Source organism: Protopterus annectens, chromosome 1.part2 (genome assembly GCF_019279795.1).
Source record: "Protopterus annectens isolate FY-2018-M chromosome 1.part2, PAN1.0, whole genome shotgun sequence".
Lineage (NCBI taxonomy): Eukaryota > Metazoa > Chordata > Ceratodontiformes > Protopteridae > Protopterus > Protopterus annectens.
The window spans coordinates 789659443-789731531 of NC_056727.1; positions in this window are offsets into that span (position 1 = coordinate 789659443).

The window sequence follows — 72089 nt, forward strand, 5'->3', positions numbered from 1 at the left end:
ATGAAGCTATGAACTACATCAGACAGATGCTCAGGGTCATGAGTGCAACACTTCCTGCCATGCATGACAACCTCCACGACATTGATGATGCCGTATGTAATTTTGCTGATGTCGTGGATACATGGTGGGGTGAGACATGTTCAGTGCTCAACTGTGCAATGTCAGTGATTGAGCATGTGGTGGGAGTAGGGCATCAGACACATAGACATAGGTCAGCAACAAGATCAGCTGAGAGCCCACATGGGCATGCACATTCACACTCCCATAGTGGCAGTACCACCAGCACTACCAAAGGGAGGGTGCTGTCCACACTACAACATAGCAGGCCATGGGCATGTGGCCTTGACCAGTCCCATCAGGGACATGGATCCAGCAGACAGCAATCACCATCAGGGAGTAATACCATATCTGGCCTTGTGCCTGGTGATGACAATGACACTCCTGGCAAAACCAGTTCCCATGTCCGTGGCCAGAGATGGTGAACTGTACATCCTGCCATCTATGGTCCACAGATGTCCAACATACCCCTGTGTAGGGCAACCACATTACTTGACTGTGTACATACACACACACACACACACACACACACACACACACACACACACACACACACACACACACACACACACACACACATCACTATCACAGGCAGGTCACCACCATACACACACAGCTTTTCCCTATGGCCCAGTTGAACACCACCCCTCCAGACACACACACACACACACACACACACACACACACACACACACACACGCACGCACACACACACACACACACACACACACACACACACACACACACACACACACACACACACACACACACACACACACACACACACACACACAATGTCAACTGTATGGCACAGCCTTTTCTTCTGGCAACCCCACACCACACCCTGTGCATGTGATGACATCTGTGCCACATCCCTGTTATCCATACCATCAATGCAGGGACATGCTAATATGGGTCTGATGCACAGGGTGAATATAATACAATGCAGTAATGTTAGGCTGTGTAAAGTGCTATCTACTGGCAATTGTCATGGGTACACATCGAAGTGTATATACGTTTCTGCCATGGTGCATTATTGCTGTTAGTACTGCTGACTGACTGTTGTCTCACATACCGTATATTGGTTGTGTTCCAGGTGTCTATGTGTGTACAGCCTGTGGGGCTGCTGACATTACCGTAGCTGAGTATGGTTGAGTGGAAACACAGTTATCTTTTCATCACCAAGGTACAGCTGTATATGTACATGTTTATTGGGTGTGTATGCATGCAACAGTGTGTGAAGAACAATGGGGGCAGACAGTGTGACCTAGTATACATACCCCTTGACACAGCCAGCTAGCCTTCATACATGTCACCTGGGTTTTCTGTAGGACCACAGGTTCATAGATACAGAGAAGTTTACCAGAGTACTGACCCTGGGTCCTTCACAAGCCTAGCCATTACTTTTTCCCCAACAAAATCTCCCATCAGCACCTGTTGCCTCTGCTATTGCAGGACACTGGTTGAACCCCAGGGACAGATATTTTTCTTTCCCAATCACTCAACCTTGACGCAGTTGATGAGGGTATGCATGGTACTGTGTGTGACATGTTTGAGGAGTGTATTTCTGACATAGGGCAGCCTCTGGTAGCCAAACCTGACTCTCCAGCATGTGTGTCTGCTATATCATATGTGAGTCAGGCCTCTCATGCTGGTGATGCACATGGACTCATACTCCTGTACATGGGGCCACTGTTGAAGGGCTGAGCACAACATTGCCATCTTGGTATGCCACATTCTCCTGTGGACAACCTGATCAGTGACCAGTGGGCCAGTACTGATTACATGGAACAGGTGTTGAGGGCCATGGCTGACCTTTGTGAGTGCTAACATAGCCTTTACAGATTCTGCAGATGTCTGCATAGGTGCATAGCAGACTGGCCATGCTGTTAATGTATTGTTGTACTGACTGCGGACTATTCAAGGTAATGCCCACCTTCTGGCTGGATGGGGTCCCTTTACCGATGTGGTGAACCACATACAAGCAATTCCTGATGACTGCCAATACTTGTTACCTGAATGCAACTATGTTGCCATCCTAGGTACCCAGGTCTGTCATCATAGTCTGTGTGTTTATGGAGTTGGTGCTGATGTGGGAAATACTGGGAACATGTCCTTGCCATATGGCATGCTGACACTGTTGTCTGCAATCTTCATCTTGAGGTTAGGACCTTGACAGCATTTCATACCCACTGTATGGGCCATTGCACTGTGTTAACAGCAGTTTGTGGCTGAATGACAGACTGCAAAATACTTACAGTTCATACAGCCTTAGGCTGTACCTATGTATGTGGGTGGAGCCAATTAACATTCATGCCTATATACATGTGGGTTACTGGGAGCACGAGGTAGTCACAGGGCCTTCATATGTCTACATATTATGCACACATAGGTGACACAGAATGTGTTTGTGACATTATCAAATGTGTAGTGTGGGATAGTACTTGTAGTACTAACGTGACAGTTGTCAGGACATACCATGCCCATTGCAAGAGCAACACACAGGACTTCCTCTGGTTTGCTACTATGACATCTTTGTGTGACATTACCTTAGCGTCCACTATTTGTCATAACATTAAGGTGTTTCTGATGTGCAATAGTGGCTCTATGCAATCAGTACAGAACTGTATGACGTTTTTGTTGTCCTACACTCTTTGGACCTCTTTACGGTTTCAGTTGTTGTCACAGGTCACACCTTGCCAAACATGGACTGCAATCTGCAGGGTGGTACAGATGGTGGGCATACCTGTGACCTCTGCATATGTCTGCAGATTGTCCTGATGATTGACACATACTTTTTTCCATCTGTCATAAAATTGTGGTTTTCTGACAAATTGTAGGAAAATCGTGACAGACTAACATTGCAGATTGATGATGGATATTGCCATGTAACAACACATACCCTTTGAAAAGTGCATTCAAATGCACAGCCTGTTCTGGTAGATACTTTCCATGCATGCCACAGCAATATGTAAAGGTTGTGCTCAGTGTTTGGTGTTTGCCCCAGTTTTCCATATGACATTAGCCAGATGTCTTTCTATGAGGGGTTGAGAGATATGCTTGTGGCTGTACCACAGGTAGACTGCTGCAAGGGGATGTACATACATACACACACACACACACACACACACACACACACACACACACACACACACACACACACACACACACACACACACACACACACACACACACACACACACACACTCATGACCTGCTCTTGCTGATAGCAGAACCTCTACCTGCCTAGTTTTATAAACAATAGTGCTATATACACAACACAAACACCACAGAGCTACTATATTGTTGCTGTGCCTGCCACTATTATTCAAGTGTGTGACAATTGCAGGGACTGTTAGGATTGACAGTGGTGGGTTCACAGGCTCTTAACATGGTAGAGCCATCTGAACACAGACACACTGCTGCATGGGGACATGCATTGAAACACACATGCACACAGAATTGACACTTTTCCTGTTAGATGACCTACCTGTTTAGTTATATACAATATAGAGTGATATTACTATTGCATGTGCTATAGTGCCTTTGTGTTAGAAAATGAGTGACTGTGTTTATAAGATGGATGGCATCAATATGCTCTTTAAAGTAATGCCATGGGGAGGGGATCAACAGGTTGTCAAATGGTATAACTGATGCACAAAGAGAGAACATGGTTTCCACCCACTTGCACACAGTTGTCAGTATTGAGATTAGAACCCCTACCTATCTAGTTATGTATATTATAGTACTATGCAGTTATTGCATGTGCCATGGAGCTTATAGAGCTGAAAAGTATCCAAAGGTACTTCTAAGGTGAATGACATCAGCAGACCTTGTAAAGTTGGGCAATGGGAACTGTAGTGGGTGGAGCAGGCCTCAAAATGTTATAACCAACACACACAGAGGAGATGGTTTTCACTCACTTACTCACAGTATCATAGTTGCCAGTATGGAGATTAGAACCCCTACCTAGCTAGTTATTTGTATTATAACACTACATAGTTATCACACATTCCATGGTGCTTTTAAGACTGAAGAGTGTCCAAAGGTACTTCTAAGGTGAATGACATCAGCAGATCTTGTAAAGTAGGGAAATGGGAAGTGTACTGGTTGAGAAAGGCCTCAAAATACACACACACACACACACACACACACACACACACACACACACACACACACACACACACACACACACACACACACACTTGTCACGACTGAGATTTGAACCCCTACCCACCTAGTTATTTGCATTATAATGTTACGCAGTTATCACACACACCACAGAGCTTATAAAGACAAAAGAGTGTCCAAAGGTACTTCTAAAGTAAATGACATCAGCAGATCTTGTAAAGTAGGGCAATGGGAAGTGTACTGGCTGGGAAAGGCCTCAAAATACACACTTGCCAGGACTGAGAGTAGACCCCCCTACCCATCTAATTATTTGTACTATCGTGTTACACAGTTTTCAACATGTGCCACAGAGCGTATGGGGCTGAAGAGTGTCCAAAGGTACTTCTTAGGTGAATGACATTAGCATATCTTGTAAAGTAGGGCAATTAGAAGTGTACTGTGTGGGAAAGGCCTCAAATACTTTAACCTACAATCACAAACACACACATTTGCCAGGATTGAGATTAGAACCCCATGCCTATTTAGTTATATGTACTATATTGTTATGCAATTATCACATGCACCACAGACCTTATAGGGCTAAAGAGTGTCCAAAGGTGCTTCTAAGGTGAATGACATCAGCAGGGCTTGTAAAGAATGGCAATGGGAAGTGCACTGGGTGGGAAAGGCCTCAAAATACTTTAACCTACAAACACAAACTTGCCAGTATTGAGATTAGAACCCCTATCTGCCAGATCATTTGTACTATAGTGTTATGCAGTTATCACACTCACTATGGAGCTTGAAGAGATGAAGAGTGTCCAAATGTACATCTAAGGGAAATGACATCAGCAGATCTTGTAGAGTAGGGCAATGGAAAGTGTACTGGGTAAAAAAAGCCTCAAAATACTTTAACCTACACACACACACAGACACACACACACACACACACACACACACACACACACACACACACACACATACACACACACAAAGGCAGGTGATGTGAGATTACAACCCCTACCTCACTACTATTACACAATGAAGCTCACCTTCATGCTGGTACATGCCACTGGTTACAACTGGTATGCAATTGTCTGCAGCAGGATATCACTCTATGCCTTTCAGGGTGTCTCTGTCTATGACTCATTCTCTTTCTGTGTTTCCCTCTCTCGCTGTCACTGTCTGTCTCTTCCCCATGTCTATGTGTGTGTATGCTTGAAATATTTTTATATGTTGCCCATATATATGTCTGTGTATCACACTCAACAGATGCAGATATAACACATATGGGCCACCTACAGATAGCTGAGGGTAATCCTGTATTATGAGTGTGGGTAGAGACAGTTAAGGTGTACATAGCTGTCTGTATGCAGAGACATATATGCACAATGCAGTTGTATAGTCCAATGTGGCTTTAGGCATGAGCTGTTGTAATTCTCTAAGTGTAGGAGCATGATCAGTATGGCCTACTATAGCAAGAGTTGGAGTCCATTCCAGACATAGCTGTACTCCAGTCCAGGGTTTTGTACACTACATCCATACCTCTCAACCTGTTAGTGCAAGAAATCTGGGGCTAGCCTGCCAAAAATGGGGGGACAATGGGCCAGACATAGGGAGATATTTTAAATATTGCTGTTATAAACTTAGAAAGTTGCTATAGTAACAGGGTTTGTTTTAGCAGGCATTTTCTGACATATATGGCATCTGACACTGAAATGTATGTCATTACTTACTGACATAAATCCTCAAATCTTCATAGTGATTTACCAGAGAAATACAAGATTTATGATCTTGTATTTCTCTTTAAAATAAATCTTGACGATTGGATGGGAAATAGGAAATTCACCCCGGGGATCACTTCTGTGGCTCTCCTCGACAGAGACACAGGGAAATACATTTTTGGGTGAGGAAAGATAGGAAATCTTTATGGCTAGGCTTATAATAGGCCCTAGGGCCGATAGCCTAGTACCTACCTATGAACCTATGATGAACAGACCAAAATTATGAGCCAAAATATAGTCATTCTTGCCACATCTGGCCAGTTGAGAGGTGTGACTGCAGCTAATTGGCTGATGAAGTTGTGTAAACAGTCCAGCACCTCAGTGATATACTGGCTGGGGATCTCCTGGTTGTGTGGTATCCTTATTAACTGAAAAGTCATATCCTGGTGTGGGTACAGAGTGCATTGTACTGAGCAGAGATTTCCATAATATGTGTGGTATATTCTACATAACACTGTGAGTTCATGGTATGTCAGTGGCAGAGCAGTATAGAGTAATGTGTTGAACCACTGACAGACATTTGTTCATAGGTTCATATGAGATTACTAGGCTATTCGCTCTGAAGCCCTTATAACCCTAGCAGATGAGAGTGTAGTCCATTTTAAGACATTTCAGCACCCAGAGCCCATGTCCAGCATGGACACAGGTGGAATCACAGGACTGTATTTTCTGTTTCCCATGCAGTTATCCAGGGTGCACTTCACAAGGGGTACTGAGGTACTCGGCTTGATGTGGACAGGGAGTGTACTCCACAGATGGGGGAGTCTTTTGGACACATATATGTCACACCAACAAGTTCTATTGATATCATGGATCAGGTTGATGCTGTGCCTACAGGTTGCTCGAGTGGGGCTTGACTTCCAGATGTGCAGCAGTCCCATCAAGACAGGGTCTGGATTGCTTTGTGCTTTTAGCCTATCTGTGTAGGGTAGGTGTGTGAGGGCCTGGATTCTCCCAGTGAGGAACCTCTGTGGTCTCTCCAGTTGCTGCATGTACTTTGTGAGGTACATGCCGAAGGGGACTTTGTACACCTTATAAGGGTAGGATACATGAATCTTATGACCTCTTTGTCTCTGGATGAGATACCCTTCCTATTCAGTTGGCCCATCTACAAAGCTTTCCATACAATGGAAGAAACATGGTGCTCAGAAGTCAGGTTGCTATCAACCTGGGTGGCCAAATGCCTCACTACTGATTGTGTATGTAGGGTGTTGTTGTTAATGTGATAATATGTGGGGATGTCAGTCTCCCTGAAGGGGATGATGATGCATTTTCTGGCATTCAGCTTGAGGCCATGTTTCTGGCAGCAGTCATTTGTTTTGGTGAGACCCTCTTGGAGAACATCCACATCACTTTGGGAATTGATGACCGTTCCCAGCTTGCAGTCATCTGCAAACTTGGCCAGCCATAGGCCAGTGATTTTGGCCTGCACCTCATGGACGTATATCCCATATAACAGAGGCCCCAACACCAATTGCTGGGGTATGCTGCTCATTATGGTTGTACTGCTTGAGTTGGCTGCCTCTATTATGACTTGGTGGATTCTATCAGTGAGCCAGGTTGCTACCCATCTGGTAACATATGTATTGATCCTAGTTGACAGAGTTTATCTACTATGGCTAAGTGGGAATAGTGTGTAAGGCTTTGGCCAAGTCAAGGTGGGTGGTGTGCACCATGTTTCCCTCATCCATGCCTTTGGTGGCTGTCTCAGTAAAGTCAGACAGATTTAACAGACATACCTCCCCTTGACAAAGGTAGACTGTGTGGGGTCGAGTATTTCGAGTTTGCCAATGTCCCTGTTAATGAAGTCCATGATAATCCATCACATGGCCTTACAAATCAGGATAGTTAGGCAGATGGGTCTTTAATTTCCTTCATTGGTGAACACTCCACCTTTGCATAAAGGGATGACAGTGGCTGTCCTTCACTTGGCTGGGACAAAGCTGGTACTCAGGCTTTGGTTGACTAGAGTGCCTAATGGTGCTGCCATTTCATGCCTGAGTTTGTGTAGGATGCAGCCTGGGATGTATTCAGGTCCCAACAGAGGCTGTCTTTTTGGGTTTGAGAGGGCAGTGATGCCCTGTTCCCTAGTGATAAGGGGTGGGTGGCCAGGTACTGGGGATGTCCTGCTTTACTGATGAGGGGGACAGATGAGAGACATTTACACTGAATCTGTCAGCCAATAGATTGGCTATATCTACAGCATTTGTGTATGTGGTATCCTTGACCACCAGTACTCAACAGATCTGGGAGCATCCTTTGAGACTGCAGACATATGTGAAGAAGGCCTTATGATTGTCTGTCTTAGATGTGGACAGTTTGGACTCAGAGTTGCCTTTAGATGATTTCACTGGTGCTCTTATTTGTTTGTTCAGGCTAAGGATAGATTGCTTCCAATTGTGCACTTGCTCTTTCTTGGTCCTGGACAGCAATGTTATCCTTTTGTTTTATAGTCCCTTTATTGCAGATGTTTCCAGACAGGTTTACTCTCCCTTGCAGAGGATGATTTTGTCTTGTCAGTATTCTTGATTCCATACATCTATCTATATATATATATATATATATATATATATATATATATATATATATATATATATATATGTATATATATGTATATGCTGGTATAGCATTTTGGTGTACATTTGGACATTGGTGCCTATTCCTCCAGTGGAGGAGGGGGCTGTGCAGTTGTTTATACCATCCCACAGGTGGATGTGATCAGCTTGGGAGACATTTTCATTTTACCATTGCTAGAGGGGCGTCAGGAGAGATGGTGATATCGAACGTGACCGCTTTTTTGTTGGATCTTGCCAAGGAGGATGATACCGGTAGGGGTGCTGCAGTGGTTAATTATGTTGGCTACTACCAAGTCTGACATATGTATCACAACTTGTGGGGGTATCAAGTGGCTGTCCTAAGGATTTAGCATTGATAATATGGGGGGATCTCTGTGCATTTCTGTTCTGGCATGGTTGGTTTTTCCAGTCTATGGTTGGGTAATTAAAGTCAGCCAGGATCAGGGTAAAGGGTCGAATCTTTATAGATTTGTAGAGGGCCAGATAGGTGGAGTGGGCATCCTGAATCAAATATGTTGGCCTGTACCTACCTATAATTTGAATAGGGGTGTTGTCAACGGTTAACTGCATGGTGCTGCCAGTTCATGCCTGAGTTTGTGTAGGATGCAGCCTGGGATGTATTCAGGTCCCAACAGAGGCTGTCTTTTTGGGTTTGAGAGGGCAGTGATGCCCTGTTCCCTAGTGATAAGGGGTGGGTGGCCAGGTACTGGGGATGTCCTGCTTTACTGATGAGGGGGACAGATGAGAGACATTTACACTGAATCTGTCAGCCAATAGATTGGCTATATCTACAGCATTTGTGTATGTGGTATCCTTGACCACCAGTACTCAACAGATCTGGGAGCATCCTTTGAGACTGCAGACATATGTGAAGAAGGCCTTATGATTGTCTGTCTTAGATGTGGACAGTTTGGACTCAGAGTTGCCTTTAGATGATTTCACTGGTGCTCTTATTTGTTTGTTCAGGCTAAGGATAGATTGCTTCCAATTGTGCACCTGCTCTTTCTTGGTCCTGGACAGCAATGTTATCCTTTTGTTTTATAGTCCCTTTATTGCAGATGTTTCCAGACAGGTTTACTCTCCCTTGCAGAGGATGATTTTGTCCTGCCAGTATTCTTGATTCCATACATCTATCTATCTATATATATATATATATATATATATATATATATATATGTATATATGTATATGCTGGTATAGCATTTTGGTGTACATTTGGACATTGGTGCCTATTCCTTCAGTGGAGGAGGGGGCTGTGCAGTTGTTTATACCATCCCACAGGTGGATGTGATCAGCTTGGGAGACATTTTCATTTTACCATGGCTAGAGGGGCATCAGGAGAGATGGTGATATCGAACGTGACCGCTTTTTTGTTGGATCTTGCCAAGGAGGATGATACCGGTAGGGGTGCTGCAGTGGTTAATTATGTTGGCTACTACCAAGTCTGACATATGTATCACAACTTGTGGGGGTATCAAGTGGCTGTCCTAAGGATTTAGCATTGATAATATGGGGGGATCTCTGTGCATTTCTGTTCTGGCATGGTTGGTTTTTCCAGTCTATGGTTGGGTAATTAAAGTCAGCCAGGATCAGGGTAAAGGGTCGAATCTTTATAGATTTGTAGAGGGCCAGATAGGTGGAGTGGGCATCCTGAATCAAATATGTTGGCCTGTACCTACCTATAATTTGAATAGGGGTGTTGTCAACGGTTAACTGCACCTGGAGTGTCTCATGTGTGTCAGACTGTTTGACCAGCCTGGAGGTGTGTGTCTGTTTAATATATATTTATACTCCACCTCCTTTGGCTTTGCTGCCCACATTTTGGGGTCTGGCTGTGTGATAGGATGACTGATCAGTTAAGGATGGGTTGCTCTTCGCAGTTGTGGCCCTGGTTTCCATGAGTGCACAAATGTCAGCATCTTCCAGAGTTAAGAATTCTTCCAATGAGTGCATTTTCATGTTTAGACTCCTAGTGTTTAGCAGCATGACCTTTAATTTGCATTTTGTTGAGATTTTCATGTTGGTAGTATCGACCTTATGACTTTCCCTAAAACAGCCACAATGAAGAGGCAAGGGCCTTTGTCAGAAGCCTGAAGCCCAATTGAGACAGATGCAGACCATCTCTAGCAAAGCAGCATGGTCTGTAGATCATATCTTTCCAGCTGTCAGGTACTGGCTCCCCCTGGGACAACACTAGAAAGTCAGCCACTTGTTAATGTCAGTTATTTTCTATTTGCATTGAGGCATCATTCTGGGTGACAGTAGAATGCTGCTTAAGCCTAGGGACATGCCTGCATGGTACACATATTCAGCATGCTCAATCATGTTTGTTTTCCTATAGTCCAGGGAGGTATATCTGAAGTCGTTCACACCAGCATGGACTGGGACAGACTCATAACAGTACCTGTTGTGGAGAGACTTCAATGCATGTGTGATATGATGGATGATGGCACTTGAAAAACAATTAACTGTTACTGTCTCCTTATGCAGCCTGGTGAGAGGCACATCTGTGTGTCTCACATTGGAGTATCCTATGAGTAATATGTTGGGTTTATGGTTGGGCCTTAGTGGTTGCCTGACAGTGGTGTGTGGACTGTTCATGGTATGTGGTGTGGAGGATTGTGGAGTTTCATGTATTTTTGGTTCTGAGGTGTCCTTTGTTTGGGTTTGTATTTGTTGAGGACCCTCACATATGTGGGTGTGTGTTGTGTAGTTGTGGGTGATGTTTACTGACTGCATACACTGCAGGGAACCTATGTTACTGCACAAATTGTTCTGGTGTGCACATTCTCCATTTGTCTGGCCAGTGGTTTCCCTTCCCCTTATATGTGTCTCTGTCCTTTTGTAGTGCAGTCACAGGCGTTGTTCACAGTTGCTGCTGTTATGTATTTGTATTTCTGATTTGAGTGGGATAGAAGTCATAATATCACACACAGTGTTATGGACTTCACACCTCTGAGTGTACCTGTTCATGGGATCATAGGAAATTACTAGGCTAATGGCTCTGAAGGCCTTACAAGCCTAGCACAGAGTATATCCTTAAAAAAGAAGACACTATCAGCAGCTGTCAGGCCTGTCAATGAGGGACACAGGTGGCACCCCTGGGACAGATTTTTGGTTCCCCATCCACTCATCAAGATTGCACTTGAAGAGGTCAGTGACAATCTTTGTTTGACATGTATGGGGGATGTATTCCAGAGATGGGTCAGCATCTGGGAGACAAACCTGTCTCTCCAGGAGGGTTTGTTAATGTCACATATTAGATTGAAGACTTTTGATGGGGTACTATGAGAGGAGTTAGACATACAGATATGGAGCATCTGTATAAGAGCAGCATCTGAGATTGCCTTGTAGGCGAGACACAGGTCACCTTTGAACAATCTGGATGATACAGAGTAGAATGATATTGATTTGAGCCTGTCCACATAGGCCAGATGTTGGAGGCCATGGATTTTCTTATTGAGATATTTCTGTGGCCTTTCCAGTTGATACAGGTGTTTGGAGAGGTACATACCAAATGGGGCTTTGTACTCAATTATTGGCCTAATGAGGGCAAAGTGCAGAGAGGTAATAACCTCCTTTTTTCTGGATGTAATCCCTTTACTTATGAGATGAACCAAGTAAAAGCCTTTTCTGACCACTGCCGCTACATGATGGTTAGATGTGAAATTGTTGTCAACTTGTGCTCCCAGGTCTCTGAACACAGGTTGTGTGCTTAGGGGTTTGCCGCTAATGTGGTCGTCAGTAGGGGCTGTGTTTTTCATGAATGGTATGCTAATACATTTTTTGCATTTTGCTTAAGGCTATGACTTTGGCACCAGTCATTTGTTGCTGTGAGCCCCTATTGAACTATGTTAACATAATTTGGGGAGTCAATGACAGCACCCAAGTTACAATCATCCACAAACTTGGTCAGCCACAGCCCTTTTGTCTTTTACTGGACATTGGAGAAGTAGATAGCAAACAATAGGGGTCCCAAGATAAATTCCTGGGGGACACAATTAGTAACAAGTCTGCTATAGGAGGTAGTGGCACCTATTTTGGTCTTGTGGGTCCTATCAGTGAGCCAACTGGGTACCCACATGATGTCATAGGGATTTACACTACTTTCTGTTAGCTTTTCAATGATGCCCAAGTGGGGGATTGTGTCAAAGGCTTTGGCCAAGTCAAGGTAAGCTGTGTGTACTGACATTCCCTCATCCAGTGCCTTGGTGACAGTCTCAAAGAAGTCAAACAGGTTCAACAGGTAAGATCTGCCCTTGACGAACCAGATTTGGGTGTTGTCAAGTTCTTGGAGATTGCCTATGTCCTTGTTTATGATGTGCATAATAATACTCTCCATGACCATACGGATCAGACTTGTTAAGCTAATGAGATGATAATTTCCAGAGTTAGTAGTGGCACCACCTTTGTGCAAAGGGATGACAATGGAAGTTCTCCACTCTGCTGGAATGAGACCTGTACTTAAGCTATGGTTAAGTAGGGTGCTCAATGATGAGGCTACTTCTTGCCGGAGATGTTGCAGAATACAGCCTGGGATACTATCAGGTCCCATGGCAGCTGTGTTGTTTGGATTGGACAGGGAGTTTAACACTTGATCTACAGAGATGTGAGGTGCAGGGCAAGTATCTGAGAGGGGGAATGTGCCTTTGGGTAGGAACGGGGGTGATGTTTGCGATGAACCTATCTGCTAGCATGATGGCTAAGTTGACAGGATCAGTGTAAATGGCACTGTTAAGAAGTCATTCAGAACAAACCTGGTGTTAGGCATGGAGGTTTCTGATGTAACTGATAAAGGCTTTGTGGTTAGCCTTTGTTTCAGAGGCTAATTTTGATTTATAATTGGCTTTGGAGGATTTCATAGTGACCTACTTTGCTTGTTGAGGCTAAGGATGAAGTATTTCCATTTGGGAATTTGTGCCTTTTTAACATTGGACAACAGCTGCTTCCTTTTGTTATAAATCCTGTTGATAGAGGATGTCCACCACATTGGTTTGTGTTTCCTTTAGAAACAGGTTTTAGTTTGGTTGGATATGATTGAGTCCATGCAGTTGTACAGGTACTTGTATACTGCACTGACATACTGTTCAGAATATTTGTCTGCATCCTCTGAGGGAGGCAGTGGTGTGTAGCTATTGATAACCTCACTTAGAAAGTTGTGGTCAGTTTATCAGATGTAGAAGTCAGAAGAACGGAATCTGTTTAGCAGGTTGTCCATCATTCCACCCCTACATCTGCTGTGGTCCTCAGACTGTTTGTGTTGCAATGTTATTATAAGGCTACATGTCAGCCATAGCTGTCATACCATCACAGACTGACATCTGGACAAGCCCATATATAACAGTCAGACACAGGCCCACACATGGGGACAGGGTGTTAATATTGCTCTGCCAAACGTAGACAGTTTGGAGAAGGGTTTGGTATTAGCCTGCCTTTTCTTATGGGTATGATGTCTGCTTCTCCACTGTCTGCCATTGATGTTTTCACATCAACCTTTATTGTTTTATAAGTAGTTTGGCAGGTAAATGCAATGTTATGACAAGCAGAACAGATAAACAAGGCATACGTGTGGTCCTTCTGTGACACCCTACCATTCCAGAGATATGGCTGGTGCCCAGTGACTTGTTGTCAGTACTGACACAGTAAGGAGGCAGCCATTTATAAACTGGCAGTACACTGACTTTCAAATATCTTCTGTCTTACTAGGCACTGTGTAGGTTACCCTAAGTTGTGTACTGTCCGGATTTGTGGCCCCCTGTCCCTGAATTGTCCACCTTTCCTGCAGTAACAGATATTGACATCCGGACAGTGTGTACTACTCCTGCCATAGGTGTAGCTGACATGCAACATAGTTTGCACGGACAGTATTGAAACATGGACCCTGTCAACCACAGTACTGTTCTTAGACCACTAAGTCACAAAAGCCAACAGTAAGTGATGCCTACTTCCTGACAGTATCAACCATGCATATACATAGCTCATTGACCCCCTGCATATTTTGGACATACTACAAGTTAACAAGTTGATTGGGACAGTCCTGGGAATGTGTGTTCTGCTATTATCCTACAAACTTAATTGTTCCTGGATTTCTATGGGAAGACGGGTGTGTTGGGGGAGGGGGGCATAACTCTCAAATGTACACATTTCCACAGACTGTCCAGATGTTTGCTTTACATTTTGGTTCCATTTAGCATACTCTTGTGCTTGTCTTGGAGAATACTTGCATATCACTAGAGACCAAAGGTTAGACAGTTATGACAGACATTGAGTTTCAGACTTCCTACACTTTAGAGACTTAAGGCAAGTGCAAGACCTGCTGTGATATCACTGTGTAAGTTTATAAGTGAACTATTTCATCATTGCTGCTATTTGTGGGCCTTTTGCCACACATTTCTTTCCAGATTTGTACAGTTGACTTGCTGGGAGAGACTGAGAGATGTGTATGGGAGTCCAACATTGACATCCATGCATGTGACCTATGACCCCACAGTTTGTTAGTCCCCCACATATACTGCAGTGAGTTTTGTCACCTAGGGGACTACTGCATATTCTGGGGAAGTCAGTATTTGTGGACATTTCCTGTTGTCCCACATAGCTGTCTGTTGTCTGGTGCTATCCCGGTAGGCCACCCCATTCCCTTGCATACATGCAGTGATACCATAGATATGCTACCACAACGTAATACACCATTAATTTGTTGTTAAGAAGAGTGACTTACTGTGTGCCTGTGGCAGTTGTGAGGACAGTGCTTGAGGGCTGACTCTGTCAGATGCACACAGTACACAGCCTATACATGGTAAGGTACAGGTAGTGTGATGTGTGTGGCATCCTTTTTACAGTGTATGTGAGTCACAGAGAGTTGTCAGTCCCTGGGTCCCTAGGGTGTCATTGCATGTGCTATGCATTGCCTCATTGCCAAGGCCAGGGTGTACTGGGCATGCCTATGTCTGCCTACAGGGAGAGGCTCAGGGGTTCCTCCTCTGAGTCCCCCTGTGCCTGTGAGGACCTTGGCAATGGTGGGGGCTTTGTGTTCCTTCCCTGTGATGTTCCTGCCCGAGCTGTTTCCACAGGATCATATTGTGTAACATAGCAGATACTATGAACATGTGTGCACATGTGGCTGGAGAGTACAGCAGGGCTGCACCAGCAATATCAAGGCAGCGGAACTGTGAATTCAGCAGCCCAAATACATGCTCAACGGTGTTTCTAATTTATGCGTGTGCCTCATTATGGCTTCCTTCAGTGTGTGTGTGTGTGTCTTTGTGTGTGTGTGTGTGTGTGTGTGTGTGTGTGTGTGTGTGTGTGTGTGTGTGTGTGTGTGTGTGTGTGTGTGTGTGTGTGTGTGTGTGTGTGTGTGTGTATGTGTGTGCATTTCTGATGGGTGTCATTATCCATGGTTCCAGTGTGTAGCCAGCATCCCCCACGAGATGGCCATATGGGATGTCCCCCCTGGAAAATGCCTGGTACAGCTGTGAGGCATGCCAGATGTGGGAGTCATGATAACTGCCAGGGCTGCCAGCACACAAATTGATGATAATGTCCTGGGCATTGCACATGACCTGGCAGTTGATGGAGTGATAGCCCTTGTGGTTGACATAGACTATGTCCTCTTCACCGGGTGGTGCTTTGATGTGGACATGGGTGCAGGCTATGTCAGCTAGTACCTCTGGGTAGCTTGCTACACAGTGGAAGAGACACATATTGCTGGTCCTCTCCTCAGGGGTGCTGGGGAAATAAATGTGCTCATTGGCATGTCTTAGCATGACATCCAGGAACTGGTGGAGTACCCCAGATAAGGATGACTGTGAGATCCCCATGATGTCTCCAGTAGGTCTTTAGAAAATACCTGTAGCTAGTATTCTTAAGGTTACACATACCTTTGTTTCCACTGGGATGGGTTCCTCCTCTGTTGGCTCTGGGTCTGATATGAGTTTGGCAGAGTTTGGTGAGTTGCTGAAGTATGTCCCTCTCCATCCTGTAGCATTCTACTATCTCCAGCTCATGTAGTCCCTGTAAGGTTATCCTGGGTCTGAGCACTCTTCTCCTCCTCAGTCTAGGCCAGTTGCCAGCATCATCCTCATCACCATCCTCAGTCTGTAGCATGTAGAGATGTAGCAAAGCAACAGCAGCCCCTATCATTGTGTCAGTTCAAATTCCCAAGGGTGTACTCCAATGGTGCTGAGTATGTCAGAAAATCAGAATGAAGGGTGTTTGCATACTTTATACTGGTGTGCTGCAGATACTGTCTGTGTGATTGGCTGACTATTATACATTTCACCTGCCAGCTACATTATTGAGGGGTTTGAATGGGTTACTGTGAGTGGCAGAGGCCTTATTAGTCATTTATAGTTGATTGCCTTTTGCCTATTTCCTTTAATTTTTTCCCAATTTCCTCCAGTTTTAAGCCTTTAAAACTGTTGCAGCTAGTGTAATCATTGCTGAGTAGAAAGAGCCCTCCCCTGGACTTGAACATGCTCAGCATTTCTGAAACCAGCTAAGCATAGCTAAGCAGCCTCAGACACAACCCCATGTTTAGCTGTGCTTAGCTGGTTTCAGAAATGCTGAGCAGTGCTTAACGGTGTACAAATCTTCTTAGCTGGGCTGAATGCTATTTAGAATTAAACTTCTAAGCAATGTTCAAACCGGCTAAGCAGAGCTTAGCACTGTTAAGCATTGCTCAATTTTCATTTAAAAAAATGTATGAATTGAACATTAATTACTCATTACTGACATATTATTAAGTGTATATGTTTTACATTGCATGATGTCACCATATGCACTTTGATTATATTGCCTTGGGGTGTGACTGTGCTATATGGGACACTTATGTTTACATGGGTGAGTTCACATCATATATCCACTAACACTGGAAATTTGGACCAGCTACACTACCCTGGTTAACAAATATCAATTACTACATCATTAAATAAAAAAAATATTTAACAATGCTTTCCCATGTAAAAGCTGAATGGCTTGTCTTGGTATCTGAACCGTGTACCTACTGCATGCAAAACCAGAATTCTAGCCACTAAGGTAACTCACCAGTCAGCAGCTCAGCTATAGATTTCTATATAGCTCTTTCATGATGTTTAAGCACTGCTGAGTAAAGTGCTGCTGCACACAAACCCACTCAGCTACGTTTAACTAAATACAGTAGGAAAAAATGCAACAATTTAAAAAAAAAAAAAAAAAATATATATATATATATATATATATATATATATATATATATATATATATATATATACATATATATATATATATATATATATATATATATATATATATCACTATATCAAATATTAGCATGTCAGGTGCAGGCCACATACTCCATGAAAATCCATGGTAATGCAAAACCTGTCATTCTATCAACTTTCTAAGTTTTTAAGAGCAATATTTAAAAACTGTCCCTATTTCTGGCCTTTTGCCCCCTTTTAGTACTGCCTTTGTCTAGGCATCTTGCTCTAAGTGGTTCAGAGGTGTGTATTCGAGTACACTATTTTAATGTAAATGCAGGGGGTGTGTTACAGTTCCTGTCACACATCCCCTGCATTACATTACATTCACAGATCCTATTTTCAGTGTCAGCAGACAGTGTAGGGTTTGCAAGCTTCAATGTGCTTACACCATGCATGACACACCCCCTTTTCATGTCAGCTGCCTCTTTTGCCTACACCACCACACTATAGTCCCTACACGGTTAGGTACCTGCAGATACCATGGCCCATTTTGCTATTCAGTAAGCTTAGCTCATTTGCATACACCAAATTACCTATACCCTAGTTACAGCACTACATGAGAGCCTATGTCCTTAGCAACCACTGTTACCTGCCATTGTATGAGTCTGCAGGCTGGCCAGTTTAATGGGGAATTTGCTTTTAGCTTAAATAATCCCCTGTTAATATATTAAATGTATATTTTATCAGATGTAATGTGTGGGCACCCCTGGGCTCTGCTTGAACATAGAATATGTGCAGATAAAATAAACTTTTGATTTTTAATATTTTGCATCGGTTTTACATGCCAATGGCCATAGTTTTGGTCATTGGCATGCCTGATGCAACTAGTACATGCTTTACTTTGAGTTGTCATAGCCCCATTTTTTATTTTGCAGTCTGGTACAGGGACAGTTCCTGCATACATTTGTAATGCAGACATGGCTCCTACACAGATGCCTGTCTGCTTCCTGGATTGGTAAATCACCTCATTTGCATGTTTTTTTACCAGCAAATGAGGTGATTTACATTCCGCGATCGCCTCCTAGTTTGAACAGTGCCGGGAGGCGTATGCACACCCCCAGTACTGTTTCCTGGATCGCACAGCCTCCAAACTCCATGTTCGAGCCATGCCACTATGCTTACATGGAGGTTATCTCCATGTAAGCATTACTGAATTACCCCCATAGACATAGATATAGATATATAGACATAATTGTCTCATGAAATATCAGATGCTCAGAAGAGTGAATGAAAAAGACTGAACGTTTTAGAGCAAATCTAAAATGATCAAAAACTGCACAAATTGAATCTAATGTTTTTGCAGTTGAGAACCCCCATACCCAACCCCACTGCTAATTATATATATCAACTCTAAGACTGCACAGCAGCTGAGAAAGAGAATTTTTTTTCACTCCGCTGGAATGAGATCTCATTGAAAAAGCTACCAGCAAAAACACCAGTAACAAGAATGTTTGCTTGTATAAGTGTTGGCTTTTTTGTGCACAAAGAAGAGTTCACTCATATGAGTGTTCATTCTTATTGAATGCAACCACACACACACACACACACACACACACACACACACACACACACGCACACACAGATATATATACATATATATATATATATAAATATATATATATATATATACATACACACATATATATATATATATATATATATGTATATATATCTCCACGTCTATTTATCTATACATGTAGTTATACACCAGTTACATTTCACCATCCTCCTCTTTTTACGGAAGCCTGCAAGCTCTGGTCTGATTTGAGAGGCCTGATGTAAACATATCTGTATGCTAAAACAAGGATATGAATATCTTACATTCCCGCAGCTGGACTCTGAACAAGCCAGTTAATCAGATGAAAGACAAGACTTTTACCTGGTTAGTCTTAGTTTAAAAAAAAAATGAAAGAATTACATTAATAAATTAGTGTCAATTAACTCCTGTTGGTGAGGTATTGCTACCGAGTATAATGATGTCTCTCTAATGTATGACACCACTGAATCATTAAAGATGTAACAATGCCTGTTTTTCTTAATCAGGTGTGAAAGATAATTTGTTGTTACTGCAGAAAGCATACACTCCTCCTAAAGACATAGAGAACCATATAATAAAACATTTAGTATTGCTTCAGTTCTTTTTGTAATTGCAAGAATTTGTTAATTCTAGTTAAAGTTTTATCCAGAATGATATCAAAATTCTCATTGTTATAGCTATCTATGGCATATTGCTGATTTAATAAAGACCTAGTAGAATTGTTTATTGAAAATGGCCTCACTTGGCATTTGCTGCATTCACTGACTTACAATATTAGCAAGGCACAATCACTTTCATTACGTCTACATTCCTATTATAAAAAGCTGATGTATTGCCTGACCTTTAAGCAGAATACATTTTATTACAAAACAAAGTTTTTTTTCTACTCTTTGTGATGAACTTTAATTCTGCAGCATGCACTGTTCTCTATAGGACATTTCTATTTTCTATTATTTTTCTAAACAGATTCCATATAATGAATGTTTTCATGTTTTAGTACTACATGAATAAAAATAATTTTCCAGCATTCTTCATGTTCTGCAGAACTTTATTAGTAAGATATGACATTTATTTAACAGAAAGTATTAAAACTCAGTGCCATAAACATATAATGTGATCTATCACAATTGCTTTATTCTGCTGATTCATTTTAGCATATAATTCAATTCCACTGTAACACATTTACCATATTTTCAGCTTTTTAATGCAATACAAAGAAGACATTGTCTTCAGCAAATTAAAACAGATTAATATGATCATTTGCATAAAGACACATATGAGTTTTTGGGACAATAGATACAGGTATACATATATATATATTTAATTTTATCATTTTATTGCTATTATATTTTATAATTTACATTGAATAATGTTTTTCTAAGAAATTTATATAGATTAGCCATCCATTATGAGAAACTTATGTTTTATACATGGGTTTATAAGTTACAATATCACCATAAATGCATTAAGCACTTTAAATATTGGACTCACGTCTCAACTAATTTTATTGCCTCAGAGTCAGGTTTAAATTCAGCTGCAGGTTCGTTTTGGCTATTTTGGTGAACCTAAACACAAAAGAGAACTTCTATGTTATGCTCACACCAAGGGAATATAAAGTCAGGTTCCTGCACCTTATGCGTTGATTTTTTATACTTTTCATATTTTTATATTTTTTATATTTTTCTTTAGTGTGGATGCATACTTATAGATTTATTGTATATTTAATATGATATGTTTTAATATATGTTAGAATGAATTGTTAATAGCGGATATAATAGTAGATAAAGATAGATATATGTTAAGCTTATAAAAATCATGATACAGAACATGAACACAAGAATTGTATCTGATTAAACATAGTATCTTATATATGAAATCGGCGACAAAATATCAAGATGCTATTCAGAATCAATTTCATTGATATTTATTTAATTATTTATCTATTTCATGATACATTTTTCATATTTTATATTGTTGTAACTGATATACAGAAGATGACTTTTTCTCACTTGAAAAAACTGCACATATATACGTGACAACCCATCAGTTAAAATGTGTCAGAGTGGAATATGATTTAATGAGGTTTAATATGTTCTATTTTAATTTGTTTTAGGGAACATTTACACTAAAAACTCCATGTTGACTAACTTATAATTTTGCGCATTACTAGGTAATATTTGATTGTTCCTTTATGGATGGAACACTGCCTTAATATATGAAATGTAAATGTCATCTTGAATCTCTGAGTTGGAAGCTCAGTGTATAAAAAAGGAGGCAAGTTTCCCTCAATCAGTTAAATCTGAAAATTCTTCTGTATAGCTAATTAATTAATTAATTATTTAATTATTTAATTGTTTAATGATTTTAAGCTTAATTGGAAGCATTGTTGGTATATAAGGAACAAGGATAGACACTGTTTTATTGATCTGAAGAAGCGTGCAAGCAGCACGCAAAAGCGCTTATCCCTGTTTGTTCTACTGCTTGGAATAAAGGAATTTTGTTGAAGAAAGTGTTCTCGTGGTGTATCCTGTTGTTACTTTTCTTAATCTGGAGCTGGTGTTTGCTACAGGATACTTTAGGAGGTATTGCGGCAATTTGGTTCTTTTTTACATTGCTATTTTTGTTGCTGCTGCATCCACGCTATGGAGAACACCACTATTGAACTGGACTACAACCCGACTCACAGACTGGGTCCATTGGGTATTGATGCATTTTTACCAACCAAAGGTAACCCGTTGTTGAACTTAGACTTTCCAGAGATAACTGACAATATTTCTGTGAGGAATGAATCGGAAAATAGTATGAGTGACTTTTATTCACTATTAAGAGATCTCGAAAATAATTTGTATAAGATCCAAAGACTGTCGTGGCAGAGAAAGCACCTACAAGCATGTCTTAGTTTCAAAGTAGTCCCGAGAGGCATGCGCGTTCTGTGCATGCCTACTTACGGACAACAGTATCCAGACCTCTTGAAAAAATGGCAAGATCTGAACCTTGAACTGAGCAATAAATATATTCAGTTGCTCTTAGAATATTTTGAACCTATAGAGAATGCCATTCAAAAAGACATTGACGTGGCATATCAAGCGATTGTTGAAAGGTTCAATTCCGATAAATTTACCCGGAAACTCAATGACACTTCAATGCAAATTAAACTGTATGGCGAGAAGTTGAGAGGTATTAAGCAAAAGAAATTGACCAGAGATGTTCAAGATTTCAGAGTGGGGAACATATTTGTTTGGCCGAGAACAACTGATAATCATGGAGCACAGAATGAACGCAACTACCGCTCGCAACAAAGGAAACCGGACACGGGGGAAGCAAGCAACTCAGCATTGGCGCCGATTATTTCAAACACGAATAACACAGGTGAACTGACCAATGACAGAAGAGATGTCTTGACTGTGAATATTGATGAATTGACACCGCCACCTAATCAGCTAGCGTTACGGCCCACAGATGATTCCATCAGAATAGGGACTATCAGAAAAAATAATGCGGCACCTATCAGGAATATGGATGCCCCTTTTTCGATCAGGATCAACCCAACAACAAGGGGGAGATCAGAGAGTCGAGGTCCGAGGAAACGGAAGTTCTCAACAGACAGGTACGAAAAGCATACGAAAAGGAACTGGAACTGACTTTATTGGTTTTTAATTTCTCTAAATATAATCTGTCTGTATCTGATTGTTCACTTTTGAATAGAGGACTGAATTTTGTGCCTTCACAATATAGCAGACTGTCAGAAACTCTGACAGATTTAAGATTATTTGCTAGAAAAGTAGCGTTACGAGTGTTTTTCAAAAATCAAGTGAATCAGGCGAGAACTGTTGACACTGGTTTCAAACGCAGAAGCACTTTTTCACCGGTTTTTCCACCTAATGTGGAATGTTTTGTAAAAACATGCGAGAAAGACATTTACAGCCTATATGCTAACAAACATGTTAAAAATAGATTTTTCAATTTAAAAAAAGCTGAATATGATTCTTTGATGAATTTGAAACACAATAATGACATTCTAATAACTAATGCTGACAAAGGGGGAGGTGTGGTGCTGTTAGATAGGACAGAATATATAAAAACAATAGAAACTACTTTACATCAGAATGTCACATATGAGGAATTGACACTTGAAGGGGTCAAGAGAGTAGTTAAGAACGTAAGAGAAGAATTGTATGATATCTTGATGTGCCGACAAGTGAGTAGAGAAATGTTTGACTTTCTACATATAGAAGAACCACTTGTACCTGTCTTAAAGGGTTTGCCGAAGATACATAAAGGAGTAGAACCGATACCCATGAGACCTATAGTATCAGGCAGACAGTGGGCCACATATAACATCTCAATATTCATAGAAAAAATGTTAAGGCCACTTGTGAATGAGATTCACACTATCCTCAGAGATACTCAACATCTGTTGAAAGATTTAGAATCTTTTGATCTCCTAGAGAAGAGAAATGGGAAACTGCTCCTAGTTACATTAGATGTTCGAGACTTATTCACGTGCATTCCCAACGAGTATGGAATGCAAGCAGTGAGAGAGATAATGGTTACACAGAGCGGTTTCTCAAGAAATAGGCAGATTCTAATCAATCAACTTTTGGAGTTAGTGCTGCATTGTAATGTATTTATGTTTCATAACAAATACTATTTACTGACATGGGGTGTCGCCATGGGCACCCCATGTGCAAACTCCTATGCTAACCTAGTATTATATTACTGGGAGCAGAAACATGTATTCAACAGCGCATGGATGAATAACATACGCATGTATAGGAGGTTTGTAGATGATGTGATTTTGGCATGGGATGGGACTATTGAAGACCTGAGGAGTTTTGTGGAGTACTTAGAGAAGACAACTACTTTTCTGAAATTCACATATGAAAACTCCTATAGTGAGATCAATTTCCTAGATTTAACTTTATTTTATGATGTAAATGACAGTTTATCTTTTAAATTATTCAGAAAGACATGCTGGAGGAACACCATTCTAGAATATAGCAGTATGCATCCTAGATTCATGTTCACTGGTATAATGAGAGGACAGTTTTCGAGGATAACTAGGATATGCAAGGATGCAGGTACAATACAAAAAGAAGCAGACAATATGGAAAGACTATTTATGGCCAGGGGTTACAACAGCAAGTTAGTCAAAGAGACAAGACATCAAATTATACCAGATGAGACCAGACGCAGAGACACATACTATAATCATGGAGAGAAATTTATAGGGATATGGAGGTCAAGAGATAAATACACACCTACTTACCATAAACAGAACAGTAAGGTCAATTTTATTTTGAAATATACAAATGACATCCATGAAATTAAGAAGATTATAAATAGACATTGGAATATTCTTGTTATTACAGATGACATTAGGGGAATAGTAGGTGATACACCAAGTTTTGTTTTTCGGACTTGTGACAACCTGAAAACAATTTTCTCTCACAATTTATATGAAGATTTTTATGCAAAGGATGATACATCCGGTATACCAGGGACCTATCCATGCAAGAACTGCAGCATGTGTCAATATGTCAATGATACACAAGAATATCGACACCCTCATGGACATTTTTATTTTTCTCCAAGGACACACACAAACTGCAATACTAAGAACTTAGTTTACATGGCCAATTGCGTTTCCTGTCAAGCCTTCTACATTGGTTTAACCAAGAGGAGGTTGAGAGAACATATCTACAATCACATCTACGACATACGCAAACATAATGAGTTAAACGCACTGGCCAAACATGTAATTTTGAATCCGACACACAACTTTCAGTTTAGGGTCTTACAAAATATAAACATTAGCCCTAGGATGGGGGATAATGATAAGGCTCTAGCAAAATTAGAGATGGAATGGATCTTTAGGTCTTGGGCACATAGAGTCCCGGGTATAAACAATTATGTCTCAGTAAAACCTTTCTTAGAATAACTGAATCAGTTGCTCATTGATGGTCATATCAATATGTATATATATTTTAGTATACATATTTTTATATATTTTCAGTATTATTGATTTTTATTTTTCATTTTCTATTTTTATTATTATTATTTCAATATATTCTTATATTTGATATGAATATATTCATGACCATGTATTATACATCATGGAATTCTTGGGCTATACCAAGGATCAATACATCTTGTATCTATTAGGTATACCAGCAATTATCAACATGGCTTAACCATAGTAACTGGTCATCTAGGCATGAAGGGATTTTTCTAACTTTATATTAGTGAGTTTTTTTGACTTCCTCTTTCTTTTTTCTGTTTTGAATATGAGTCTCTCTGATTACACAAATAGATGGCTTCACTTGTTAAAAATCTGGTTCATCAATCTAGAATGAGACTCTAATACTATGTTTAGAGGCTCCTTTTGTATGATTGAACAGTCAGCAATTTTGTATTTGTATATATATATATATATATATATATATATATATATATATATATATATACACATTTTCTTGCGCTGTTTGAATATCTTGAATCATTCGTTTTTCATCAAGATATTGATATATCATGCATATATACATATATATTTTTCTTCTTTTTTTTCTTCTTTTTTCCATATCTCATGTGGATTCTGTTTAACACTGTGAATAACATGATAAAACTATACATTATGAACTAATAACAACTACATATTAGAAATAGCAATGGAAATATATGACATTTGATGCATGTATAGAGACACATATGAGTTTTTGGGACAATAGATACAGGTATACATATATATATATTTAATTTTATCATTGTATTGCTATTAGGTTTTACCTCATATCATGCATTCCGGCCCCAAAACCCGGACCACTCCACAAAAGGAGGGGGTGTATCCATATTCATAAAGGATACTCACACCTCCAGGTTGGTGGCAACGCATGAAGCTTCGGAAACCATCCAGGTGCAACTAACCATAGGCAAAACTGCTCTACAATTTGTAGCATGCTACAGGCCACCCTCTCAAACTCAGGAACCCCACACAGCCTTCCTGAAGACACTGGAGGGTATAAATGTATCTCCAAACACCATCATATTGGGTGACTTCAACTACCCGAATATAGACTGGGAACATTACTCAAGCCCTAACTTTCTAGCCCAACGGTTCCTGGAGTTCATAAATTCAAATGCCATGGAACAGCTAGTCACTGTTCCGAGGAGAAAATATACTAGATCTCATTGTCACAAACATGGGGACAAAATGCTCCACACCGAAGTATATCCCTCATTGGTGAGATCTGATCATAAACTAATCTCACTGGAAATCCACATCCCGCCCCACCCCAAACAAAAGACCATAGTGAAGAACTTCTCTAAAGCAAACTTCACACTACTCAAGACTGGTGTGGTATCCTTCAAGGCCTTACAAATGCCTTCTATGAACACCTCCAGGACTGCATGGATCAGGCAATCCCAAATAAAACCAAGACTCTTTCCACAAACAGTCTGGTGGACCCCAGCCATTAACAAACTTTACAATAAGAGGAGAAAGCTATTACATGATAGAACAAAATCCATAAAAGGGAAGTCACCCTGATCATTATTAGTAAAAAATACGAGCACTCATAAAATCAACTAAGGCCAATTTTGAGAGAAAAATTGCCATGGATTCAAAGGACAATCATAAGGCCTTTTTCAGCTATGTTAGGAACCTGGGTGGAAACTCACAGATATGCTCAGAATTAGTCCAAAATGATACAAAAATCACTGAACCCACAGACATTGCCAACATACTGGCAGACAGGTTCAGTGCAAACTTCACCCCTCTCCCCTAAAGGAGAGATAACTATCCCAGCCGAGTGTAGCCTCCCGGACATCTCAAATGCGCAGGTGAAAGCTGCTCTCTAAAGCTAAAAACACAGCATCAATGGGACCGGATGGTGTCCCCGGCTGTGTGCTACACGCCACCAAAATGAGGAATTAAACCCGCATAAGGCAGCTGTTTAATCTCAGCCTTACCACAGGATACGTGCCCAAGGAGTGGCGACGGCAACTGTGGTCCCACTCCAACAAGTCTAGTCTGCAAAGCTATGGAGAGGATCATAATGGAGCTCATAAACAAAGATATAGGGGACTTGCAGACATTGGACCCGACCCAGTTTGGCTTTGTCAAGGGAAGATCATGCCTTTTGAACTTGGTCGACTTCTTCAAATAGTCACCAAGGCCATTGATGAGGGAAAGGCAGTCCATACAGCCTACCTTGACCTTGCCCACTCGGTATTGTAGAAAAACTTACCAGCTTAAATGTAAACCCATATGTCACAAGATGGGTTGCAAACTGGCTTAAGGACAGAACCCACAGGGTTAGAGTTGCTGGCGCTGTGTCAGACTCCAAGCCGGTCACAAGTGGTGTCCCACAGGGCTCGGTCCTTGGCCCCTATTGTTTGGCATCTACTTCTCAAGTACAGGCCAACATGGGAGGACTTTGACAAAGTTTGCAGATGACTGCAAACTCCATAGTGGAAAGTGCATCGGACACGGATATCCTTCAGAAGGGACTCACGGAAACAGATAGCTGGTGCCAGAGCCATGGCCTGAAGTTAAACGCCAAAAATGTATAGTCATACCAAAACAAGGTAACCCCAAGCAACCATATAGGTGGCAATCCACTAAGCACAGAAGAGGTTATCAGGGACCTGGGGACCCAGGTTGACAGTGGCCTTTCTTTGACACTCACATTGCTAAAGTGGTTAGAAAGACCTTCTACATTGCCCACCTGATCATGAAGGGATTCACATCCAGATCTAGTGAGGTCATTGTTCCCCTGTACTCTTCACTTATCAGACCAATGATCGAGTACAATGCCCCATTCGGGATGTATCTCACCCGACATCTGCAGCAATTGGAGAGACCCCAAAAGTTCCTCACCAAAAGGATAAAGGGACTCCAAAATCTGTCATATGCTGCCAGATTGAAGAAACTCCAGCTCTATTCAGTCGCATACCGCCTGCTCAGAGGTGACATGTGCCTGACATACAAGGCCATGTCCAACCCGAATTAATGGACATGCTCCACCTCAAAAATCCAAATCCACCAAAACCACTAGAGCAAGCGACTTAAACCTTAGCACGGATATAAATAGGACGTGCTGGAGGGATAGATTTATCACTCAGAGACTCCCTATGCTGTGGAATAAAATCCTGGTCCATGTGAGGCAGAGCACCTCGCTGACTCTGTTCAAGAGAAATCTAGACCTGTGGATGGGAGATCGTAGGTTTACCCCGGGAATCATCTCTGGGTCACTGCTGGACAGAGGCACAACAAACTAATGGGCACAGTATTTTTTCATATAATAATTTGGGCTAGGCTTATAAATGCCTTAGGGCAGATAGCCTAGTATAAACCTATGAACCTATGAACCTATGAACCTATTATATTTTATGTTATATTTTATAATTTACATTGAATAATGTTTTTCTAAGAAATTTATATAGATTAGCCATCCATTATGAGAAACTTATGTTTTATACATGGGTTTATAAGTTACAATATCACCATAAATGCATTAAGCACTTTAAATATTGGACTCACGTCTCAACTATTTTTATTGCCTCAGAGTCAGGTTTAAATTCAGCTGCAGGTTCGTTTTGGCTATTTTGGTGAACCTAAACACAAAAGAGAACTTCTATGTTATGCTCACACCAAGGGAATATAAAGTCAGGTTCCTGCACCTTATGCGTTGATTTTTTATACTTTTCATATTTTTATATTTTTTATATTTTTCTTTAGTGTGGATGCATACTTATAGATATATTGAATATTTAATATGATATGTTTTAATATATGTTAGAATGAATTGTTAATAGCGGATATAATAGTAGATAAAGATAGATATATGTTAAGCTTATAAAAATCATGATACAGAACATGAACACAAGAATTGTATCTGATTAAACATAGTATCTTATATATGAAATCGGCGACAAAATATCAAGATGCTATTCAGAATCAATTTCATTGATATTTATTTAATTATTTATCTATTTCATGATACATTTTTCATATTTCATATTGTTATAACTGATATACAGAAGATGACTTTTTCTCACTTGAAAAAACTGCACATATATACGTGACAACCCATCAGTTAAAATGTGTCAGAGTGGAATATGATTTAATGAGGTTTAATATGTTCTATTTTAATTTGTTTTAGGGAACATTTACACTAAAAACTCCATGTTGACTAACTTATAATTTTGCGCATTACTAGGTAATATTTGATTGTTCCTTTATGGATGGAACACTGCCTTAATATATGAAATGTAAATGTCATCTTGAATCTCTGAGTTGGAAGCTCAGTGTATAAAAAAGGAGGCAAGTTTCCCTCAATCAGTTAAATCTGAAAATTCTTCTGTATAGCTAATTAATTAATTAATTATTTAATTATTTAATTGTTTAATGATTTTAAGCTTAATTGGAAGTATTGTTGGTATATAAGGAACAAGGATAGACACTGTTTTATTGATCTGAAGAAGCGTGCAAGCAGCACGCGAAAGCGCTTATCCCTGTTTGTTCTACTGCTTGGAATAAAGGAATTTCGTTGAAGAAAGTGTTCTCGTGGTGTATCCTGTTGTTACTTTTCTTAATCATTTGCATAATGTTACAACGGGGACATCCCTTACCTTAATATTGTTTATCTTTGTTTTGAAAACTATAGAACAATCTGCCAACATAGTTAAGACTTATGAAATGACATTTCGGAAATACAAACTGATTTCATGGTGCCTGTGTCTCAAAACTCTTGAAACTTTAAGAATGCGGTGGTGGTGCTCCGGTAGCATTGTCGCCTCATAGCAAGACATTGTCCCGTTCGATTCTCAGCTAGAATGTCTTCTGTGTGGAGGCATACGTGAATTGGGCATGCCTTCGTTGAAGGTTGTGCATCAGGGCTGGTAACCCAGTATGTAAAAATCCACTAGCAATCATTAGCGGACCGGAGTTCCGCTGTGGCGACCCCTAACCGGGAAAAAGCCGAAAGACAGAGACAGACTTTTTAGGGTTGGGTGGATGGCTTAATGGTTAAGGTGTTTGCCTTACAAACACAAAGTGCAGGGTTTGAGTCTCACAAGGGATAATTGGCTAGGTTTAAAATGGCTTGCAAGGGCAGTTAGCTTAGTACGAAACTATGAACTGCATACTAAAATTCTTGCATCAGATATTTTTATGTGGAGAAATTCATACAAGGTGTCATCATACCCTCACCTATTCTTTATTTTCATGTTTGCATTCATAGTTCTTCCCTAATGTAACATTGTGATTATTTGTCCATCTCCCTGTTTACTATTTCAGTAACTAAGACATATTGCATCTCCTCTCTGTCTGCCTCGCTTCATTATTCCTTTTTCTGCATCTTGCATTTTTCTGGTTTCATTGACCAGTTTATTTTATAATGAACTATAATTCGCTTATAATTTCAGAATCATGACTATTTGCTAACTGCCGCTTATATTGTACTACTGCATAACAGGTATACATTTACTGACTGTACTTTTCTGCCTGTAAGACATTTCAGACACCTAATAATGTAGACTTCAGTATGCAGATGCAAAGAATTCTCATGCAAGGTCAACTGTAAAAATAGTTGATAGTTAAGAGTATGAAATTAATGAATCAGAAGCTTGTGGTTTATTAGTTCAGAAACTTGTCAGAATAAATTATTTCTCTCAGAGCTTTGTCTTTATTACACTTTTGGTGAAGAATGGAGTAAATATAGTCTGAATATTGAAGAGTACTAACCAAAGAAATGATAATCTGGTCTTTTACTCATCTGAAGTAGTTTTATTTTTCTTCTTAATACAGTCTGTTTAATGCAGCATATGTATAAAGGTTGGTTAATAAAATTAATGTTTATTCTGCCTCCTTTAGCATGATGAGGGAAATCTTGCTGACTGATCCAGTTATCAATAAGGTGTTAAATGTTGAAAACTCTGTTACTTATTGGAGAAGAGCTCATGCCACCACTCTCTAGCTATCTATCTAGATGCAATATTTGCTCTAATGATCATTACAAGAAGGAAAGACAAACACATTTTTTTTTATTTTAAGGAGTGCAAATACTCAAAGTACAAATCAGACTGCACTAAAATTATGTGTGAAGTCTACTCAAAGGAATCAATGCCTCTGTGCCGGGATTAGGTGTAAGAGGTAGGCAGAAGTTAAAATACTTGAGACGTACCTCCCTGGACTACATGAAAAGAGACATGGAAGAGCTCTCGGATGATGTGGCCCAGGCAGGTATGACCCTAGCCCTGTGTAGCATCCTACCTTCACCCAGAATGATACCACAGTATAAGGACAAAATGATTGACTTCAACAACTGGCTAAGCTTCTGGTGTCATTCAAAGGGGATTCAGTATCTGTCTGCCTGGGACGACATGATCGACAAACCATGATGCTTTGCCAGAGATGGTCTGCACCTGTCACCCCTGGGATTCAGGTTACTGGCTAAAGCTCTTGCCACCCCTATAGTGCCTTTTTTAGGCAAGGTTCAAAGGACAAAACCACCACCGTAACAGATACAAGCATGCAAAATCTGAAGGTAATGCTACTCAATGCTAGAAGTCTAAACCTCAAAATGCACTCTCTCGAAGCACTCCTAAAAATGGAGAACATCGATATCTGTGCAGTAACTGAGACCTGGTTCAAGGCTCCAGAGAGCACCCCTGCAATACCAGGCTACAACTCTTACCACACTTTTTGGCCACCAAACCAAGACCGAAACACTAAAGGTGGAGGAGTGTCCATATTCATCAAGAATATTCACACCTCCAGGCTAGTTGCCCAACACAATGCATCTGAAATTCTCCAGGTGCAACTAGCACTAGGTAAGACTACAATCCAAATTGTAGCTTGCTACAGATCCCCCACCATGCCCCAAGATTCTCACTCCACCTTTCTAAACATAATGGAGAATATTAAGATACAACCAAACACCCTAATACTGGGTAATTTCAACTACCCTGCCATTAACTGGGAAAACTACTCATGTACCAACTCCTTTTCCCAACGGTTCTTGGAATTTATAAATTCCAATGCCCTGGATCAACTAATCCATTGTCTCACTAGGGGCTCCTATATCCTCAACCTGGTCATTACCGACATGGGAGATAGATGCTCCACACCAGTGGTCACCCCCTCATTGGTCAGGTCTGACCATAAGCTAATCACCCTTGACATCCACATCCCACCCCCACCCCCCAGTAAGGAAACCTCTGTAAAAAACTTCTCCAAAGCCAACTTCATGCTACTGAAGTCAGAAGTGACAAACTTTATGACACCCATGCAGATGGGAGCTGAAAGATCGACTGCTGAATCCTACACTAAGGCACTGCACGAGCACATCCACTCATGCATGAATCGTGCCATCCCAAATAGAACCAAGATGCTGTCCTCCAAAAAAGGAAGCCAATCTGGTGGCCCCTGCCATAAACAAACTATACAACAGAAGGAAGAAACTGTTGCAAAAAAGAGGAAAATTCCAGGATGCAAAAAACTCCCTTACTAGCCTCAGTAAGAAGCTGAGATCCCTCATAAAATCCTCCAAAGCAAGTTAAGAAAATAAAATTGCTAAAGATTCCAAAGACATCCACAAGGCATTCTATAGTTATGTCAAGAATCTAAATGGCAATGCTCAGATCTGCACTGATCTACAACATAATGGCATTAAATATACTAATCCCAAGGATATTGCCAATATCCTGGCAGATCGATTTAGTGCCAACTTCACCCCCCTCTCACCCCCTAAAGGGCCCATCTCAATACCAAAAGATTGCTAAATTCTGGTAATCACAGCCATGCAGGTAGAAACCACACTCTCCAATGCTAAGAATACAGCATCCATGGGACCAGAGGACATCCTGGGCTGTGTACTACATGAACTACAAAACGAACTGGCACCTCACCTAAGTGTCATGTTTAATCATATCCTCATCTCAGGCTTCATGCCCACTGAGTGGTGCACAGCTACAGTTATTCCACTCCACAAAGGGGGATCCACCTTGGATCTCAGGAACTACCATCCCATCAGTCTGACGAGCCTGATCTGCAAGGGCATCGAACTCATTATCATGGAACCTATAAACAAAGACATTGGCAACCTTCAAACACTGGACCCGACCCAGTTTGGGTTCATGAAGGGCCGATCTTGTCTCCTGAACCTGATTGACTTCTTCAAATCTGTCTCCAGAGTTGTGGACGAGGGTAAGGAGCTCCACACAGCCTATCTGGACCTCGCCAAGACCTTTGACACCATTCCCCACTCTGGAATCATAGATAAACTTACTAAGCTGGGCATAAATCCCTATGTCACTCGATTGGTTGCCAACTGGCTTACTGACAGAACCCAGACTGTAAAAGTAGCCGACTCCAAATCCAGCTCCAGACAGGTCACAAGTGGAGTACCTCAGGGTTCAGTCCTGGGACTGTTCTTGTTTAGCATCTACTTATCTGAAGTACAGGCCAACACTAAGGGACTCTGGCTAACAAAGTTTGCAGATGACTGCAAACTGGGAGCCATTATTGAATCCCCAAATGATGAGGATATTTTACAAAAGGGCCTTACAGAAACAGATGCTTGGTGCCAGAACCATGGGCTCAAGCTTATTGCCAAGAAATGTATAGTTATCCCCTATGGGAAAAAACATGTACCCATGAATTATCACATAGGTGGCAGTACACTAGACACTGAAAGTGTAATGAGATACTTAGGGACACAGGTGGACAGTGGTCTCACCTTCGATAACCATATTGCCACAACAGTCAGGAAATCTTTCTATGTGGCACACCTCATCACCAAGGGCTTTTCATCCAGAAAAAAGGAGGTCATTGTCCCACTGTACTCATCCCTCATTAGACCCATTATAGAGTACAAAGCCCAGTTTGGTTTGTACCTCACAAGACATTGCAACAGCTGGAAAGGCCACAGAAATACCTCACTAAAAGAATCACAGGCCTAAAGCAGATGCTCTATGTTGACCATCTAAAAGAACTCCAGCTATACTCTATGGCATATCGTCTACTCAGAGGTGATCTCTGCTTAACATTCAAGGCCATGTCAAACCCTGAGCTGTTGGACATGCTCCACTTAAAGAAATCCCAATCCCTCAGTGCCACATGCTCCAGGGATCTAAACCTTGCCATCACAATGAACAAGACATGCTGGAGGAATAGGTTCCTGACCCAGAGACTCCCCATACTCTGGAATAGAATGCCCATACATGTCAAGCAGAGTGCCTCCTTGGCCCTCTTCAAAAGGAACCTTGACAATTGGATGGGAGATAAGAAATTCATCTCGAGCATCATGTCAGTCGCCCTGCTAGACAGAGGTCTAGGGAAGTAAATATTGTGGGAAGAAATTTTTAGGGAATTGTTATGGCTAGGCTTGTATAGGCCCTAGGGCCAATAGCCTAGTACCAACCTATGAACCTATGAACCTATAAAAGCAAAATGATAATGATACTTTAATCTGTTCTGTGATTGATATTATACTGCAGTGCAAGCAGGGTAATTTCTCAAATAGTAATAAAAATGCACTACAAACAAGTCATCAAAATTGGTGTTAAAGAAGTCATCTTGTCAGATAAGGATCAGGTTAAACTGTTAAGGAGTGACATTATCTATAGTAACTGCATCATAAACCAGAAGAAGAAAAATGTGTGTGTGTGTGTGTGTGTGTGTGTGTGTGTGTGTGTGTGTGTGTGTGTGTGTGTGTGTGAGAGAGATACCTCTCAACCAATAATCATTGAAAATAAGTACAAAGGCTTTTGAAAAGTAAGCATATCCAGCCAAAAATCTGGACATCTAATTAACATAAAATTTGAATACCAAAGAGCACATTCTTCATCTAGCTTCCAAGAGGCTTGTGGGATAGTAGTCATACTTCTTTCATATCATGCATCTCATCTGCACCTGGAGTCAACTTAGATACACCAATCCACCTACCACACATTTGGGAAGTGGAAAGAAAGTAGAGTACCATGAGAAACACATGCAAGTGTAGGCTGGACATAGAGACTGCACAAAAAGCTCTCCACCCAAGAATCAAAATGGAGATGCTTTCACTGTGAGGTGACAGTGCTACTCACTGGTCCACTGTGCAATGCTAAAGGGGTAATACTCTGTTTTGTGTACGTCATACATACCAAAAATTATATATCAAAGTGGTCTAGCTATCTAAGTATATCATTTTTATGTATGCGCTATCTCAGTAAGTGAACTGGTCCTTCTTCATAATTTTTCTGTAATGAAATGTGCCACAAGGTTAAGGAAGCAGTACAATGTCCATGCATAATTTGTTAAAGCAATGTAGCCAGGATGTTATTTACATATGAGAGGATAAAAACAATGCTGATAGGGAGAACTTGCTTGCTCACTACACACAGTGAACTGAGGTCAGGAATGGAACCCAAACCTAATGCTTCACCACTGTCTTCTCACAAATATACTTTCTTACATAGTTTAGAATCTGATTAGGCTTTACATAAGGTCAGTATTTTATGTTTAAGGAAAATTTCCAAAACATAGACTGTACAAGATTTACTTTGGAATCCTGCTAAGGTCTATGAGATAGTTCTTTAGAACAAGGCAGCTGCTTTTCAATTTATGCATTTTCTGAAACAGTCCCCCAGATTTACTAATCTTCCATGCAGGACTAATCTAGTCCTGCAGGGGAGCAGCTGCTTAGGAGGAGGAGGAAGGCAGCGTGCCATGCATATTAAGGAAGGCATGCTGCTCGACCTCCTAGGCATACACAGAGTGTGCATGAGTGCAAGGGGCATATCTGAGAGCAGAGCTCTCAGAATAAACATGCCCCTGCAAAGTAGAACAGCAGAAAGTGGAAATAAATGAGCGAGGCCGCTCATAGGTGTCAACATATCCCCACCAACAGTCCCCCATGTGTACAACAGCAACAATACATTTAAATAAACTGAAGAAAACCTGTTATATTGTTCTTAAATCCGAGTACAGTTAACCATAGGTGTGCGGGTGTGCCCATCGCTTAGCTACAGTTAAAGCAGCTTAAAAGGCAAGGAAGATATATGCAAATGAAACAGCACAGCTATAGTGTAGTGGGCAGGGCATCTGCCTAATGAGCAGGCATGCCAGTTTAAGCCCCACTGCAGCACATACCATTCTCCATGTGAAATCTGTATATGAACACTTTTTATTCATTTATTTGCTGTATAACCTACTAAATAGAATTTAAATGCGAACTGGAGTACTGCATTAAATACACATGTGAAGTGTCAGTGTCATAATGAATAAGGCACTAGTAAGCAGGTTTAAACAGAAATAAACAGTAGTAAGCATATATAAGCACTAGTAAGTGTGTTTAAGTGCATTTGCCCAGGGGGTAAGCATTACTTACACAGATTAAGCAAAGTAGAAGCTAACTGAGTGTTAGAAACTGTAACCGGAGGTTAGCAGTGCTTAGCTCCATGGAAACCCGCTCACACCTGCGTACAACTGCTTTAAATTGCCTTAATCACTCTGTACCCAATGGCCCATGTTCTGCCCAGCAACAAAATAAACAGCTTCTACAAGGCTTGAACTCAGGACCGTGTACATTATAGTCACAGTAGTTAACCACTAAGCCATCATAACAACACATATGAATAAGGTATCAGCAAACTAATCCTCACCACAGGAAAATCAAACCAAACATGTGAACTGAATCTATGTACAGTGTGATGTTATATAACCTGCTACATAACATAAATATATGAACTGGCGTATTGCAGTAAGCATAGATGTGAGGTGTTATTGTAATAAAGTGTAGAAGTCCCCAAGACCCCATACAGTATATGTACACATGAATCATGGATACCAGACACATATATAACCTGTAATGAATAATAAATCACTGCCAAAAGTGAAATATAATGCAAATTAACTATTAAGCAATGCTAACTGCTGCACAGCTCAACATAGTAAGTGTAAGCAATGTGTGGGGCAGCCAATTCAATCTGCCTAGTGGTATACCTCTTTAAGCAGTGCCAGCCTTAGGTAAGCAGATGTGCCCATAGCTTAGCCTATTCAAAACCAGCCAGTCATGGAAAAGTGCAGGAAATTGGCCATATGTAAACCCCATAAGCGGGAATACTACCCATAACTGGTTGTAACTTCCTACTGTAGGCAGAATGGCTTGAGTGGGTGAAGGCACGCGATTTAGAGCGCAGCGTTGGGGCATCCAGGAGTCAAAAATCATGGTATGGCTCCTGGTAAAACACCATGAGGACAGACTACTGCAGGGCCAGTACCAGGGCTTGCAGTACAAAATGGAGGCCTGGGACAGTCTCACCCATGACCACACCAGTGCCACAGGTATCCCCCAGACTGGTGAGCAGGTCAGGCACCATCATGCTGACCTGAAGAGGTGGAGGGAGGATGTAGTGGAACAGTGGATCCAGGAATCTCGGCAGATGCCTAATGCCCCAGTACTGAGTAAGTACTCATTCTACTAAGTAGGTAATAATTGCCTAGCTTGTGTATACTATGGATAGGTATGGCTAAATATCACTGTATTTTTCTGACAGCTGCAGATGAGCGGGCTGTGAACCAGCAAGCACGTGATGCTAGGTTGCAAAGGCTGTGATGCGAGGCAGGTTAGTAATTATTCAGCATGCACTGTTATAACAAATAAATATAAGAGCCTGAGAAAGTGTTGTACCGGTAGAAATAAAGGTGTAATATTCTGTGAATAAAGGTATAACCCCTGGAGTGTTTCTGTTTACTCTTCCTTCATATGTTGTTGAACTGTTGCATACTATAAATAGTACTGTTGTATTAAGCAGTGTTATCCACACTGTGGTATGCAGATAAAATGTGTATGAAGGTCTGTATAACAATGTTGGAAGTGCCAAGAGGTCAGTCATATTGTACAACTGAGGGAGACTTAGACAGAAAACATTAGAAAGCTTTACATCAATTCCCTGATAGCACAGTGTACTGTGATGTTAAATGTAAGTTTTTTTGTGACACACAGCAGAGGTTTGAATCTCGGGAGTGCTAGTAAGTTGTATGCATAATCATACACCAAAACTGTACAGATTTTGTTACAATGTTCAGATAGAAAGCTGTATGCATAATTACACCCAACAACTGTACAGAATTTGCTAGAATGTTCAAATGTTAAGATGTATGCATATTCAAACCCCTCAACTGTTCCAATCTTTCCAGCATGTCCAGATAAATGGCCCACATCACCAGCCTGGTACCCTGTTCCCCTGTAAAATCAGTGTGATGATCCAAGAAATGTAGGTAGTCGTTAATGACATATAACTGATAGTCAGATGTGTACATAGAGAGAGAATGTATATGAACACAAACTTGTCATTCCAGCATCTCACCCAAAGTGTATGACAGCAATGCACAACATAAGTTGCATTAACACCTGCATCGTGTCATGCCTGTATGTAAGACACAGGTCATGTATATAATAATCTGTAAACATACCAGTGTACAATATAAGGCCATTGGGTAGTGTAATAATACATGTAAGGGACAGATGACTGAAGTGACTAAGAATATAGTGAAAGCATCAAGGATATATTAGTTGTTAATTGAACTCTCTCTCACCCCTACCATAATTCCAAAAATAATGCAATGACACACCTCAATTGGTATGTGTACACTCCAAATGTTTATTGGGACATATGTCCTATCAGTTTATAAATATTCACATTTGTTTCTATGCATGTGCCATGTTGAAATACCCCGATATTGGTGGCCTGTTGCCATCAATGAAACCTGCATGCTGTTGTAATGGCCACTGTTGTTCCATATATGCATGTGTTCTGCTTGCTCTGCAACTGTTTTAAATCTGGTGTTTTGGGTTAACGGGTATACCTATGCATGCTGTTATAACTAATCCTGAATGCTGTTGACTATTACTATCCGATATCTGTCTGTAAACTGCAACACCATAGCTCGTATGGGAAGGACGGTCCCAGCAGACCCACCTATCCCACCTCAGCTGGCCATGGCACTGGGCACCAGCAAATCTAGGGCCCTGCCTGGGACCTCCTCCTCTGTGGGCCCTGCACCACCTTTGGGTGGAACCGCTACAGGGGATGGGGCTCGGCCCCCCCGGGACCGGGGTAGCAAAGGAACCAGTCACCTGTTGTCAGGTCTGGCCCTGGTGTGTAGGGAGATCGATAGGGTTTTCAAGACCAGTTGAGGGCCGAGTGGTGCAATTAGAGGGTGAGCCTGCCCCTCCTACACAGTCCCCAGCATGACCACCTTTGTGGCCGTGAAGGTGCAGAGGAGATTGCCCATGGATGGGACCTCAGTCCCACTGTTTCTATTTTGGGGCTCATGGGCTTGTGACTTCCAAACACCCCTCTCAGTCAAAGGTGTTTACCCCATATGTGTCATATACTGCCCCTGTATGCATCTTGTTTGTCTTGTCTGTTAACCTACCCAACCTACCTCCCCAAATATACCTACTACCCCTCTCCAAGATCCCACACTCACCTGAAAAAGAAAGGGCAAACTGTTCCAACAAAAAAAATCTCACCCCATACATAGCTGTCCATTTAGCATGTGTCCACTGGACACATGTAATCTGGTCTAATTGGCAGCACAATGAATTGATGTTGTCCTCACCCCTCTCCCAGGGGTTCGAGTGTCCCAATCTACCTCCAAATTCAGTGTGTATGTACAGCTGTTGCTGTAGAAAAATGGGCAGCTTTGGACCTTCCCTATACCCTTCCTGCACATGCCTAGCTATTTTCCCCAATGTCTTTCCCTCTTTATGCCCCTTACTTTCCTATCAACCCTTTTTTCTTTTCTTTTAAAGAAATTAGCCCAGGTCTAAGTGGCAGTATGCACTTTTAAGCAGTAGTAAGCGGGTTTAAGCCTGTTTGCGCAGGGGTAAGCACTGCCTACACAGGTTAAGCAATATAGCAGCTAACTGAGTGTAAGACACTGTAACCGGAAGTTAGCAGTGCTTACCTCTGCGCAAACCCATGCAAACACGCTTACAACTGCTTTAAAGTGCCTTAATCACTCAGTATCCAACCGCCGGTGTTCTGCCCAGCAACAAAATAAACAGCTCCTGCAAGGCTCAAACCAAGGACCCTACACACCATAGACAAAGTGATTTATCACTTCACTAAGCCAGATACAAAGAAATTTGATGTTTTCAGAAAAATATCATACAGTCCAGTCATGCAACAGTATGGAGAATGTATACCAACATCTAGATGTATGTGTGTGTAGATATATTAATATCTAAACAGATACAACATATCTATATATGTATATATATATATATATATATATATATATATATATATATATATATATATATATATACATATATATCAATATATCTGCACATATATACATGCAAATGCCTACATCAACACATATATGTCTCTACACCTATATGTCTACATATACACAGCACGTTACATATGTGCACGCAAATATATATCTATGTAGTTATATACAGACATAGTTATATATATGTTAGCAAATATATATATATATATATATATATATATATATATATATATATATATATATATATGGCCATACATCTGTAGATAGCAATGAGAGATTAACAACCACACATATGTCCACATGCACTGTTAATAGGGTTGTGAGGCCCCACACACTATACATCTTGTATGAATAGGCATCCACCCCACAGCCAAACATGTCCTCCCTGCAATACACTACCAAGTGTTGCAAATCCCATAAGCATGACCTGACACAACATGGCCACAAGATGTTAACAGTAAGCCATCCCACCTGTATGATGTCAGGCTGGTATTGTTAACATATCATGCAGTACAGTCTGCCTCCCATAGGAAATGTAATATGTTAAAGCCATCAGCATCCCCAGGATACAGATACACAGACACAGATATGAAGATACAGATATACATATATATATATATATATATATATATATATATATATATATATATATACATTTGACTACACATACACATGCAGATATCTTTACAGTAAGATACATATGTAGAAGGTGCACACAATATGGAACAGCCACTATGCCTACAGTTAACACCTGAACATTTAGACACTGCATGGGCCACCCATACATATGTCAGTCGTTGCCTGCAACATATACCCATAGAGAAGTCATAGGAAAGACACCACAAACAGGTTTGCAGAAATAGAAAACTTTTAATTGTGTACTATTACAGTTCTATATGCCATGTCATATAGCTGTTCAGACACTGACAACCATATAAACAGAGTACTGCAACCGTGAAACAGTTACACTAATACAGTAGTCTTTAAAGTTTCACAACTGTTGCTGTCCAGGCCAAGCCCTTCAAATTGTACAATTGTGAAGACAGACTGGGCCACAGGATACCAAACAATCAACAGTATGTAATGCAGGTCTATAGTTCAGCAGCCTCTATCTACACTCTGTACAGACTCAGTAGGTGGTAAAGATGTTATGTGATCAAATGGGTTGTAACTGTTGCATAACAAGGCATAACTGAAACCATCACGAGCACACCGCCAAACAGAACAGTCTGTATGGCAGGAGGCAGAAGGCTTGCATTACCCCAATTCATGTAAATAATGTAAACATAGGTGAAGTATACAGTACTGTACATCTAGATACCTTACGGCATATCACCCCTGAAACTCCTACATTTTGCAACAGCCTAGGACATTTATGGTGCTCTCCCCTAGACTCAATAATACAGGGCCATATACCACTGTTAGATACACTGGCCTCTGGAGTGCATAAGGGCACATATGTATAGTGTAGGTGATGCCCACACATATATGGCCCCAGCCTCACTGTATGTGTGGGGTATACAACAGCAGAGGACTGATGGCAGCAATGTCAGTGTGATATACTCACAGCCCACTACAGAACACCCCCGAGAGCATGACATATGTGCAAAGTTTGGTAAGTAGGTGGAGGACAGAGGCTAGAACACAGGCACATATGTGGAAAACTGTTGCCATACACTAAGCAAGTTGCTGGTGTTACAGGATAGTCTGCAACATACCCGTAGTCAGGGAACTGAGGTTAGAAACAGAAATGGATGTAGCCATGTACTGATAGCACTCAACACACACACTGCCAGTGTAATATCTGACACAGGACCTGTGTGGTGGACAGCCAAAAATGACAGGCATACCTCTGTCCAGCAAGAGGATAGGCCCACAGTTGTGAGCTATGTAGATAGACTGCATTCCAAGGTAAACTAGTATGTACACACACACACCTTGTAACACCAGTACTATACAAAGCATAACACAACTCTACTCACAGTCTGTCGGTTGTTCCTGATCCTCCTACAAATATGTGGCTGCCCTGAGTGTGCCGGTTCCCCTGTAAGAGGTACTGCTACCTGCTGTCTGTAACACTGATGCCCACACACAGGAAGGATGTCCATCACACAGGAAATGTAAAGGGACCACAACCACATGATGTAGGGATTTATAGTGGGTGGTTGCCATGACAGTGGTCATTTGAAGTACTACACATGTGTAATTATATATATATATCTCGCTATCTGGAAAAGTATATGTACATATGCTATGGAGTGTAGTCCTACCCCAGCCCCTGTAGTCCCAAAGTCATAGAGCAAGGGGATGTCAGGTATGTATAGCAGGTATATTGGTAGACTATTGCTACTGTCATTGTGATTGTCTTCACAGACATGGTGTGTGTGGGAGGTCACATCTGCTTATAACATGTGTGACATTGGCTACTGACCGACATCCTAAGAACATCATTGTAAAGTACCGCTGCTAGCATGTAATGCCCCTGTGCACTGCAGCAGAGATATTAGCCAATATATGTGGAAATTCTGACACACCCTGTACAGTTCAGAGGTATACATATAAGCCCTTACTGCACAACATGTGTACCATGCCTGGCAATATGGATGTAGACAGCCATGTAGACGGGTATAACACATAACAACTGGTATACATCTGCCACCATAGGTTATGCATTCACACACTCCTGTCTTGCCTGACCACTGGTACAGGTGTGCCATGGCCACATACTACCCACTAGATATTGACAAACATCTGTACAGCATCCCACTGCTCTGTCTGACATACATAACTTGTAAGGGAAGCCCAGCAGTAGTACATCTGGCAAGTATCTGCACATGACATCTCACTGAGTAAGTACACTAAGCTGCTAGGCATGTAACAATGCATTGTGCAGGCTACAGGCAGACTGGCTCAACACTGGCCTACATCTCCTATGGGGGAATTCACCTGTACCTGTATATATAGCAGGCTCAACAGGCATGTCACAGCACAGTGTAAGATATACCTGTGTGAAAGTGCATAACCACAACCAATGTGAACACAGCCACAGCCACATATGGTAAACTAGCATAATATTGCAGTATATGGCCTATCTATTCTACACCATCCTCATATGTGCCACTCACAGAATGACCATATATATACTGGGCTGCTACACAGTTTGGTCTGATGGCTGTCTGTGGTATAGGACATGTGTGTGTATGGCCCTACAAACATGTATGGCAATACGGTACCATACAGTGGGGCAGCATGTAACATCAGATAGGAGGGGAACTAGAACAATGACATCTACCACAGTCTGTACACAGGCTAAAGTACATATTAACAATACACACACTGTCAACATTCACCATAAGTACACAGACCTCAGTACTGTACAAACATCCACAGAATGTCCAGGTTATGTCATGAAAAATAACCCCTACTGTACATAACATGTTTAGCAGACTGATATATCACTGGCTTGTTATCAGATATGATGACACTAATTATGGTGTACAGCACATATGCACCACTTCCTGCACGACATATGTACAAAGGTTGACAGAGGTGTGGCTGGGAGCACATACACAGGGCCAATATTGACATGTTGCTGTAATAACCTCATACATTTACTGTTGTAATGGGGTTTGTTGCAACATATGTCCTATGAGGGATATAAAGCCAGTAACCATCATGGCCTTCACCATCTACAGACTGCAATCCTCACACTATCTTCTGCAGTCCACAGATAGATGCTCTGTGGGTAACATATGAAACCAAAGGAACAACACTGCCCAGTCTGCAGATGACCCTGCAGATGGGGATTCCTCATAAACATGGAATTGACATGGCAGGTATTGAGACATGTATGACAGCCATATCCAGACAAACACTGTGAAACCAACACTACTCCATATGCAGTATAGCAGCACTTACAGTCTGTAGTCAGGTCCAGCACTTTCCCCTCCTATTTGATGCCCTCTTTCCACAGTGTATGTTGTTAGAGGTAAATCCTCAATCCATCTGACATGCTGTTTGCCAAACAACAGATCTAGTTCCTGCTCACAGTGAATGAAAAGGGCCAACACCACCATGATGTTCCTAAATATTGGAGTGTGTTTCCATGCAATTGGCTATGGGAATGTTACCACAGCTGTTCCACATGTAATCATCTAGGGGAGGACTGCCATTCGTGCAGAGGCCATCAGCTTATCATGAGCATCACTTAAAATATACATGCTGCTGCCTAAGCAAAGCAGGTGTGGGTCACCACATTCACCAGAGAGGGAGGGGGAGAGGCAGACAGAGGCAAATACATGTCAGGGAGGGGTGGGAGAGTAAAACTGAAGCATGTTTAAGTCACACACCTACCAGCAGAGGGTATTCAACCCCCAACAACTATGTAGTGCTATCACAGTTGGATGCAGTTATTGGATGTGCCACATGGGTTACCAGTTGTGGAGCACTCAGAACATATATGTGATGGTAAGTGACTTCTGCAACAGGGATACAGTAGGTGATGTACATGTGCCTGTTGGCATGAACAGGTGCCAGCGTCAATACAGCCACACTCTCACGGGGACGCACACACATTTACACACTTGGCAGAGCCAGGAGTACAACTCATCAGTAGTAGGATTGCCACAACACATCACTGTGCAGGTATCACATGCACCACACGGGTCATATGGAGGTTGTATGGGCAAAGATTATGAGGAGGTGTCAGACATCAGACAGCATGCTTCAGTATGCCTATGGGGGTTGTAGTGAGTGTGGATGTGGACATACACACCATACAACACACACACAAACAGACAGGGTGCCAGTACTGACATGCATGGGTGCATGTCTGCATGGGTGTGTGGTAGTCGACTGTGCCAGCAGGCTATACAAGGGTAGGTGATGGGTATACCTTGGAATCAGGCCACATGACAATGGTCAGCATTGTGGCTTAGGGCTGTAGTTTCTGCATTTGCCCACACAGGTGGGTATTGTATCCCCCATTCAGTCATCTGGGTGACTATTGTGTGTGGCCAATGCTGTGCATCACTTGCCATGTATGTGTTCCTTAGTCCATGACATGGATGGTGTCTAGGATGTGCTCACCTCTCACATGCATGCACAGTAAAATTTGGAAATGCACCTGGGGTGTCTGGACAATGTTGTGAACACAGATTTTCATCAGATGTGCCAGTCTTGCCCACCTGTGGCAGGGACTGGTAATGGGCAGCAGGTTTACCCTGCACCTACATTGATAGCATGCTAACAGCATTCCCTGGTGTCAGTGGCATCTGTCCATACAGGGCTTGTTGTCTGGCATGGTATGTCTGTTGTGAGTCACATGTGAAGGCACCACAGGTGGTGCAGGTGTCCATTGGGGAACATGGGGGAGGTGCACTCTCTGCATGTACATGCATATTGGGCAGATAGGGAGGGTGACATGCCCCTTGTAGCCCACTGATATCACTCCATAGTTACTATCAGTGGCAAATATGCAGTGTACTACCCACATATTGGCTGTTGCCTAGGCATATGTGTGTGTGTGTGTGTGTATGAGACATGGGTGAGAGTGTGCTCTGGGTAATACTGGGGTTGCTAACTGTGATTGCCTGGCCTTGATGTCACATGTATGGGTATGGATATGCACCCCAGCCTCTCGGTTATTGCACAGCTGTTATCCCTGTACAGTGGACATTGTGCTATGTACTAGGGCTGCCATATAAGAATTTTGCAAAATCCACCACACATTGGGCCCGGGTGTCACACACACACATCCACCTCCACCCAGGATCCAAGTTACAAACACACACATACACCTGTCATATCTGGGAGTAGAATCCCTACCTAATTAGGTTATTACATTACAGTACTACACAGTTATAATATGTGCCACGGACATTACTGGAGTATGCCTTCCACAAAGGTGTATTTCACACTGAATGACATCAGCAGGACTGCCAACATTGGCCATTTGAAATGTATTGCGAGTGACTAGCCTAAAATGCATTGCTCCCTACGGTAACAGTGAGACACACACAAAACATCCACAACCAACATGGGTGGGTATAGAACCCCTGACAGGGTTGTATATCACACAACAGCATGAGACTGCTATAGGACACACCACAGGGATTACTGAAGTAACCACAGTTAGCAACCCCAGTATTACACAGTTATAGCACGCACCATGGACATTACTGGAGTACACCTTCTCCAAAGGTGCATTTCACAATGAATGACATCAGCAGGATTATCAAAGTAGAGCATTTGGAATGTACTGTGAGTGACTAGCCTATAATGCATTGCTCCCTACACAGATAGTGAGACACACACAAAAAATCCACAACTGACATGTGTGGGTATAGAACCCCTGGCAGAGGTCTATATCATACTACAGCATAGAGCTGTTATAGGACACACCACGGTGCATTTCATAATGAATGACATCAGCAGGATTACCAAATTAGGACATTTGAAATGTATTGCAAGTGACTAGCCTATGATGCATTGCTCCGTACACAGACGTTGAAACACACACAAAACATCCAAAACTGCCATGAGTGGAGATGGAACCTTACCCAAAGTTCTAAACCACACTCCAGCAGTACACAGTTACTGGACGCATTACAGAGATTACTGGGCTATAACCTTCCCAGAGGTGTAGTTCTAGGTGGGTGACATCAGCAGCCTTGCCAGTGTTGAGTATATGAATTGCAAGGTGTATGAGTACCCTAAAAATCATTGCTATCAACACAATCAGAGACAGACAGACACACACACAAACAGTTAACAAGTCTGGGGTTAGAACACCTACCTATTTATTTTATTACACTACAGCAGTACACAGTTACAGGACGCGCTATGGAGATTGTGAGGTAATGATCTTCCCAAAGGTGTATTTCTAGGTGGGTGACATCAGCAGCCTTGCCAAAGTCGAGAATATGAATTGTAAGGAGTGTGAGTACCCTAAAAAGCATTGCTCTTTACACAATCAGAGACAGACAGACATGCATACAAACACAGACACACAAAGTTAATGAGTCTGGGATTAGAACACCTACCTAACTACTTTATCACACTAAAAGCATTGCTCTCTGCACAATCAAACATGCACACAAATGCACACACAGGCACAATTGTCAAGTCTGGGGTCAGAACACCTACTTAACTAACTTATCACACTACAGCAGTACGCAGTTACAGGATGTGCTATAGAGATTACTGAGCAGCATCCTTCCCAGAGGTGTAGTTCTAGGTGGGTGACATGAGCAGCCTTGCCAAAGTTGAGTATATGAATTGTGAGGAGTGTAAGTACCCTAAAAAGCATTGCTCTCTACACAGTCAGACACACACACAAACAGTTGCCAAGTCTAGGGTTAGAACTCCTACTTAATTAGTTTATCACACTACAACAGTACACCGTTATGGATGCACCACAGAGATAACTATGCTACAACTCTGCCAAAGGTGTATTTCACATTGGATTAACTCAACAGACTTGTTATAGTAGGGCTATGGTGAGGGCGGTGTGTGCATGGGCCATAACCCATTCATGTATGGGTTGACACGCCACATGCAGGCACACACAGGGTCATATGTCACAGGTACTTGTATACAGCTGCTAGATGACTATTTCCTTGCACAGTCATGTTGCACAGCTGGGACGTGCATCACATAGTCTGTAATGCTGACAGATATTGGTGGCTAGTATCTGCAGTGAGTGACATCTGCACCTCATGTGTTTGGGGCCCTTTGGCTGTGTGCTGGGTGGGACAGGTCTGGATGGCTTCTTGTCACAGTGACCCTCTTCCACACATCTATGTATGTCTACCTTTGGCTTATTATAGTGTGTTGTTCTGACATATATGTCTGTATTCCTATCCACTGTGTGTGAAAGGCATGAGTGGTGCATACTGATGACTGTCTGTACTAACAACTGCAACTGCTAGATATGTCTGGTCCACTGGTGTTTGCAGTCATGGCCTTCATGTATTTCAATGTGTGAACATGCCCAGTATGACCTTTCAGTATGTTGTAGACTGACATTGCCTTCATTTCTCTAAGTGTGTGAGCATGCCCTGTATGGCTGTCTGTACTGAATCTGTGGATCATGTCCAGGTAGTTTGTGCTGCAGTGCTGACCTTTGTGTTGTACATCAACAGGTAGCATGCTGTCTCTGAAGGGTATCCATTGATCATTTGGCTTTGACTGTTACTGCATTTCTGCATAGCGGGGGGTACTCCTGACTATTTCTACATTTCTACACAGGAGTGTGGGGGCACCTGACTGTTATTATATTGCTATGTAGGATGGGGGGGGCACACCTGACTATTTCTATATTTCTACATAGGGTTGGGGAGCACAGCTGACAGTTATTACATTACTATGTAGGATGGGGGAGCACACCTGAATATTTCTACATTTCTACATGGGGTTTGGGGGGCACACCTGACTGTTATTACATTACTATGTAGGATGTGGGAGGCACACGTGAAATATGTACACATTCGCTATGACTGTACTGGTATGTCAGGTATTCCATTTCATTCTGTATTGCTAACTAGCATGCTGACTAGAGGCGTAACAGTATACTACAGATCGTGGCTTTGGTTGCCCTACATATTATTGTCTGTCTTCCTACCCTTAAGAACTAACATCCCACTGCCTGCCGTGCTGTGGTATGTTTGTGTAGGCCTGGCGGGGGTTAACCATAGCCATCATTCTAGGGCCATGCCACAGGCTCTGTTTGGGTTTGTCTACACCTGTCCTGCTGGCTGAGACTGTTGTTGGGTATGTGAACTGTCCTGACTGGCATGTGTGAGTCATGTGGACACACATGTCGCACAGCACATTTCCTGCAGTGGGTTTTGTCACCCAATGTAGTACTGGCTACTATGGTGACTCCAGAATGTGTTGCAGATGTCATGGTGCCACTATGTGTGTCTACCATCTGCTGCCATAACATTCAGCCACCCAATTCCCTTGCATGCTCACATCCATACCATAGATACAGGTAACAACACATTCTACTCCATTTGGCAATTGATAGGTTGATTGACTTACCTTGAGGGTGTGTCAGATTTGTGGATGGTGCTGGAGGCCTGCCTATGTTGGATGCACATAGTACACTTCCTATACATGGTTGAGGACAGGTAGTGTCGTATTTGGCATCCCTTTTACTGTATGTGCAAGTCAGAGAGAGGTGTCATTCCCTGGGTCCCTACTGTGTCAGTGCATGTGCTAAGCGTTGCTTCTTTGCTAAGGCCAGGGCATACTGGACATGCCTCCTTCTGCCTACTGGGGCAGGCTCAGGATGTTCCTCCTCTGGGTCACTCTGTGCCTGTGAAGGCCTTGGCATTGGTGGGGTGGCTATGTGGCCCTGCCCCATGCTGTTTCTGCTGCAGCTGTTTCCACAGGATCATAATGTGTAGCATAGCGTGTACCATAACAATTTGGGTACATGTAGTTGGTTAATACTGGAAAGCTCCATCGGATGTGTCCAGATATCAGAACTATGACCTGAGCATCCCAATCACATGCTCTATTATATGTCTGGCCTGTGCGTGTGCCTCATTATGGCATTGTTATTCAGGTGTGTGTGCATTTCTGATGGGTTTCATCAGCCATGGCTCCAGTGGGTACCCAGCATCCCCCACAAGGTGACCGTAGGGGATATCCACATTGGCAAATCTCTGGTACAGCTGCATCATTTGCCATATGTGGGAATGTGGGAATCATCATAGCTTCCAGGATAGCCAGCACACACGTTCATTATAATTCCCTGGGCATCACAAATGACCTGGCAGTTGATGGAGGGGATGCCCCTGTGGTTGATGTAGGCCCTACTCTGCTTACTGGGTGGTGCTTTGATGCATATGTGCATGCAGTCTATAGCACCCACTACTCCAGGGTATTCTGCTATTTGGTGGAAGAGACGCATATTGCTGGTCAACACCTCACAGGTGTTGAGGAACTATAAATGCTCACTGGCATGTGCTGACATGGCATCCAGGAACTGGTGGAATACTCTGGATGCTGATGCCTGCGAGATCTCCATGATGTCCCCAGTTGTGCTTTGGGAGGTACCTGTGGCTAGTATACCTAGGCCTACACATACCTTGGTCTACACTGGGATGAGTTTCCCGCGGTCAGTTTGGTATGTCAAGTGTGGCCAGCATAGCTCAACAATTTGCTCTAGGAGGTCTCTGTCCACCCTATAGCTTTCCACTATCTCCAGCTCATGTAGCCCCTAATAGGTTACCCTGGGTCTGTACTCTCTTCTCTGTCTCCTCACTGTGGGTTGTTCGGCAGTATTCACATCTTCACCCCCCTCAGCCTCTTGCACATGTTGTTCTATGTTGCCTGCTGTAGCACTTCTCATTTTGTAGGTTTGTTTGTTAAAATTTCCCCAGTTGTATACACTGGTGGTGTAGAGTGTGGGAAAAACCAGAGGGGAAGGTGTTTGCTTAGTTTACAGTAGTGTTCTGGACTGGGCTGGTCTGCTGCCTGTGCAATTGGCTGATTCTGATACATTTCACCTGCCAGCTAAGCTAGTTCTCCTTGTATACCTTCCTACTGCTGTTTTCCCTTCCCATTGTCTTCCTGTTTAAGCCTGTGTGCCAGCCACACAAACAGAGTGCTCATATGTGCAAACTGCTGCTATTTCTTGGTTTAACTTCTTTTTTTTCCCTGTAAAACTCAGTGAGTGGTGTGTACACCTGCTTACACTTTGTAAAGTGTGCCAGGCAGGTTTAGACACACCCCCTAGCTTAGCTGTGCTATGCTAGGTGCAAACCCAAGCCACAGAGCTCCAATCCGCTTACAGTATGCCTGACACACCTACCCATTATGTCACCTACCTCCTAGTCTTGCACTCAGCTATTCATATTCTTACACTGTTGGGACCTGCCTCACATGCTGGGGAAAACTGGGATTCACTATCCTTCCCCTCATTTGCATAGGATTGCCTGCTAATGCATAGTTACATGTCTCACAATGAGCCTCCCCCCTTAGCAACCACTATTCACTGGCCAGGTTGTCTTCTGTCTGCCATTGACTTGCATGGTAAAATACTGATTTTAGTTAGAATGCTTATTTTAGGTTTATTTTATTATTTTCCCCCCGATCCAATTTGCGCTCTGCTTCCCTATGCTTAAACAGCCAAGATCGGCTTAAAATAAAGGTTGATTTTTTTTTATTTTTTGTATTGTTTGCAATGCCAATGGCCTTATACTTGGCCATTGGCATGCTTCCTCAATGATATGCAGCCTTTATTTGGAGCTGTCATAGCTCCATTTTGGATTTTGCAGTACCGTACTCGGTTACTAACCGAGTACATTTCTGCATATTACGCTAGTCCTGCACACCATGATTCCTGCTTCCTGTATGACAGATTTACCTCATTTGCATGGTTTTCACCTGCAAATGGGGTAATTTGTACACGGGGGCTTGGAACGTGCAGCACTAGTGCTAAAGTGCTCGCGCACGTCAAACAAGCACATACGTGGACTGCTCGGCCGCCATATTGGCAAACTTTTCTCTTACACTAATCATGCACGCTGTGCAAGCTTTTGAGAAACCAGGGGAATGTTATGACTGATCAATATAAGGACAATTCAAAGAAAATTAGTATGTTCTGAGTAACTAATAATGCCCATTCATATTACTGTATTTGAGAAATGTAATGCTTATGACCCTGGGATTGTGACCATGTGCATAAAAGCTAACCTCTGGAAGTTCATTTGTTCATTGATACATGTAGACTAATTTGTCTGATATTTGAGATGTCATTCAGCATACTTGCAAGAGTTTTATCTGTTTTTTCATAAAGTGAAGCATGCTCTGCATTGATTTCGTTTAAATAGTGACATTAACAAACATGATGTGGACACATTGATCACTTGCACCTTATTGCAGTGGATGCTTTAACATGTTTTACGTGTCCTTTTGATGTTCATTTACTTATAAGCTACTGAACAATTTGCAATAGGTCACAGCAGAAATTTAGCAAGTATGTTATAAAACAGAACATCTCCCACAAAATCCTCTTCAGAATATAATCATATATCAGGGAGGGCAGTATGCACTTTACAAAACAAATGCTACAATTAATGTGGCAACCTGCAAATACATGCATATCCTTTTATGTAGTCAAAACTAAAATTAATTTTAAAGTTAGGCTTTTGAATAGCTTGGTTATAACAAGAATAATGTTTTCATAAATAATTTTATACATTTTTTGGACTCCAGTACTTGTAAAGAGTTTAATGTTTTCAAATATTTAAAATGTTTGCTCACAAAGTAAGACACATACACTTTGTAGTTTAACTTGAGCATAGGGAATACTAGTTGCAAATGTTACAGTGGGTAGATAAGGGCTGTAGCTTGAAATAATGTTTAAAAACTAAGCCTCATTTGAAGCTGAAATTGAATCATCAGTGTGACAGTTCATTGTTTAATTCATTATAGCTCTTCATTTTGGTGTTTAGTAGTCTGCATAATGAGCAGATATCTATGTAGCAGTACTGCGTTTTATAAAAGCCTAACATATTTAATTCCTCAGTCTGATTTTATTTGCTCTGTCTGCTTCGTAAATATGCATTGTAAAGTAAGCCATTATATTTTCTTTGTTTTACACTCAATTGATGCACTATGAATACATGGCATGCAGGATGGCTGTCATATGTGCAACATTTCAATACTTCTGGCAAAGCAGCATCTGTTGTATTACATTATATTTGTTGGAATCAATAATCTTCTGTAGTTTTCTTTTAAGTGCTTCTACCATTAGCCCTCTACTCCATTCTTGCTTCCCCCTCCCCCTTTCTTCATCAGTCCTTTGTCCTCTTGAATGCCTCAGTGGATTTTCACTCCACCATTCGTCCATTCCACTGTTGTGTTCATGGATCCACAGCACTCTCAATGAAGAATTACATTTGCTGACCCTCAGAGTTCTCATTTCTCGCAATCTGATGCCAATGCTCCACCTTCCATTTTCTGTTCATCCTGCAAAGGATGATTTTTAACAACTCCCTGATATAAGTTTTGTGCATGCTTATCATGACCTTTCTGTCTTTACCTGGTCTCTCATGACAAGAATTCCAACTCTTTTTGTTTCTGGTCATATCCTTTTCCCCTCTACCCCATGCATCTTTCTACTGGCATTCCTATGAACATCTTTCAGCAACCTGAATCATTCCACGTCTTTGAGTGGCTTCCAGAAATGCAAACAGTAGCCAAGCTGTAGTCTGACTAGGACCTTATAATATTGGTGCATTACCCATTTGCTTCTGGAGTCTATCCTCCTCATTTTATAACGCCACAGTATATTTACTGCTGCAAGTGCTTTCTCATTCTGTGTACAGTGGCCTAGTCCAGTTGTAATCAACACTATAGCATCCTTCTCCTTGCCTTAAACTATCACTTCCTCTTCAACAAACTGATATTCTGCACCTGCAAAGTTGTGGCTTGAGTATGTTACTTTGCATTTGTCAGTACTGAACTTTAGTGGACAATCTTATACCTACTTAGCTTTTCTAATAACTTCCTTAGACTCTTTTCTTAATTTAATATTTTTATTTTTTTTCAATTTCTTCCATCATCTCACTGTCACCCTTGTTCACCTATCATTGTGTTATCAGTTAAGAATCTGATCCGTACCTTTAAACCTTTTAGGACAAGAATTCTGGGCAAAGCAAAAAATAATAGGAGGACAAAGACCCAACATCAGGGATGGATTTTTAAATATTAGTTTTGTAAACTTTGAAAATTGCTGGAATAACAGGTTTTGCATTAACATGCATTTTCAGAAGAATATGAAGCCTGAAATTTTAACGTCTGTCAGTGTTTTGTGTCTGCAATCTTTAATGATTTGCCAAAAACACTCAATTTATAAGAAATGGGACAAAATCTGGTCATACAGTACAATTTTGGACAGATAACATGGGTGGCCTGATTCAGTTTTCTCTTTCTTTGGTTATTTCTGTAACAAACATACTGAAGAGTTTTGGACCCAGGATGCTTCCCTGTAGTACTTCACTAATCAGTTTTCATATTCCTGACATTTTTCTTCTTAACATAACCTCCTGTGGCTTACCCTTCAATTATGCAGCAATCATGCTTCTAAGTTTTGATCCTATTCCTAGTCAGTTCAATGCTCCTGTCAGCCATCTATATGGGACTAAACCAATGATCTTGCAGAATTCCTTGTGGGCCATATTTACCAGTATTATCACAACAAATTTACCTGTAACCCATTCATAAAAATGGATCAGACTTAGCTGACAACTCCTTCTGGCCATGGACCCTTATTTGTTGCTGTCCAAAAAACTGCTGTCATCTGGGAAAGCAATGATATTCTTCTCAGGGTTCTCTATGATTGTCTCTACCACTGCTGTTAGGTTAATTGGTGTGTAAATTCCCAGAGTTTGCTTGCTTCTTTCCTCACCTGTTCAGTGGTACAATACTTGCTGCCTTCCATTAGTGTATAACTCTGCAATGACCAGTGTACTGCTAAAATGTTCCATCAGGGGATTAATCATATATGGACCAGCCTAGTATCTGGCCAATACCTTCCCCACTGTCTTCCACATCCCGACCAATATGGCACTCTCTTCCCTCTCTCCTATCATGGCTTACTCCTTTTGAGTTCATTTGTAAAGAATAAACCAAAGTATTCATTCAATATTTTTACTTTTTCAATTTCTTCCATCATCTCATTGCCAACCTTGTTCAGCCTGGCCATGTACAGTATGTCCCTCTCTTTTTTCATTCAGCTATATAAATAAAATGGCCTTTCTGTCCTTCATGATACCTTCTGACATCATTCTTTCAAATTATGCCTTTTCTACCCTGACCATCTTTGCAGCCTTTTTGCTAAACCATACCTCAGTGCCTGTTACACCTTCTCAGCTTCTCCATCTACCCTTCATGTACATGTCTTGTGCCAGAATTCCGTTATCCATGTTCTTATATATCCAAATTGTCCTTCTCTTCTTTTTGCCTCCTGCTGTCACGCTTGTTCTTTCCCCTGAGCACACCATCCCAGACTGATTGTGATAACATTTTTATTGCTGTAGTTTAATTTTGGTCTCCTAGCTCCTTTCAGATCTACTCCCCATAGCTCAACTAAATGCACCCATGGTTAAGAATGCCTTCACAAGGCCATCCAAAAACTCTGTGTACCTTGGTTAGGACTACAACCAGAATTCCAGTCTTATTAATACAGTCCTGTAACGGCTGAATAAACTTTCATGGAATAAATCCTGCAAAACCCACCAGAAACTAGGCATGCTGTACCGCCACAATCACTACCTTACCTCCTCTACTAAGCTCACTCTCTCTACCATATTTCTTATCCCTTCTCTTCTTTATGGTGCCCCACTCCTATCTAACTTACAATCCTCTCTCAAGGCAAAGCTCTCTTCTTGCTGCAATAAAACTGCCAAATTTGGCACTGGCCACAAGTATTGTTCGCATCACTGTGCACCCCTACATACACTTAGCTGGTTCGAACCCCCCAACTATCTCTCCCTTACCCAGCTCCTTCATGTACACAAACTAATTTTCCAACTCTCCCTCTGTCCCTCCCTCTCCTCTACCTTTAAAATGCACGTTTTAGAAAGACTCAAGATCTAACAACCAGAACCTAATAGAACTGTATAAAACCATTCGTCCGCCAGGCAAAAATCTATTATCCTTCACACTTGCTCGTCTATGGAACTCCCTACCACCATCCATCCACACCACAGCAAATCCCTCTACCTTTAAAAAATTACTTCACTCACATCTAACATCTCAGTGCGAATGCTCCTGCTCCCACCCTACATAATCACATTCTCCTCTCTACATGTATCACAACATCTTACTGGAGTCTCCTACTTCACACTTTGGCCTAGTAGGTATTAATTCCTTTTTCTGCATAACGTCTTTTGTGAAATTGTATCTATAAATGTATCTTTAAATGTAATTTTCTAATTAAGACGTTTACCTACTGTAACCATAACTTTTCTATTGTAAATATGCAATTTTCAAATGTATAACTAAGTAACTTTGTACCTGTCTTGGAGGTTTTCTCCCCAGGACTCCATTGAAAATGGGTTCTTCTAGGCCCAATGGACTATCCTGGTAAACCAACTGCAAATAAATAATAAATAATAAATAATTCCTTCTCTGCCTTGTATCTTTGAATCTCTAAGTCTGATTTCAGCAGTTTTAGATCACCAAATGAATCAGTCATATAATATGTTCTGCTGAAAAGGAATATGGTATAAGTTGAATTTTAATACTGACTGATACAAGAAACATACACACACACACACACACACACACACACACACACACACATATATATATATATATATATATATATATATATATATATATATACTTTCTAATCTCAAAAGACCATAATCATGAATTCCACTATGTCGAGACAAAAATATCAAAAATGCTGTTTGTTGAAAGTGCAGAATAATGAATCTGGGAATGCCGAACTTGTAGTAGTCTTTCTGCAGTGTTGCTATGAATTGTATGCTGTTCCTTTAAGGGGCAGTGGGCTGTGGGATATAGATATGGTGGCTGATGTGTGGTTATGTACAGAATCTTAAGGTAGGTGTTCAGTTTGATGAGTAGGTTGGAGTAGGTAGGTGACCTTATGTTTGTGTTACTTTTGCAAGTGGTGATTTTTGTAGATTTATGGTGTGTGTGTTTATTTCGGGCATGGTTTTGAAAGTGTACAATGGAAGTGTAGGACGCATAACAGTAGATTTGCAGTTTTCTTTGTGGCAGTGCGACCACAGAGTTGATATATATAATTAGTGGGGAGTGGTGGGGGGGGCGTAACGGGTTTGCCCCCTGCTTAAATGTAGAAAAATAGGTTGTTGTTGGTTTATTTGTTTTTGTGGTTTTTCATGGTGGGTGGAAGAAGGTTGTGTTTGTATTTCTTTTTTTCAATGTTTTGAAAGTTGATGTTGTGAAGTTTTGGGTTATTGTGTTTTAAACATTTTCATCTCGACATTATGAAATTCGAAACATACATACACACACACACACACACACACACACACACACACACACACACACACACACACACATATATATATATATATATATATATATATATATATATATATATATATATATATATATACTTTCTAATCTCAAAAGACCATAATCATGAATTCCACTATGTCGAGACAAAAATATCAAAAATGCTGTTTGTTGAAAGTGCAGAATAATGAATCTGGGAATGCCGAACTTGTAGTAGTCTTTCTGCAGTGTTGCTATGAATTGTATGCTGTTCCTTTAAGGCGCAGTGGGCTGTGGGTTATAGATATGGTGGCTGATGTGTGGTTATGTACAGAATCTTAAGGTAGGTGTTCAATTTGATGAGTAGGTTGGAGTAGGTAGGTGACCTTATGTTTGTGTTACTTTTGCAAGTGGTGATTTTTGTAGATTTATAGTGTGTGTGTTTATTTCGGGCATGGTTTTGAAAGTGTACAATGGAAGTGTAGGTCGCATAACAGTAGATTTGCAGTTTTCTTTGTGGCAGTGCGACCTCAGAGTTGATATATATAATTAGTGGGGAGTGGTGGGGGGGCGTAACGGGTTTGCCCCCTGCTTAAATGTAGAAAAATAGGTTGTTGTTGGTTTATTTGTTTTTGTGGTTTTTCATGGTGGGTGGAAGAAGGTTGTGTTTGTATTTCTTTTTTTCAATGTTTTGAAAGTTGATGTTGTGAAGTTTTGGGTTATTGTGTTTTAAACATTTTCATCTCAACATTATGAAATTCGAAATTGTAGTATTTCGAGATTGGAAAGTAGATCCATATATATATATATATATATATATATATATATATATATATATATATATATATATATATATATATGTGTGTGTGTGTATATATATATATATATATATATATATATATATATATATATATATATATATATATATATACATACATATATATACATACATATATACAGTATATATGTAAATTCAGTGCTTTTGTCATTATACCTGGCAAAATATCTCTGTTTGAACTCCGCTGCAGACCCACACTTGCATCTTTTGGATGAAACCACTGAACAAAAGTTTTTTCATAAGCGACCTCCTTGATTACATGACATTTCAGTAGTCAAATTTCTTCTGTTTGCAGGATTTTCACACACATAAAAAAAATCATTAAGTGGCTAACAGGGAAAAGTGGCATGATGCAGTGTTGCTTACAAAAGATAATCACTTAGTAAATGAACCATATTATATATTATAATGCAAAAAAGGAAGTTTACATGATCATAGACCTGCAGAATATAAAGTAGCTTTACTGGTAGACTATACTAAAACAGGCTGTGAAATAGAAAAAAAAAGAGGTCCAAAAGCTGATGGCTAAGAAAGAGTTAAAAGGTGCAGCTGGTTTAGAATAAAGTGGAGGGATAAGGAAGACTGCGGCATTAGGGATGAGGAAGTAAACAGTGTAGGATAGAATCAATGGACAGACTGTTTTTTTGCACAGGTAACAGTGAAAACATCTACATACTTCCTTCTGATATGCACTAAGATACTAATTCTACTAATATTACTACTGCTAATAGTGAAATAAATAGGTACGGGCAAATGTGAAAAGGGAACCACTGTTTGGAAAAGGAAAGTGTCTGTTAGTAGGTTAAAGGAAGGTGGCAGGTATGTTTCATCAGGATTCTCAAGGCATGATTGTCTGGGATTTGCAAGTGGTTCTGATTACATCAATGAAAAGGTGGGAGTTGATTCTGGGGGAGAACTTCAACTTCAACTTCAGCTTCAGCTTTATTAAGGTGCTTTAGCCCAAAACACCAATAACATCAAGTCAGAGTAAAAATTCACAAAACCATTATGGATAGACAGTCAAGTAACAGGTTGAATATGTAATATAAGTTACTAAGCAAGTGTAAAATAAAAAGAATTGTGAAATCATCCACTATATTGAAAGTAATTTCAAAAAGATACATTTTAAGAGCCCTCCTGAAACCAGGTAAACACTCCCAAATCTCTCACCGTATCAGATTCACATGTGATGAGGGTTTAGTAAAACATTATCAGAATCCTGAGGAGTTTAGATGCATCTGTGGAGCAAATGGTTTCTGCTTCTAGGGCAAAGTTGAAAGGGCATCTCCTGAAGGAATATGGATGTTCATGCTTCAGGGAAACAAACTAATTTCAACACACGTAAACAGAATCCTTTTTTCTGCAGCTGACTCAGAAACACACCACTATTTTGTTTTAAATATTCCCCGAGATTCTGCAAGCCTTGCAGGATTAGTGCAGGAGCCCTAGCAGGCAATATGTTTGCCGTGCGATCCAGGAATCGCCTGCAGGGGCGTGCACGCGCGATCCTGCACTAGTCCTGCACAGACTCAGCCCCTGTATGCAAATTACCCCATTTGCAGGAGAAATCCATGCAAATGAGATAAATTTGTAATCCAGGAAGCTGGAAACCGGCTGTGCAGGACTGGTGCAATCTGCAGAAATGTACTCGGTTAGTAACCGACTCCATTTCTGCAAATTCCAAAACGGAGCCGTGACAGCCCCAAATAAAGGATGCATATCAGTCAAGAGGCATGCCAATGGCCAAGTATAAGGCCATTGGCATTGGAAACAGCTTAAAAAATAAAATCAACATTTCATTTTTTTTAGCAGGTCTTGGCAGTTTAAGTGTAGGGCAGCGGTGCGCAAATGGGATCGGGGGAAAAATAAGAAAATAAACCTAAAATAAGCATTCTAACTAAAATCACTATCCTGCCATTAAAGTCAATGATAGGCAGAAGACAACATGGCCAGTGAGTAGTGGTTGTTAAGGGGGGAGGCTCAGTGTGAGACATGTAACTGTGCATTAGCAGGAATCCTATGCAAATGAGGGGAATGATAGTGAATCCCAGTTTTCCCCAGCATGCTAATCAGGTCCCAACAGTGTAGGAGTAGGAATAGCTTGGTGCAAGCCTAGGAATTAGCGGACATCATAGGGGAGTGTATCAGGCATACTGTAAGCAGATTGGAGCTCTGTGGCTCAGGTTTGCTCCTAGCTAAGCACATCTAAGCAAGGGGGTGTGCCTGAGTCTGCCTAGCACTCTTTATATTGCCTGAGTGGGTGTGTGCACCACGCACCGGGTTTTAAAAGAAAAAAGAAAGGAAAATCAGGAAATAGCAGCTCTGTGCACATTTGAGCACTGTGTTTTCGTGGCATGCCCCTGGATTTAAACAGGAAGGTAATGGAAAGGGAAAACAGTAGTAGGAAGTTAATCAAGGAGAACTAGCATAGCTGGCAGGTGAAATGTATCAGAATCAGCCAGTTACACAGGCAGCAGACCAGCCCATCCCAGAACATTACTATAAACTATGCAAACACCTTCCACTCTGGTTTTTCCCATGCTCTACACCAACGGTGTACACAAGCGGGGAAGTTTTAACAGACAAAACAACAAAATGATAGTGGCTGCAATAGCTATCATGCAACAACTTGTGGAAGAGGCTGAGGGTAGTGAGGATGTGAATGCTGCCGACCAACCCACAGTGAGGAGACAGAGAAGAGTATACAGACCCAGGGCAACCTACCACGGGCTTCATGAGCTGGAGATAGTGGAGTGCTATAGGGCAGACAAGGACCTCCTTCAGCAAATTGTTGAGCTGTGCAGGCCACACCTGACACACAGAACTAACAGAGGGGAACCCATCCCAGTGAATACCAAGGTATGTGGAGGCCTAAGAATACTAGCTACAGGTACCTTCCAACGGCCAGTTGGGGATATGATGGGGATCTCACAGGCATCAGCATCCAGGGTACTCCACAAGTTCCTGTATGCCATGTCAGCACATGCCGGTGGGCATGTATATTTCCCCAGCACCCGTGAGGTGTTGGCCAGCAATATGCAACTGTTCCACCAAATAGCAGAATACCCTGCGGTAGTGAGTGCTATGGACTGCATGCACATATGCATCAAAGCACCAGCCGGTGAGTGGGGTAGGGTCTACATCAACTGCAAAGGCTTCCCCTCCATCAACTGCCAGGTCGTGTGTGATGCCCAGGGCATAATAATGAATGTGTGTGCTGGCTGACCTGGAAGCTATCATGATTCCCACATCTGGCATCTGACACAGCTGTACCAGAGATTTGCCAGTGGGGACATCCCTCATGGTCACCTAGTGGGGGATGCTGGATATACACTGGAGCCGTGGCTGATGACACCCATCAGAAATGCACACACACCCGAACAAGAACTCCATAATAAGGCACACCCACAGACCAGGATTATAATAGAGTATGTGTTTGGGATGCTCAAGTCATGGTTCTAGTGCCTGGACACATCCAGTGGAGCCTTGCAGTACTCACCAGCTACATGTACCCAAATTGTCATCGTATGTGCCATGCTACACAATATGATCCTGTGGAAAAAGCTGCAGCAGGAACAGCATTGCCAAGGCCTGCACAGGCACAGAGTGACTCGGAGGAGGAACAACCTGAGCCTGTCCCAGTAAGCAAAAGGAAACATGCTCAGTATGCCCTGGCCTTGGCAAAGAGGCAGTGCATAGCACATACACTGACCCAGGAGGGACGCAGGGAATAACACCTCTTTCTGACTCTCACATACAGTAAAATGGATGCCAAGCATGACACTACCTTCAAACATGTGTAGGGAGTGTACTATGTGCATCTAACATATGCAGCCCTGCAGCAATACCCTCAATACTGGGACACCCACAAGGTAAGTGACTCACACATGCCAGTCAGGGAGGATCACATACCCAACAACAGTCACAGCCAGTAGGACAGGTGTAGACAAACACAAACAAAAGCTGTGCTATGGCTTTTGAATGATGCCTATGGGTAAGCTCCCCCCTCAGGCCTACACAGACAGACTACATCAGGTCAGGCAGTGGGATGTTAGTACTGAAGGGTAGAAAGTCAGAAACTAATATGTAGGTCAATCAAAGCTAAGACGTGTAGTACACTGATATGCCTCTAGTCAGCATGATAGGTTAGAATACAGAAAGAAATGGAGTATCTGACATACCAGTACAGTCATAGCAAATGTGTACACGTGTCAGGTGTGCCCCCCCATCCTACATAAAAATGTAATAACAGTCAGGTGTCTCCCCCCAATCCTGTGTAGAAATGTATTAACAGTCAGGTGTGCCCCCTCAGTCCTGTGAAGAAATGTAGTAACAGTCAGGTGTGCCCCCCCCATCCTGTGTAGAAATGTAGAAATAGTCAGGTGTCCACCCCCCAATCCTGTGTAGGAATGTAGAAACAGTCACGTGTGCTCCCCCCAACCCTACATATGTATGTAGTGATGGTCTGGTGTTCTCCCCTCGAATCCAATGTACACACGTCATAACAGTCAGGTATGCCCCCCACAACCCTATGTAAAAATGTAGGAACATGTATGTGTAGGTATAATACAAGTGGAGCACAAATGCACAGAGGTGGCCAAGGTAGCAGGATAGGTAGTAGCATCTGCACAATATGCAGGTATGTGTGTGTTAGGTAGGCGTGTGTTTCATATTGTGTGAGAGTGGTCGGTATGTATGCATGTTGAGGTAAGACCTGGTGGCCATTGCCCACTAATGCTGATGACAGGGACAAGTCCTCACAACTGCAGTGCCAAACACAATACCCAGCAGTATAACACAAGCTAGCAGTAAGCCATTGCAAATGTATGGTGGTAATATGTGTCACCATCTGAAAGACTGACATGGCATGGCTGTTGGGCTAGATATACAAGCAGTACACAGAGGAAAGTATCCCAGACATACAGTATATATTCTGTCACTGTGAAATGGGCACACCCTTGGAATAATACAAATAGTTATGTATCACATTATCTGGTCCTATAGTAGGGGATACCGGTGTTGTCTGCCCAAACACTCACAGATCACAAAGGAGGTAGGACTGATGTAGTGAGAAACAGCTGATGCACCTGCACATGCAAGCATAACTGGAATGCCCAATGCATATCAGTGTGTCAGATGCAAGTAGTGTCCATAGCACACATGCACCCAGCTCACACAAACACCACCCACAGGTACCTCCCTGGGTGTAGCCCTGCTGTGGGGAATGGATACAATATGACCCCAGCTGAATATGGCAATAGAAAAAGAATGCAGCATGCAGTGCAGGTGTACCACACAGGTGTGTCGCTAGCTGTAGGTAGCACCCTGCCAGCATCCACACCACCAATCAGAACTGGCATGAACACCTAGCACACCTACCCTGTCACCCCAGGGGAATATACTGTATGGCGGTCTGAGACTGTAGGACAGACAGAATGCAACAGCCTACCACATCTGGTCCACATCAACAGCCAATGGCCCACAGGCCTCTGCCAAGGGCCTGTGTCTCACACGTACTGCCAATGGATGTTATGTCATGGACACCCAATTAACAACATAACACACTCCACATACGCCATATGCAAGGCTATGTGGACAAACCACAGTGACATGTCCACCATGTCCCACTGCATGAACTGTTGACCAACACCAACACACAGCCATGATGGGGTGATAACCATAGGGAAAGTATCATAGAATGTATACATAATGTAAGAAAGAAGGGAGAATAACTGAGGGTGGGGTGGGAGCATGGCCAGCATGGAATGTGCAAGGTCCGACACAAAGCTATGTGCACACACTATCCCTGGCTGTAAACATATAAATGGGTGCCTACATACCTGCCCGTACACCACAATAGGGGTAATATCCTGACTCATGGCCCCTGCCTCTGGGTAACCTATGCGACTCTGTACAGCTGTGAGGTATTGCCATAGCAATATAAGGCTATACTGTCATGTTGCTGGATGTACATGTATGGGATCCCCTGGCAGCACTGTACCAAGGTGCTGAACCAGTTACACAGACCCAGCAGCAAGTGTCTGCAGCACCCCCTCCAGGATGGCATAACCTACCATGAATATGTAGGCATCTGCCCACAATACTGCACATAGCTGCAGTCACCCTTGTCCCCCAAGACATCACTGTGAGCAGGAATGTCCACCTGACAGTACATGAGGACAGAAAACATCACAATGTATAACAGTACACATATCTGAATATCACTGCTAACAGCAGTACCATGTAGCTGAGGCAGCACAAACACAATCGCCTACAGTACACACTATCCTCTGCACACTTTGTCCCCATATTGCCAAATGATTGACAGATACCCTGGCCTGCAGAAACAGTTTGCTACCTGTAGGTGTACAACACGAAGGTCTGCACGGGAGTACAAACTACCTGGAATCGATCCACACATGCAGTACAGAAGGACATACTGGGCATGCTCACACACTTAGAGAAATGAAGGCAATGTCAGACAACAACATACTAAAAGGTCATACTGGGCATGCTCACACACTTACACATGAAGCCCATGTCTGCAAACAACAGTGGACCAGACATATCTGGCAGTTGCAGATGTTAGTGCAGACACTCCTCAGTATGTACCACTCATGCTTTGCACACACAGTGGACAGGAATACAGACATATATCCATGGATAACTCACTATAATAAGCCAAAAGTAGACATACATAGATGTGTGGAAGAGAGTGACTGTGACAAGGAGCCATCCAGGCCAGTCCCACCCAGCACACAGCCAAATGGCTACAACCACATCAGGTTCAGATGTCACTCACTGTAGATACTAGCCAATAGTATCTGTCAACAGCACCGAGTATGTGGTTTAAGTGCGAGCTGTGCAACATGACTGTACAAGGAAGTAGTCATCTAGCAGCTGTATACATTTACCTGTGAAATATGGCCCTGCGTGTGCACGAATGTGGTGTGTCAATCCCTAGATGAATTGGTTATGGCCAATGCACACACACTGGCCTCCCCATAGCCCTACTATGACAAGCCTGCTGAGGTCTTCCACTATGAAATACAGCTTTGGGAAGGTTGTAGCCCAGTAACCTCCTTGCCACAGTCAGTAACTGCGTACTGCTGTAATGTGATAAAATAGGTAGGAGTTCTTATCCTAGACTTGGCAACTGTGTGTGTGTGTGTGTGTGTGTGTGTGTGTGTGTGTGTGTGTGTGTGTGTGTGTGTGTGTGTGTGTGTGTGTGTGTGTGTGTGTGTGTGTGTGTGTGTGTGTGTGTGTGTGTGTGTGTGTGTGTGTGTGTGTGTCTGTCTGTTTCGGTCTGTGTAGAGAGCAATGTTTTTTTAGGCTAGTCACACTCCCTACAATTCAAATGCCCTACTTTGGCAAGGCTGCTGCTGATGTCATCCAGCCTAAAATACACCTTTGGGAAGTTTGTAGCCCAGTAATATCCATGGCCCGTCCTATAACTGCTGTAGTGTGATAAAATAATTAGGTAGAAGTTCTAATCCCAGACTTGGTAACTGTGTGTGTGTGTGTGTGTGTGTGTGTGTGTGTGTGTGTGTGTGTGTGTGTGTGTGTGTGTGTGTGTGTGTGTGTGTCTGTCTGTCTGTCTCTGTCTCTGTAGAGAGCAATGTTTTTTAGGCTAGTCACACTCCCTACAATTCAAATGCCCTATTTTTGCAAAGCTGCTGATGTCATCCACCCTGAAATACACCTTTGGGAAGGTTGCAGCCCAGTAATCTCTGTGGCACATCCTATAATTGCGTACTGCTGTAGTGTGATGAAATAGTTAGGTAGGAGTTCTAATCTCAGACTTGGCAACTGTGTATGTGTGTGTCTGTCTCTGTCTGTGTAGAGAGCAATGCTGTTTAGGCTAGTCACACTTCCTACAATTCAAATGCCCTACTTTTGCAAGGCTGCTGATGTCATCCACCTTGAAATACACCTTTGGGAAGGTTGTAGTCCAGTAATCTCCATGGCACGTCTTATAACTGTGTACTGTTGTAGTGTGATAAAGTAGTTAGGTAGGAGTTCTAATCTCAGATTTAGTAACTGTGTGGTGTGTCTATCTGTATAGAGAGCAATGCCTTTTAGGTTAGTCACACTGACAACACTTCAAATGCCCTACTTTGGCAATCCTGCTGATCTCATTCACTGTGAAATACACCGTTGGGGAAGGAATACTCCACTTATCCCTGTGGTGTGTCCTATAACTACTTCATGTTGCAGTGTGATATAGAGCTCTGGTAGGGGGTCTATCCCCACACATGGCAGTTGTGGATGTTTTGAGTGTGTTTCTATATCTGTGTAGGGAGTGATGCATTTTAGGCTAGTCACACTCACTACACTTCAAATGCCCTGCTTTGGCAATCCTGCTGATGTCATTCACCGTGAAATACACCTTTGGGGAAGGAGTACTCCAGTTATCCCCATGGTGCATCTTATAACTGCTTCATGCTGTAGTGTGATATAGAACTCTGGTAGGGGTTCTGTACCCACATATGGCAGTTGTGGATGCTTTATGTGTGTTTCTATGTCTGTGTAGGGAGCAATGCATTTTAGGCTAGTCACACTCACTACACTTCAATTCCCCTACTTTGGCAATCCTGCTGATGTCATTCACTGTATAATATACCTTTGGGGAAGGAGTACTCTAGTAATCTCCATGGCACATCATAACCGTGTAGTGTAAAAAACTAGTTAGGTGGGAGTTCTAATCCCAGACATGACAAGTGTGTATGTGTGACAACTGGAGTCAATGGGGAGTGGGTTTTGCAAATCTCTTATATGGTGGCCCTAGTATATATCACAATGTCCACCATACAGGGATAACAGATGTGAAATAGCCGAGAGGTTGGGGTGCATATCCATGCCCCTATATTTGACATCAAGGCCAGGCGAACAAAGTGACTGACCCTAGTATTATCCAGATAACACTCTCAACCCATGTCTCATACACACACACAGTTGCCTAGGCAACAGCCACTATGTTGGTAGTACCCTGAATATTTCCCACTGTTAGTAAGCAGGGAGTGATTGGAGTGGGCTACAGTGGGCATGGCACCCCAACCATCAGTCCAATAGGCACATACATGCCGACAGTGCACCTTCCCTATGTTCCCCACTGGACACCTGCAACACCTGTGGTGCCTTCAAATGTGACCCACAAAGGACATGCCATGTCTGAAAACACACCCTGTATGGAGAGATTTCACTGACACCAGGGAATACTGATATCATGTTATCAGTGTAGGTGCTGGGTCAACCTGCCATCCATTAACAGTTCCCACCACATGAAGCCATGACTGGCACATCTGATGATAACAATCTGTGTACACAACATGGGCCAGACACCCCAGGTACAGTTCTACATATAACTGTACATGCATGTGGGAGGTGTGCACATCCCAGACACCGTCTGTGTCATGGATTAAGGAACACATACATGGCAAGCAATGTACAGCATTGACCACAAGCAATAATCACCCAGATGATGGGATGGTGAATACAATACCCACCTGTGTGGTCAGATCCAGACACTACACTCCTGAGCCACAATGAAGACCATTGCCATGTGGCCTGATGCCAAGGTATATCCATCACCTATCCTTGTATAGCTATCTGGCACAGTTGACCACAACACACCCATGCATGTCAGTACTGGTGCCCTGTGTCTGTGTGTGTGTGTTGTATGATGCGTATGACCACATTTACACTCATTTCAACCCCCATTGGCATACTGAAGCATTCTGTCTGATGTCAGACACCTCCACATATCCTTTGCCCATATAACCTCTGTATGATCCCTGTGGTGCATGTGATACCTGCACTGTAATGTGTTGTTTCAATCCCACTAGTGATGATTTGTATTCCTGGCCCTGCCAAGTGTGTCATGTGTGTGAGTTCCTGTGAGATTGTGGCTGTGTTGATGCTGGCACCTGTTCATGCAGACAGGCACATGTACTACACCTACCATATAGCTGCCATATCCCTGTTGCAAATGTCACTCACCATCACGTATATGTTTTGAGGGCTCCTCAACATGTAACCTATGTGGTGCATCCAATAACTGCATAGACATGTGATCACACTTCATAGATGTCAGGGGTTTGATAACCTGTACTGGTAGGTGTGTGACCCAAACATGCTTATATTTTAATCTCCCACCCCTCTCTGACTATTATTTGCCTCTGTCTGTCTCTCTCACTCCCTCTCTGGTGGATGTAGAGAATTACACCTGCTATGCTTAGACAGCAGCATGTGTATTTTAAGTGTTGCTTATGATCAGCTGATGGCATCTGCATGAATTGAAGCCCTCCTCTAGCTGATTGCATGTGGAACAGATGTGGTAACATTCCCATACCCAATTGCATGGAAACACACTCCAATATCTAATAACATCATGCTGGTGTTGGGCCTTTACATTCACTGTGAGCAGGAACTCAATCTGTTGTTTGGCAAACAGCATCTCAGATGGATTGGGGATCCACCTCTAACAACATACACTGTGGAAACAGGGCACCACACAGGAGGGTGATGTGCCTGACCTGACTACAGACTGTAAGTGCTGCTATACTGCATTTGGAGTAATATCGGTGTAACAGGATGTGTGTGGATATGGCTGCCCTACATGTTTTAATAGCTGTCATGTCAGTGCTATGTTTATGAGGAAACCCCCATCTGTAGGGTCTTCTGCAGACTGGGCAGTGTGTGGTGCCTTTTGTTTCATGTGTTAGACACAGAGCACCTGTCTGTGAACTACAGAAGGTAGTGTGAGGATTGCAGTCTGTAGATGGTGACAGCCGTGAGAGTTACTGACATCCCTCATAGGACATATGTTGCAAAAACCCTGTTACAACAGTAAATGTATGAGGGTATCACAGCAGCATTTCAATACTGGCCCTGTGTATGTTCCTCCATTCACAACTCTGTCACACTTTGTATATATAAAGTAGAATTCGAACCAACAACCAAATACCAATAAAAACTTCGTCCCAACACGTTTTTAAAGGCTTTATTGACCAACATCCACCAGATTGAGCGCTTTCATCTGCCCTAAGCAGATTTCTTCAGAATACTTCATAATCAGTGCCACACATTTTTATACTGTTCTTAAACTACATAATTATTCAATTAAATTAAAATTATACAATTAATCACTTAAAAACCTAAAACTTTTAACCCTTCAGTAAATTCCTAAATTTCTTTCGAAATTTAGATGTTAAAATGTTAAAGTGCAACTGTGCATATAAATACATGAAATTCTAGCTTTTTTAAAAACAATTATTCACTTTGTACAGAATTGTTCTTAGTATAAATACAAATAACAATAAAAATCTGTATAAAAAATGAGCATAATTAAATTTCATTAAGGTCAACCATGTAAAATTCATTGTTAGTTAACCTGTTTCATGTTTTTTTAATGTTTTTTTAAAAATATGCTCATATTAATTAACACTAAAAGTTATCTTGTTATTTGTTTGTGTGTTGTATATATGAGGGTTTGAAAACTATATTGTACCGATTATGGTAATCTACTAATGTTACCAGAAGGCCAAGGAATCGGCAACCAAAACAAACATTCAAATATTATATATTTTGTATATATATAAAAAAATATACACAAAATACAATATAAATGTAAAAATGAAAATATCAATGAAAAATAAAATAAAATTAAAATTTAAAATGAACTGTTGACATATAGAATGTAAAATGTGAAAAGGAAAGGAGAACACTTTACCAACATATTTGATGTTTTGTGTGTATAAAAAACATGTTTTTAAACTGTGGCAGCCTTGTCCACAAGAATAGCTTTGATGTTAATATATTCATTGAGACCAGGCCTACAATTTGATTTCAGTCTCAACTGCCATTTAATCTCTTTAACTAGTAAGTGGTTTTCAAATCACCTCTATCCTTATCCATTTTAATGGTTTCTAAAATGGCAAATTTGAAACCCACAAACCCACATTCCACAGAGTGTTTGTAAAGGGCACTCGTCTCTTTTTTAGTCTTAATGTCATTGATGTGCTCGTATACTCTCTCTTTGAGTGCCCTCTCTGTTTTGCCTACGTAAAAGGCTGTACATGTGTCGCAGGTGGCTAAATAAACTAACATTCTAGTGTAACAGTTGCCCTTGCTAAAGGATACCTTACTGTTAAGACCATTACTAAGTACTGTACCCTCTGCCTCATTAATATATCTACATTGTCGACAACTGCCACATTTAATCGTACCTTTCCTTGCTTTTTTGTCAAAATCAAATTTTCCTCTCTCAAATAACCTCTTGAAATTCATACCTGTCTTATATGTCAAAAGTGGTTTATTCCCCACTATGTCATAAATTTCCTTATTAGTCTTTAAAATAGACCAATTTTCCTCCATTATTCTAGTAAAATGTTCTGAAAATTCATTGTATTCTATAATACATGCTTTAGGGAAGTTCTTCATGTTAGTATTTGAATGTTCTTTACAAATACATTTCTGCCCCAACAGTGGTTTATATTTCAACCCCCATCCTAGGTAAACCTCTTCCAAGGTTTCACCAATAAGTTCAATAGGATAGCCTCTTTCTAAAAATGCTTCCATCAAAAATCTAAACTCCGGTAATAGGTCCTCTCTTTCGGAGGTCATTCTTGCAACCCTAACAGCCTGTCCTTTGATAACACTTTTCTTTTGATGGTAAGGATGTTGGCTGTTGTAATGGAGGTAAGAGTTACACCAGGTTTCTTTACGAAATACATTGGACTTAAAACCTTTTCCTTTTTTACTTAACTTTATGTCTAGGTAGGTAATGACCTGATCCTGGACCTCATGGGTGAAGGACAAAAAACTAGAAGTTCCATTTATGTATTTAATAAAATCTTCCACTTTCTTTCCATGACCATCCTCCCAAATGAGGAAGATGTCATCTAAAAACCTGAAGTATACCTTTATGTTTTTCATAAATATACTTGTGAAAACTTTTTCCTCCTCCCATCCAAGGAGAACCAAATTGGCGTAAATGGGGGCACAAGCTGCCCCCATGGCCACTCCTATAGTTTGTCTATAATATTTACCCAAAAAGGCTATATAATTATTATCCAGAACTATTTCTGTCATTTCCAACAACAATAATTTTTCATCTAAAGTAGCCTCTAAATATTTATGGACCATTTTTTCAAAAAATTCAAATCCTTCTGTTCTGGGAATACAGGTAAAAAGGTCCTTAACATCAATTGTAACCATTTTACTTGTTTCAGACCATATTTCTTCATTAATTTTACCCAAAAAGTCCCATGAATATTGTATTAAATGTTCCTGCTTTTTTACTACATTTTTTAACTTTTGGTCTATAAAAACGGCCAATGGATGCGTTTTAGAACCTTTTGCCGAGACTATAGGACGGAAAGGGGGTTTTTGTATATCTTTGTGTATCTTAGGAATACCAAAGAATTGAGAAATACAAGGATACTTTTGTTTCAAAAAATTGTATGTCCCATTTTCAATTCTGTTTTCTATAAGGTATTCCTCTAGTAATGAGTCTATCATCCTATAAGCCATTTGAATCTCATTAAATGAACAGGTTTCGTAAGTTTCACCAGAATTTAACATGCTTAATAAAACCTCATTGTACACTTTTTGTTCAAAAATAACAACCCCCCCACCTTTGT